This window comes from Diadema setosum, chromosome 10, assembly GCF_964275005.1.
Source record: "Diadema setosum chromosome 10, eeDiaSeto1, whole genome shotgun sequence".
NCBI classification, from domain to species: domain Eukaryota; kingdom Metazoa; phylum Echinodermata; class Echinoidea; order Diadematoida; family Diadematidae; genus Diadema; species Diadema setosum.
Window position 1 is genome coordinate 2,520,339 of NC_092694.1, and position 72,089 is coordinate 2,592,427.

Here is a 72,089-nt window from a genome sequence, read left to right on the forward strand (position 1 = left end):
GTATGTGCCACGTTTGAATGCCCGACTCAGTTGACGGCATGCCAACTTCGCATATTCAGCTCAAACGCACAAAGCCGCCCAAACCAATCAATAAATAGTCAAATGCCACAGTACAATGAAAGCGTTTCTTGTGATCCCATTCCTGTCACATGTAACTTACATCTTATGTGGTGATCGGCACTCAAGCAGTGTTTTCTACTGGATTTGCAAGTAAATTCTTAGTTTCCGGCACTGTTTTGTGTGCAAAAGTTAAGCCTCTACAATAATGTACTGTAGGTATCATTTAACAGAAATATGATCATATATTTGTCATATAATTTACATCAAAGCAAAGCTTGGCATTTTCGCTACAACTTTGCTGAGGGTCACATGTCAAAGGTAATGAAAATCTATTGAACTTAGTTAGATTTGAAAAGCAGAATGCTTCCCCAAAGCATGGCTACATCGCTGTCTCAGAAGAATGTGGCACACAGGGGGTTTACACCATGGTACATAAAGAGTTAAAACATAGCAAGTTGGAAGTGTTGACACTAATTATTTGACTGTAGGAACAGGGCTGTCAGGGAACTATTGCATATTTCTTGTACTGTAGATGGATGAAATACAACAGCTCTTTAGGATGCTGCAGCTCATTTATGACTAACAATTGCTAAAAGACTTAAAACTACATAAATACATTCTGTAAAAATCTCACTACAAATGCTGTCCCTTAAATTGTTTTCATCTTCTCTTAAAACATTCCCCAAAACCATCATCACAAGTTCAACACTGCAGGATCTGCAAATTAAATTATTTTCATATATGCCCCTCTTATACACAACCTTTAAAATATTAAGATGACACTATGAATGAGTAATGCACACCCAGCGATATGAATCACGTATCACGATCAGTTATAAACATGCCAGTAGTACAGTGCAATTTACATTGCATGTCTGTATGAGCCAAAGGTATATGACATCTACACTCTCGCCTAGTAAATACATGCAAGGGAAAGTTTGTGACTGCATTTCTCCACACAATCCCATAATACCTCCCATGATAATAATTGTTTCAAGTCAAATGCGACAGGTGTAAGGACACAGGTGGTTTTAAATGATGTTTCAAAAAAAGTGTGCAGATTAGAGAAATTTCAAGCTTATTCTACCTTTCTTCTTCCCTGGTGGTACAATACCGCAATTTTCAATCTTCTAATTGCACAAAAGGCAGCATGATATTAACATGATAGGAGGACGAACTGATTTTGCCATAAGACACGTTTCCCATAGACACCTGCCCGAGTATAACTGGGAGTAGTCTTCAACGGGTTAATGATAATCATAACATTAGCTGCCCTTCACTGCCAAGGGGAATATTACAGAGATGATGACTGGCAGGGAAGGAAACATACCTGAATAGCATTTCAAACCCTGAGGGTGGAACATTTGGTACATGTTCCCGACAACAAGTCATCATCTGCTATCTAATACATGGGTTAGTCAAATACAACCACCAGCACAACGCTCTCAATCGCTCGCGCAGAGCCAAATTCACTGTGCGCGGGTTCTTCAAATCACACTTTCGTACGCATTACAATAATCGGTCATCTGCTTTTTCACATTGTATGGAATAGGCAAATTTATCCTATCGATTGCATGAAAAATATGATCGTTCAATCATTTGGTATCGTTTGTCATTTGTTACGTGACAATGTTTTCCCATGGGAGAACATTACAAAAATGTTCTGCTCATGGGCAAACATAACCAATGTGCCTCCATCACCCGACTGTGTTTAGCTAAACCGGTATTTGACTACTAGTAACCCATTTGATATAACGAAATATTGCCCTCCACTGGTCTTAAACACACTCATCTTGAATCTGCATTCACATGTACACTGTACACTGTATGTTCCTAGCACGGGCAATATATTCCAACATCCCTTTGAAGGCCAGGATGAATCGTATCAATGGTAAAATGAGACGCTTGAAATGCCTTTAAGAACTTTAGAGAAATATCCTAAACCAGTGATAGTATTTCAAGATGTTTCCAACAACAAATGCATCATCTGTTTCATTATGTAAGTCTAGGTCCGGAAAGAACTGATGTAATCATCACACAATATTTCATGACTGAAAGGTGAGGGCAATGACAAGACCCCAGTGCATGCAGTGGCAGATCCAGGGGGGAGTGCACGGGGTGCACCCCCCCCCCCCCCCTTTATCTTTTTGTTGAAACAAAAGAAATGAAAAGACAAAAAAATTGTGGGGGGGGGGGCATGTGCCCCCTTTCAATTTTGTAAAGGCACCCCTCCCCCTTTACAGAATTCCTGGATCCGCCCCTGACATGTCATTGTGATGGATGACTTTGATATTCAGCAGACTTGGCATCAATCATTCTGTCTATGCTAATTCAATATGTAACCTTATATTGAGCTTTTGGTTGTATCTCCGTACCTGTACTGGCAGGTACTTCATATTGCAATTAAGTCTCACTCTTCACTAATGTGCACCACTGCTTTATTTTCGTGTGTGTGTGTGTGTGGGCACAATAGAGGGAACATATCTAAATGAATTAGTTCCTCACTTGATAACGAACAGATTCACCCAGTAACACCCATCAAACTAGGTGCAGTGCTGTAGTATATGATTGGATATCTGGCCATGTTCCAAATAGCCTGTCAAATTTATGACACCTATGTGGCAGAACTTCACCACTACAGCATCACACTCTACTTGGGAGCCTCACAGCATTACGGGGAAGTGATACAAATATGTACTGACACAGTGGATGGAATTGGGATTCCTATCATATACCAAGAGTACTAAATGTAACATTGGAAACTGAGTGGCAGGGAATTTACAATGTGAATATCATAGTCACTATGGTTTCTTTGTTTCTACATTTGATTCTTAGTACACCTTAAGAAACTTCTGAAAAAAACTCACAAACAAAACAAAACAAAACATATTTCTATACCTTTAATATATAGTCAATCCCATCTAAGTAGAATGAACTGGGATTGGAGAAAAGATTTTGACTGCATGTATATCAGAATTAACACATGTTTAGATTAAATTTTTCTTCAACTTAGCCTATTTCTCCACCTGGCTGAGGCTGGTCTAATTGTAGTTCTACATCAGCACCGGTCTCACATCCCTGTGAATTACAGGGTTTGTCCACTTTACCAATACTGGCAGAGAATAAATAGTAACCAATGCATGAGCAAACTCGTAGCTTCCATTGACACGCTCCTGACTGATTTTACAGTCCAGAAAGGAAACATCAAAGGTGGCCTTTGTAGACAGTGGGGCCTATACAGACTTGTGGTTGCTAAGCCAGCTTTTGATGGCTAACTGGTCACTTGGTCCAATTCAAGTTTGTCGAATTCCCATATTGTCTTACGCCAATACAGTTAAATCCTCCTGGGGGTGTTTCATAAAGCTGTTCTTACAGTTACGAATGACTTAAGAACGACTGGTGATCAATTTTTGTGCTGAATTATTGAAATTCTGATAAGTATAGCACATCAGAATGTGTTCCAGTCATTTTAAGTCGATCGTAACTTTAAGAACAGCTTTATGAAACACCCCCCGATCTACACAGGATTAGAACATGTGGAATGAGACCAGAGGTCATTACACAGAGGGATTAGACTAAAAAGAGCCGCAATTTACAGTTTTAGCTGCACCATCTTCACAAAGCTTGTCCTTTTTCCCAGTTCCTTTTCTACCACAGTGAGGAACAGATGGAGAGAATGCGGAAATCGACATGTACATTCTGCAATCAGTCCTTTTTACTCCTTAGTTCCGTCTCCACCTCATTCCAGGCATCATCATCCCAACCTCCAGCATCATCCCACGTTTCCTCCAGAGACAAGATGGGTTTGCCGCTGTTCACCGCGGCCGCTTTGCTGGACGTCTGCGCCTTCCTTGATGATTTACTCGACGTCTTACTCGATGAGGACTTACTGGTTGATTTGGACTGCCCACCACTGGTACTGTCTTTTGAAGGCTCACTGAAATGAATTATGAACAGAGGAAAAGTTACATTCTAGGGACTGATGATAAAGGGACCTTTTTTTAACTTGCTGAGGATGAGTCCCAAGTATACTCAGGCAAGTGCATCTGGGAAATGTGTGTTGTAGCAAAATCTGTTTATAAAATGGGTTCAAGAATGTAGCCAATTGGAACATTGGAAGCGCTGAAATGAGTCACGTGTGCGTGCATTAATTTCTTCAGGTATGCACTAAGAAGAGTCTCTCTTCCACCTCCCTGGCCTGACGTACGTCACAATGTTTACACTAGCAGTGCGCACTCAATCAGTTGTTACAAGTGCGTCACGCGCTACTATACGCGCTGTCAATCCTGTAAACAACTTCTAGTTCGGGCCGCGGGCTGCCACAACAGCCGGCGTCCTTTCTTGTGCATAACAGTAAGTGGCGTACGTATACTCTTATACGTACGTACAGTACTTATGTGCGGGATTTCCGAGTGCGACGTGCGTAAATGTTTGGGACGAACATCTTCGGACATCTTGACTTTTGAGCGAGTGCTACATGTAGCTGACTGGTATTGACCCACAAAGGTACGTGAATAATGCTGTTAGTTTTCGACCCATTTTATAAAACAAATGATGCACAGGATTATTTCGTGGCGTTAGTGAAGGTGCGGTGCACTCTCGAGTATTGACAACAGTTGCAAACATGCACTCGGCTGCGCCTCGTGCATGTCGCACCTTTGTCAATACTCTCGAGCGCGCCGCACCTTCACTAACACACTCTATCCTGTGCATCATTTGTATACTGTCCTCAACCGGTTAGGAGAAACTAAAAAGAACTGCACCTCTATAATCTCCTAGCACTTCAGAAGAAGAAAAATCTATCACAATTCCATGAATTAAAAATCCTCAAGTATAGATTGATACATCAAAAATATTAAAATATGGTAAGCAGTTTGTGCAGATCATATGTCAAAAGTGATTTCTGTTTGCCAGCAATTACCAGGACCCATTCCTCTTACAACTGAATTCACAGGTACAGTATATTTACACCCGACACATTATACTACAACAAGGCTGTGTTCTCTTGAGAAAAAAATATTCTGTACTCTGATTTGAATTTGCGAGGACACACAGGCACAATACTGTAAAAGTAGATATTTTCATGCGACTAATTTTTTTGCGCGCCGCTGGTCAAGAAGAGTTTTGTGTGTTTTTAATTCTGCGAAATCAAGACATCAACTACTGAAACATATGGCAAGCAAAAATACTTGCATGCTTTTATTTTCGCCCCAGCTTCTGGTAGCGCGAAATGCGCGAAAAATTGCAACATTGCGAAAATTTCCACTTTTACAGTAATATGAATTTTGATTGATACAATAAATAGATCAACACACACAGGACCACCATACATGTACATACATGTATTCCCCATATTATCTCAACATTGTAGACCCAAAGCAAGGCAGGTTTGCCATACAATGTCATAGTACATTTTTAGCTAACAATAATAACTCCTGCTGATCAAATTCGAGTCCCACTGGTTCCTTTTTTCTGACATGTTTTTTTAATTTACAGATCAGCAGTTGCGATCTAACAAATTTCATTTGTGGATGGAGACAAACTGAAGAAACTCAAATAATAACTTCTCCTACATTACAAAATACTTTCAAGATTTCTTGACACATATTTCATTGTGATACATAATGTATCATGTCTTGCTGTCTCATAAGCTTGCTTTGAATTTGGAATGATTACTGAATTAAACACACTGACTGCAGCTAACATAATGAAAGGTAGTACATGGCTCAGGGTTGCCTGAACTTGACAAGTTGGTTTATTTGTGGAGAAAATGCTTTATAAAATGCTTCATGCTTTTATGGTTAATCTTTGACTGAGATGTAGCAAATGCAGGTCTGCCAACATTCCCACATCCAAATCAGCATCAATAAATAAGGAATGATTAACTGATAGTATATTCAGGAAAAAACAACAGGATTTCCATCTCATCTAATGACCCGACACTAAATTTGCTGTAACACAAAATTCATTCTTTCAAAATAATGGGGAAATCTTTCCTGCAGGAGACCTTGAGGGTGCTACAGCAAATGACAGCTACTCTTGGTGGTACTTTACAACTTACGTATCTCCAAAGTCAATGAGGGCACCCTCTCCTTCGTTTCCCCACGACCCCCATCCGTCCTCTTCCGGTGTCGGCTCCAGCTGTTCTTCCTTGGCCTCCGCCCATCCGTCATCTACGCCCCACCCCCAGTCGTCGGATTCGCCCTCTGGGGACCTAGGAGGCGTGGGTACATCATGCAGTAAAGGAGTATCGCTCTGGTCTGGATCCATATTTCTTGATTAGTTTCATTGTGTTTGTTAGGTTTGTGTTTTCAATCGACAACCAGACAGCATTATTTCGCAGATATTAATGTGTTTTGAGAGCGTGAAAGTTGTCCATAGCAAATATGATGGGAAATGTTATTTATTGATCGGAAATGATTTAAAAGAATTTAGTATTTGATGTGATGCCAGACAAAGCACACCAGTTAAACCCCCAAAGCGTTGTTTCAGTAATACATGTAATTCCAGCATTAGTAATTTGTGAAGCAGTAACATTATTTTAGATGAAAAAATTAATATGTATTTGATAATTGCATTGGCAAATGATTTTGGACCAGGTTTGAGGAGCATGTGGTCAGGTATTACATCAGACATGTTTCAGTCAGCCATAAAATAAGTGTAATTTCATAATCAATACAATATGAAAATCATGCATCAATTTATTACAATATTAGGTATTTTGATATAAATATTACATGGTTTTAGTTGAAGTACAAATGTACATAATCAAAAATCATTTTGCCCATCATGCATACAGCATGTGAATATGATTTCATAAAACAATGTGATACCAATTAAGAAAATCATTATTGTTCAGCAGGTTGGTTTTTATTATGTATAAGCAATGTTTTCGTTTTGTTTAGTCATGACAAGTGTAAGACGATATGATGGATGATATTTTGGAGCAATATTAATTGGTTTTGCATCATGGTATAGGACACAAATTTTGCAATGAATGCCATTACACGTAGGTCCCATAATAAAAGAATGATTGAGGAGTGTTAATTGTTGCGAGATATATTTTCAAATTGCATGGTTAACAGGATTTACATATATGATGGCAATTATCGAAGTTGCGTGTTTATGTCAAATGAAAGTTTGGATATGACAATGATGAAGTATTCAGGATGTGCAGATATTGGAATATAATGTATGAGTTCAGTTTGCAGTATACGTATGGAACATGAGTAATGAGAGACATGAATGTAAGACCACAGTCACAAAAAAAAAACACACAAACAAAATACAGACAGTGAATACATGTACATGACAAGGGGGGGGGGGGTGGGGATATGATGGGAGAGATAAACAAAGAGAGTACATTGAAGCACAATTAGATTACCGAATGGATGATGCATGACCACATGAATGCACTAATCTACGGCATGCCTACATCTGACACAATGAGTGGGACTACACTGGCAGGGAGCACCTACAGAAATACTTAATGAGGGAAAAATATTATTTTTACGTTTTGTGTGCTGTGTGCATCAACTTTGAATCAAATTCCATTCCTTAAAAGGACTTCAAACATCCATATATCTCTCGAAATTTGATGGAGTTTTGCAGTCAATGACTACTTGTCTTTATACATGTACACCGGTACAGTAGGAGGCTATAATATCAATCAGTCAGACAAGTTCTATTTATTTATCTACCAATTCATTCATCTGTCCTTTCCCCCCTGCTTTTTGCATTGTTCAGCAAGTTTAATGATTGTAGGGGAATGCAGTTAATGAAGTTTTAAAGGATTTAAGGGGGATTTGCTGAAAGGGGGTGACATAGGGGGAAACAGTGGGAGGGGTAATGAGGCTAAGCCCCTCTTTTTCTACCACAATTAATCCACACACAGAGTGCCAGCAAGACTTACTCAACACCACTACAAATCATGCAAATCTGAAAATGCATGATTACAAGATGCAATGGTACAATGAAATGCACAGTGACTATTTCTCTATAAAATCCACATGACCACAGAAGTAATGGCTGAATACCACGAGAGCATGAAAGATGAATCTGCCACCTTCTGCTTTGTATGACATCTAAAAAAATGTAAACTACACTTGTAGTGTTAAGTATCTGCATGCAGTCAACATACCGTAGTAAAAGGTTAGTGCATGTAAAGCTTTGAAAGCATTCAGTATGGAGCTTCAATGCAAATAACAGCTAGCAGTAAGTATGTGAATTTCCTAGTACACAATTAGGGTTTTGGTTGATTTGTTTCTACAATTTTAATCATACTACTTCCATGACTAGTTAATTTGTTAAAATTAGATTAGTGAGCAAACAAGAACCATTTTTTTCCCTCTAGAAGAATCTCCAACATAGAAACATAGAAATCTACATTCATATATTGTACGATACACATAGATACAATAACTAGGCTAAAATTCCTCTGTATGAACAAGTGTTTCATGCAGCTAAAATAACACTTGGTAGCCAGTGGCAAAAAGACATAACTACCCTCATGGCAATCACCATTAAACATTATTGCATAACCCCAGTGGCAATTCACATGGTTCAGTATGACCTCCAATATCTTTACATCATACCCAGGTAAAACTTCCTTGTGATGCTACTACACATGTACAAGCACAATGACATGCTGATGTAGAAGTTCCAGGCAAAACAATGTTAATTTAACTGCCTTCCCTAGAAAACAGGGCAGAGCTTCTCAAGTGAAATCAATGACTCTAAAACCCTGCACATGTAACATGCTTTCCTGCTTTGACTTAGTTTAACCCATTGAAGATGAGTTTGAGTATACTTGAGCAGGTGTCTATGTGAAATGCGTGTTGTAGCAAAATCCAGTCGCGGACCCAGGGCGGGAGTGCACTGGGTGCACGCCCCTTTTACATTTTGTTGAAACAATAGAAATATAATGGGGGGAAAAAAAAAACGGGGGGGGGGGGGGGCACGTGCATCCCCCTTTAATTTTTGTAAAGGCGCCCCCTCTTTAAAGAATTCCTGAATCCACCCCTGAAAATCAGCCTGTCCTCAATGGGTTCAAATACTCTGAAAGAGAGAACCATAAATATGCTATGAAGTGATGTGCTTTATATCCCAATTTTGCTTGGTATGATATCTGAGATCACTTTTATGATATAACAAGGAATCAGTCAAGTAAAACAAAAGATAGTACAAATGTAGAAACACAAAGCATGCATGACTGTAGTATGCTATCACCGTGCTGTTAATGTCAAGGAGCTGTAAACAGTTTGGACAACATGGGAGTTAACAGTGTGGTTAGGAGTTAATTCCTTGCACTGATATCAGTGGTAAAAGTCATTCTATAAAGACCACACCTTAGGAGGTGCTGTGGTCTGGCCTTTAAGCACATGATTCATAATCATATTGTCTGCTATGGGTTCAGATCCCAGGCACATGTACAGTAATCACTATAGTCCTTTAAAGCTTCCGCCCACCACATTTCACCAGGTTGAAAATTGAGATTGCAGATATGCTACCCTCCTGCTTACCAGAAGCAGGGGGGGGGGGGGGCTCTATTCAAAGTCTATGGTTATTGGAGAATTTTCACAAAAAGGGTTAAGAAACTTGTACGTAGGGATTGAACCCCATAGAGAAATTCACCAGTATTTAAAGTCACAGTACTTGGAAAGCATCATTGAGTTGATGACATAATGCAATACAGTATATGCTAATTTAATAGCAGTCATCTTGATTCAAATACATTCTGAATGTCTAATTCTGAAGGATTGAAATTTGCTGATTGATGGTTCTGATGACTTGCTGATTAAATTGTCTTTGTGTGAATTTAACTTTGCTGGAAATTTGTGCTCCTTATTGCTTATGCTGTTATTAAACAGAGATAGCATACTACAGTACATTGTCAACACAGGCAAATACCCACTATTTGCACTAACAAGTACAATACTAATGTGTACCAAATCACCACCTATCATCTACATGTACTATATGACTCTACTAGAACAGAAACTTTACACAAATCCTTGATGTGGGGGAGGAATCACTAAAGTGCAAGCCCACTGAATTTGACTTTTTTTTTTATACTGACTAGAAGAAAATTGAACAGAGAGAACAGTAGAGAATTGATTGAAATCAGGCCTAAAATAAGACATCATCAGATAGATAATCATCAAAAAACAAGAATTTGAATATGTTTTGCAAACAAAGCAATGGGGGATTTGTTTTCCATGACAGTCTGACACCACCTCTTCTATTTGTTGGTGTGTTTGTGACTGATATTACTAATCAATAAAAGCACATAAAACTTAAAAGTCCGTTACCATCTAATTCTGGTGTCTTATTTTGGAATAAACTCCATCACTTTGTTCATCTGAAAACTGTACTGTATGTCCCTCCAAAAAATTACAACGGTTCCCTCTTCAATGATGACTTTAAAAATACTATCCAAAACATTTTCACAGTATGAAGCTATAACTCATTGCCCACATCTTACAGAAAACCCCATTCAGTTTGCTTCAGTGGTCAAAGAGATATGAGGTTTTTTGTAGAGCATGTCAGGAATCCCTTCCCTCCAAGTTCTGTCTACTGTGTTTAACACATAGATATGCAGTTCCAAGAGCATCCAAGTGCTAAACTTGGAAGAATCAGACTCATGACATGCTTATACAACAATCAACATTTCTCTGTGACTGCTAAACCAAACTGAATGGGGTTTTCTGCAATATAGAACTAAGATGTTATATTTTAAGGTCCTAAAGTAGCATTTAGACAGATAAATCATATTGGGTGTTATCAATGCAAAAATTTTATTGTAATCTTTTTGGGGACATACTGTATTTATCACAGTCAAATCAGGCGTGGTGTGGACTTGCGCATAAAGGATTCCCACCCTCCTTTATCCAAAGATTTGCACGTTGTTACGACAATGGTCAGACTACTCCCATATTTGAAGAACACAAATACTCAACAACTTTCTACTCTAAACGTGGAACAACGTTTATGATGTAAATGTTTGGTGTATGTACTGCAAATGTGAAAGAGCAACATTCTGAATTATATTTGTCCTCTATCATGCCTCCTCAAGGCAGTGAAACACCCTGGTTTTGTCGGTCTGCAGTATGCATGTACCTTGTACAAAAAAAAAAGTAACTTTATGCCACATGTTGACATGAAAATCAGGATTACAGAAGAAGAAATACATAAGAGCATTATGTGTGAGATTACATGAAAATATCAAAAACTCAAATCTGAGTGCAGATTGATTTTGCCAGTTATAGTCTGACAGGTATAAAATATTTCAGTTTGGTACCTCTCTTCTCACCAATATCTTGTTTTGCACTCTCTTCCCTTTTATCATTACTTTCCTAATTTTTCTAGCCCTCCTCTTTCTCCAATCCCTTTGCTCCTACTTTCCGTTCCAATGAGTTTTGTTTTCTCTGCTTTGTTATCCCTTAATTGGTATCTCTGGCACTTCTTTATCTTCAAGTTTCCATCTGAATTATGTTAATCTCATCCTAATCAAACCACCATCACTTCTTCTCTCTTCCCCTACCCTTCATCTCATCATCCTACTCATCATCATTCCATCAACGCCTCCTACTTCATGTCATAGTTTACTCTTTGATATGCCACATTCCAAGCTAAATATCAAAACTACATGTATCAGGGCAAATACCCTCCCTCCCGCCCCCAAACAATTACCCCCGGCAATTAAATACTGGTTAATGATAAGGTTAGAGTAAAGATTAGGGTTAGGGTTAGAGTTTGGATTAGTAGGATTAGGATTAGGTTCAGGAGAAGGGTCTGGGGTGATTGCCCATGGGGTAATTGCCCTGGACCCAAATTACAAGTACTATAGAACTCTGCAGCATGATTGATTACCTGCACTAAGAAACACTTTCACACAGACCTAGTCTTGAATTGATTACATGGCCGTCCAGTCCAATCACATAAAGTTCTTTAATAAGTACTGCTTCTGACATACCAGTGTCACCTTTTCAATGGCTCCAGAATACCTCATTGAATCGATTTTAGACCAAGTTCTGTGAAGAGCGATCTCTAGCTCATTCTGCCCCTTTCTAAACTTTGAAGTGCTACCCCATATTTTTGAAGGACTCATCAACCACACCCTTGTTTAAGACTGTGTTAAAAGCATATTTATTCAAAAAGCATTTTGAATGAAGTATGTTTGCATTGGATAGCATTGTTCGGCCATTCTATTTTCCTCCTTAGAGCATATAGAGATGCAAATTCAGCGATGAATGTACAGGTACATGCTATAAAAGCACCACATAATCTTTATTCCCCTTTCTTTCTCCGGAAACCGCCCTCACCTGAGCTTTTCCCGCTGCTGTTTGGCGGTAGGGTCACCCATCAGCGGCGTGTCGGTCGTGGGTTTATTGGACTCTCCATCCAGGGAAGGGTTATCAGAGAACATCTTGGTGAAGTCATTCCAACCTTTCTGAGTATTAACGGCAACCTGGTAACAAGTGATGGAAATAGTCACAGTCATACAAGGTACAATTGTATATCAGCATTCCTAGTAGGAATTATGCATGAAAGGGGACTGTGTGTCTATTCATTTCAGAGCAACGTTGTGATACGTAAGATTCGTGTAATGATCTATTTCTATAGAATTTTTTTTTTTTTTCATACTTAAAGGGCTGAACATTTATCAAAAGGCTAAAGATATTTTACAAGACATGAATCAAAATTAAACTACAAAATATACAAAGTAACTGCATTTCATATTATTTTTGTTTTTGTCATGCTACTTTCAAGACATGTGCTTACCAAATGATGAAAATTTGACCACATTTATTTCTTTACACAGTTTTGTATTTAGGAAAAGACAAGAAATTTGTACTACCTTCGATGCTATACTCTTGGTTCCCGCTGATAAATCACTGAAAAGTCGTCCCTCATTCACCTTCTCTTTGGTTGGTTTGATCACGGAGTCATTAACTTTGGATGCGTACTCATGTGTCTTGAGTTAAGGCAAAGAAGACATATTACACGGTGAGAAAGATTGGGTGGCAGGAAACAGGAATGAGATTGATGCAGATAAACAGATGGATGGATTGATAGATACATGCATACATACATACATACAAACACAGAGGGCTTGACACTAACTTTTTATGTGGTGACCCATTCAGGCTAATAAAACCTTGAAATCTGACATTTTGGTGGCCCGAGAAAGAACTGTAGTGGCCCTAAATAAACAGGAACGATCCATTTTGCATTTAAGGTGCCCGATTGGATCACCAAAAAATAACCATTTTGAAAACTGCGTGGTCTGACATTGATTTTAGTGGCTCCAGGCCACACGGTTTGTTTGACGTCACAATTGTGTACACCCTGTTTTGACCCAATGGGCAAGGGACTCATCAGCTTGTCTGTCTTGTATTTGTAATCTATAATCCCTCTTTTACTTTTATTCTTTAGCTGAACTTCTTCTCTGAAATAGCTACAGAAAATGTCTTTACTGATTCACCAAATGCAACATAATGACAGTTATCTCTTACCTTCTGTGATGCTGCTGAACCAAATTTTACAGCCTGAAAGACAAGTGAAGTTAACAATGAGTTTAATAACACTTCTACTGATTATTAATGAAAATTTAATGAAAACATTCTCTTTAAACGTATGTGATTTCTATTCCCTCACCCCATGCACTCGTACTTTGCTTGCTGCATTGATTTGATCTATATAAAACAAGATAATCACCACTGACAGCCTCACTTCTTCACGAAGGCGGACAAAATGTCCCATCTCAAAAATGCTTCTACATTTTAAAGGGATAGTATAGTATTGGTGGAAATGAAGATTGGGTTTTTAACTCTTTTGCAAGATACCAAGAAACCACTTATGAAATAGTACAAAACATACCATTCTAAGAGGAATTCAAAGTATATTTGATGAAAATCAGTTTTGGAATGGCTGCAAGACACAAAAAACAGAGTAAAACAAAGCAACCGTAATAAAAGGTGGGTCCCACCTTTTATTCCGATGGCTCTGTTTTGGATATCTTAGCCATTTTAAAACAAATTTTTTATCAAATAAATACTGAATTCCTCTTGGAATTGTATGCTCTTTCTTATTTCATAAGAAGTTTTTAGAAAAGAGAAGTTAGGTCCCAACCAAAACTATACGATTCCTTTAAAGTATTTCACTAGTGACCAACTACAAAGCTGCCTCATATCAGGCACATTCCTAAGGCTGTGATTGAATTCTACTCAATATTGAGGTACTGAATGAAATGAGTCAAAGCAAACTGAACTATAAAAGTGTACCATACTGAACTGAGCCACATTTGGAGTATTCCTGCACTCTGTTAGAAGAGGTCATGCATTTTGTAGCAAAAGGGTCATTCACCTGGCGTGCTTCAACTACATGTACTTACAGCTGTCCTGAACAAAGAGAATGAACTGTTTGCATTATAAGGTAAATGTGCATGTTACTGTACGAGCTGAAATTTTCGCGTACAGATATTTTCGCGAATTGCTACATGGAGGACATTTTTGCATGTTGTTAATTTCGCGGTTGCGAGGGTCTAACTGAACTTAGCTATTCATGCATTGTTATTTTTGCATGTTGTTATTTTCGCAGTTCTAAGGCGATTCGCGAAATTTGCGAAAATAAAACCGATGCAAAAATTTCAGCTCATACAGTATGCGCATTCTCACATGCAAACCTTTGGTATGTGGGAAGTGGTCCACTATTGGCTCGGTACAGTTTGGTACATAAATACTTTTGGAACGTTCGAGCGCTCCTCTGGCGCAGGTACCGTATGGTACAGTTTGCTAGGTGTGACAGATTTAATTTCACGAGCGTTCGGCCGCATGGGGAATGCTCGCGTTCCTCCTTTTGTTAGGGGACGCCCCTATTCCTCCTGCGTGCAGAATGGGGGGCTTAATCCCTCTATTCATCAGCCTAATGAGGGCGTTCCTTGGACGCAACAGAACGGACTTGCTCACAAGTCGCATTCATGGCGTTCCTTTCCGCTTTAGGAACGCAAGGATTATCCCAACCACGTGCCTTCCGCGCACGGCTTCACCTATGAAAAGAACAATTTGCGCCGGCAAGTGCACAATTTACGGTGGACGCCAGAATTCCACATCGTTCTTGCCAGTTAAAAATAAATCGCGTGGCAAAAAACAGGGTGAGAAAAATCGCGCACTTCAGACAGTTTACAAACGATTGCGACTCCACATGGTCAAGTACAGTCGCCTACGCTACGGAGTAACATTGCACCAGTTCGCAAAATTCTCTCGACTCGCAGTTTCCAAGCGTCATGAACAGGGCTGGTATTCCAAAAGTTTTGCCAAAGTTTTGCGATTATTCACAAGCAATAATTCACAAGCGAGAAGTTGCATTCTGGTTTACTTTTCGATGACATTAGTCAAGGCTCGACACTTACGGTGGCCCGGTGGCTCGGGGCCACCAAAAACGCACGTCGGGCCACTAAAAAAGTTGGATGTTTGCCTTTACTTTCGAAAATGAATAGCAGTAACAATCGGCTCCGTAAGATGCTAAAATAAATGTCATATGTTTGCTCTTAATTTTGGAAATGAATAACGGTAATATTCGACTCCGTATGATACTAAAATAAATGTCGGATGTTTGCTTATACTTTTGGAAATGATAACGGTAAGAGTCAGCTCCGTACGGTGCTTAGATTAATGTCAGATAATGTTGATTTTGCATTCGGAAATGAATTAAGGATAACATTCGGCTCCGGAAGATGCTGAAATAAATGTCGAATGTTTGCTTTGACGTTCGGAAATGAATAATAATAATATTCAACTCCGTATGATGATAAAATAAATGTCTGATGTTTGCTTTTATGTTCGAAAATAAATAGCAATAACATTCAGCTCCGGAAGATGCTAAAATAAATGTTGAATGTTTCCTCTGACGTTCGGAAATGAATCAGAGTAATATTCAATTCCATACGGTGATTAAATAAATGTCGGATGTTTGCTTTACTTTCGAAAGTAAATAGCAATAACATTCAGAAGATGCCAGAATAAATGTCAGATGATTGCTTTTACTTTTGGAAGTGAATAGCAGTAACATTCTGCTCCATACCATGCTAAAATAAATGTCGGATATTTGTTATTCCACACTGCTCGATTAAAAAAAAAAAAAAAAAAACTGTTACGATTCGCTATCTTAATATGCTGAAGGTTCGCTTTTCTTATAAGTTTCGAAATTTCGGACGTTATATAGCTGATTCGAAAACGAAGTTTCTTACCACGAATATGATAATTCCTTTACAGATAAACGACCCACCTTTTTTCCATTTTCGGATGAATGAACCATCTGAATATTTTTTTTTTTCCGGAATGATGAATATCGTGCAAAGAAGTAAACGACGTCACGTTCAGAAATAAACCCATATTCCCGTCACAGGAAAAGATTCGGCGTTTTTAATTTTCTTTTAGCCAAAAATGATATAAGTTTCGTACCATGCACGTAATTCATCCTCACATTTACGAACCTTCGGAATAATGCCACAAATGGTATTAACGAGCCCTAATACAATTTTGGATTAACAAATTTATTAGTTAAGGCATATCAAATTTGCGTGTTTTGCGGGTTCTGCAAAAAGAACCATCGGATTTACGAACCTTATTCTTCTTTCGGAATAATGAACATAAGGCAAAGGAAATAACGATGCCATAATAAGAATTCAACGTATTTTCTTGCCTCAAAGATTTTCAATACTTATTTTCCGAACTACTAACCCCCAATGTCAGACTAAAAATCCGAAAATTAAATAAGCTTTGCTTTCTGATGTTTTGTTAATCCCAGAAATTAAAAGGAACAAGTTGTGTTATTCGTTTTCAGAGTAACGTAATTAATTTCATATCCCGATAAATGCACCTTTAGAAACACAAAATTCGTGCGGTTTCGGATTAATGAATCGTATTTATTTGTCACATCAACGAATATCAATCACGGCAATCACGGCCTGTCACATTTGCCTATCTCGTCTCACAGCGTTGTTTCACGTCCGTCCCGTTTTGTCCTTGATGGCCTGAAATGTGACTGCCGTGGTTGCCGGGAACATGGTGTAAACGCGGCTTTTAGCTTTACACAACCCAATTCCACATCTCCAAGAGCCTGAAATGCTCAAAAGCGAGATTCTCTTTGCAGGTCGACTTGAGAATGGACAGGTTGGTATTCCTCCTGTGCGGAAGCAGTCAAGCTGCAGGCCTATACATGTATCCCCTTTCCATGGTCAACTAGTCATGTGCCATCAAACAATGAAAGTATCGATCGGGTATACCAGCTACACATAGTCATGAATAGACATTGCGCTAATGGGCTCACAAACTCTTTTGTTGTATACATGAATATTGTCACTGGAGGCAGGTATCTACTGAGCTGAGCCTCTATCGCTGTGTACATCTTCATTCGAGTTTTATTGCGAAACAAGCACACGCGGATTAGTAACGGCATTGCACAAAACCCAAATCTCTTGAGAGATTTTGAAAGAGCGGGATCCGAAACCTGGACCCGTTTCTAGACACTGTACGTTTTAAATTTGATTTGAAAAAACAAACGCATATTCCCCAAAGTGCATGCAACTTTGCGATTTAAATGCAAGTGCGTTGCTGTGAAGATATGCGTGTGATTTCTTATGATTCTGTCGAGATAATTTTCAGTGCCGACTGAGTTGAAATAGGATGTGTGATTTTCCTTCCCTAAGTCGCCATGTGATTTTGTTTTGTTTAAATTTCTATTGCCATACTCTGAAAATGAATTGTTCTCGCGCTCCGATTCGCAACATTACCGCTCTGTACGGCGCGGGCCAGTCTGAAATAAAAAGAAGAAGAAAAATTTGTTAATTCGGAAACGACATCTTTCGGATTACTAACCTTCGTAAAGATGAATATCTTTCCATCGTCGGACTTATTTAACTTTGGACTGAGATTTAAACCTTCGGAATAGCGAACTGCAGTAACAATAATTTGCTACTATTTTTTCACTGACATTACGTGAAGCACGATGCGTTTCGGTAGTTTGAAACGTGTAAATGTTGCGATGTCTTTCCCCTGCTAGTGCAGACTAAGTTCGGTCACGGCGAAAGTTCCGTTACGAAATAAAAAAATATGATTCTTAAAGTCTTTTCAACAATAGCATGCTTCGGTATAGATTTTTATGCGTTTAAACGCAGTTTCTAGTTTCGTACAGAAACCGCAAGTCTTTTCTGCAACGCTCTTCCGTTTTAAATACAGCGTTGCTTGTGATTTGATGGACTTGCATTTGACTTTTAGAATTGCGTTTATTTCTTACAATTTTCTAGTGTCGGATGATTATCAAACGCAAGTCTTTTCAGCGTTCCGTGTGATTTGATGGACTTGCATTTGATTTTTGGGGTTGCGTTTAATTTTTAATTTTGCGTACGAAGTAAAAAATAATACAGGTCTTTTCAACAATAACTCACTTCCGTAGATGTTTAGAGATGCGTTTAAACGCAGTTTCTTATAATTTCGTACAAAAACTGCATGTCTTCTCGGCAATGCTCTTGCGTTTAAATACAGCGTCGCGTGTGATTTGATGGACTTGCATTTGATTTATAGAATCGCGTTGAAACGCAACTGAGTTTTAAAGAAGTTCCCTACAATTTTCAAGTTTCGTACGATTATCAAACGCAAGTCTATTCAACGTTCCGCGTGATCACAAGGACTTGCAATTGCATTATTGATTTTCAGAGCTGCGTTTAATTTTTAATTTTGCGTACGAAAAAAACCACACAAAATAATGCAAGACTTTTCAACAATAACGCACCTCCGTAGATGTTAAGAGATGCTTTTAACCACAGTTTCTAGTTTCTTACGAAAACCACAAGTCTTCCCTGCAACGCTCTTGCGTTTGAATACAGCGTTGCGCGTGATTTGATGGACTTCATTTGACTTTAAGAGTTGCGTTTCAACGCAATTGAGTTTCAGGTTTGTACAACTATTTTCTAGTTTCATATGATTATCAAACGCAAGCCTTTTCAGCAACGCACTTGCGTTTATGTGCAAAGTTACTCGTGATTTGATACACCTGCATTTAATTTTCAGTTGCATTTAATTACATGTAGTTGCATTTGATTACTTTTCTAAAAACGGGCCCAGGTTTCTATTAACGCTTCGGAATAATTAACGTTAGAATATTCGGTTAAACAGAAACACCTACACGTGTATCATGTTCTGATAATGATTTTCTACTAGGACCTTTATGTGTACACAGTTTGTGCGTTTTGAGAATAACGAGCAGGAGAAAAGGGGGAAAGTGAACTGCTTTGGGTAGGCAACTACATGTAATTCTCCAAAGAATGTAAATGAATGTATGCCCTTTCATTTCTGGCATACAAGACAATGGACGCATGGCGCGAACGCTACCACGCCGTACACTAGCGAATTACCGACTCGCGGGAAAACAATTCTTTTTCAGAGAATGGCGATAAGATTTTGAGCGAAAAAAAAAATATGTCGACTTAGACGAGGGAATAAACACGTATTTCAGCTCAGTTGGCACTAAAAAATCAGGTCGACTTACGCGAGTTGTCGACTTCTAAATGTCGACTAAGACGAAGAAATTTTTAAGGAATAACAAAGGCAAAAATCGGGACTTTTTTATCGTGTGGACTTTACTGTACTATAGCTCCATAGTTTCAGCAGAGCCAGATGTGTATGCACCTCCCTGGTTTCAGGCAGGCAGCTCTCATCAGCTAGCTCTCGCCAACTCCAGCACGTGTCTCCATCAGCATGCTCGTATTATACAGCACAGGGTTACTATACATAGCCCCTGTTTCCAGGCCCCATGCAATTGACACGATGTTTACGACCCATTCAGCGCGTACGCAAATTCCTTTACCCTGCGGTTTTGCCTGGCGGCAAACCTGCTTTGAAGTTCCTGGAAATTTCCACCAGCCTGTTGCCTGGCTGGCACGGCCATGGGTGTCAAGTTTCCGTCAATCTACCTAGCTATTGTGAATGTTTTTCTTAATACACTTGTCACTTCATTACACACATTTTGCTTCACCTGAGAAGCTGCTTACAAGAGTGGTCTCACGCTCATGTAAGGGGAATAAATACTCTTTCGGATATACTTTTTGATTACGCCTCTCGTCGACGCAAATTAAGGTAATCACGGCGTTACTAACGCGTAATAGTGCGATGCCTTTGGTGGTTTCATTTGTTTGCTAATTTGTCCGTTTTTTAAGCTTCCATGAAATCAACTGTGTATAAGTGTTCAGCACAAGACAAAGGGAAGACTTAATCCGGGCGTTCCCGAACGCTGGCTACATGGAGCGATGGCTTCGTGGTCAATTGGGTGCAGTGAAGTTGACGCTATTGTGTTCGAAACAAAGGCACTAAACAAAAGACTTTTAAGCTGGCGTTCCCGAACGCGGATGGCATGGGCGCATGCCAAGCTCGAGCCAAGCTGGCTACTTAACAGATAAGAAGGCATGCCGGACGCGGGCGAACGCTCGTGATATTAAATCTGTTACGCCTTAGGAGAGCGCTCGAACGCACCCTGAGAGACCACTACCTCCCTTTAGAGGGACCCAATGGACATCTCTGCCTCCATTAGGCCCACTTGCTCAAACATAACAACATGATGCCCACATGATTCGAAATACTCTAAAGCAAGATATTTTCGCGGCATGGAATTTTCACTAATTGGAGCAGACGGCCTTTTTCACAGCATGAAATTTTTGCAAAATAAATGCCACTGGCATTCAATGCATATAATGTAGGCAAGATCTTTTGTGAGCATTTTCAGTTTGCAAATCTTGGCTCTCTCACAAATTCGTGACATTTTACAGTACTCACATTCTCCTTAGTTGCTGCTAAAAACTTGGATGCACCGACAGTGAATGATGCCCATCCCTACAGCAGGGATACAGGGAAAGAGAGGGAAGAAAAAAGAAATTGACATACTCCATATGTAGTCTCCCAATCTCTTTTGTCTATGCGAGCACAATAGTTATGACATCGCCTCATAATCTTATGTTTCAAAAAGCCATATTTCTCCTGTTAGGTGTTGGGGCCCTACAAAAAAAAAAGAACAAATATTATAAATGGTTTAACATTATTATCATTATTATTACTAAAATTATCATCATCATCATCATTATTATCACTATTACTATTATCATAACCAAAATATAATTATCATCATCATTATTACATCCATTATGCTCATGAAATGTCTCCACAAGTGAGCTTATAAGAGACGTCTCCATGACCCATTATTTGTCTTTTTTTTTTCATTCTGAAGACACAACCCAATACAAATTGAAAGGAAGCAGGATATCATCTCCCTACACAAACTTTCACTTTAAAAAGACAAACATAAAGAAACGCATAAAAAAACAACAAATACCACTCAATAGGGTTATGTGACTTGCCGGAAAAAGCTTCTACTGTCGAAGTGGAAACTTACATGCTGTTGTTTTCATTTTCTATATGTTTTGTTTTTTTTTTATTTCTTTCGCTTGGCCAATTCCAGTGGACTCAACTTCCTGATAATTTCTCAGATGGAAGTACTTCTGTACATTCATCAGTATTGTACCAAAATCTAAATATTTTCATTTTAATGCCACTCCAATACAGCAGCAAAATTTTACAAACAGTTGAAATGTCTGCATCACCAAATGTACCACATTAACAGTATGGAATACTTCATGAGGCTGCTGTTCCTTGCTAGTTTACCATTGCACCTCTGTGGGTTGTCATGCTATATTCTCTCTGGAACATACATGTACCTCCTGCTGATGAGCAGGAAAAGTTGCTACAGTTGTAGTACATACCGATGATAATGACGCCATAGCATTGTCCATTCCTTGATTGGACTGAGTGACAGGAGGGGTGTATCCAATGCCTGAATATTTGCCTCCTTGACTTGGTGGTAGATCACTGTCAAGAAAATATTTTGACGGACATCTGTTTACACTTTATATCTACAATGTACCTATGTCTATCTACATGTATCTAACTACATGTACGTACATGTATGTGTACCTGGTATATCCATATTTGCTTTCACATAAACAGTGGCACACACACATAACATGATAAACTTTATTCATAAGCCATATATCGTGAAAGACATTTTCCTTTTCCTGAAAATTTCTTGAGTTATCACACACAGGTTCAGTTTAACAGTCATATGTAATATGTCGCAAACAAAGTTTTATATTGTACAAATGAAAACATTTCTTTCGGCATGTAATGAAAGCAATGATTATGTACAATGATACTGTAAAGCCAGAAATTTTTGTGTGAATTTTAATTTCACGAATTTCGCGGGAGGCAAGATTTGCAAATTTAAAATGCATGCAAAAGTGCTTGTTTACACAAAATGCATTGAATGCCAGAGGTAATTTGCAAAAATAACATGCCGGGAAAAAGGCCTCCAGCTCAAATTTGCCTAAATTTCATGCTACAAATATGCCTTGCTTTGCAGTTCATTAGAAAATTGATCTCTGATTACAACTGCCTCTGCATGACTACCACTCCTATCACTAATAGATAAAGATAGAAGAAGAATATTAAAATGACAATACAAGTATTAAAACTAAAAGTTCAGTGTTAACTAGATACAAAGGGAATTCACAGTTTGTCTATTTTCACTACTGGATGGTTACAGTAGGACATAAAATACAGTAGTAGTTCACTGATATGTTCATTCTCAATTTACTAAATTATTATGTACAAAGTCAAACATGCATTTAATATTGGGCTCACACTCGCCACAATTGTATCTGTCAAATCAAGAAATATTTGAGAAGGTGAAGAGTAATCACACAATATATCTCCCATTCTTGTCTAGATCCAAAAGACAGTGCACTTACTCAGGTCTATTGGCATTTTCAGCAATTTTGCGGTCAAAGAAGTCGTCCCTCTTTGAGGAGATTTCAGTCCTGCAAGAAGTGGACAGAAAATCAGATTTTCTCACAATAACATCATTCACATAAACAGGCATTATATTTCTGTATACTAGGCAGATTAATTCATGGCATTGATGTAGTGCAAGCAGTGGTACTGAAACAGAATGGCCAATGTAACAAATAGTTTCACAATCATCACATAACATGGAGAGAAAAAGCACTATAAGATTTATGTAGGTAAAACATTTAACAATTTGCACTGAAACTGATCAACTACAGATTGGTAGATTATAGAATTGATAACATTCTATCACTGTCAAACATATTCGACTGCTTGTTTTTTATTGTATTTGTACACTTATAAAACAAACAAAGTTAAAATCATAGCTATGAGGCAGGAAATTTTATTACAAGTTTTGGGAGAAGTTTTTGTGCGTTCAGACTGTACAAACTTTTAGAAGATTTGCAGAAGTTTGGGAAATTCCCCCTGTAATAGTGGAAAGATTTGTGAGAAGTTTTGTGAGAAGTGTTTTGGAAAATTTGTGTTCAGACTGACCAAACTTTGAGAACATAATATTTTGAGAACTTAAACTACAAGAGGCTTTGCCAGTGTGTCTGTGGCTATTGATACTGGGGAGTGTTTCATAAAGCTGCTCTTACAGTTACGAACGACTTAAGAACGACTGGAATATGTTCTGATGTGCTATACTTATCAAAATTTCAATAATTCAGCACAAGAACTGACCACCAGTCATTCTTAAGTTGTTTGTAACTTTAAGAACAGCTTCATGAAACTCCCCCCTGATATGATAACACCAACTTACTTTGATATTCCGTATTGCATGTCCCAGTCATCTGACCCCCCACCTGAAGTCATGGCTCCACCCGAATTATAACCACCACCTCCTCTTCCTCCTCCTCCTCCAAAGTTAGGGGAGCTACTGGAGTGGTGTATAGACCCAGAGCTCAGGCTGGAATTGCTTGATGTCTTCTTGGCGACGTAGGGAATGTGGTTCCGGGCCTTGGATGTCTCTTCTGACCATGTCTCACCCGCTGCTTCTGTGGTAACCTGAAACATGGACGTGGAAAAAAGCTTTTTATGACCTGGTAGAATGGGGATACCATGGAGTGGGAAGTCTGGCCCAACTTGGGTATATTTGAGAATCCCTGCGACAAATTGTGTGCAGCTTTATTACTGATCTATATGTGCATACAAACACACACATCAAAGGAATCTCAACTAGCGTTGATAATTATGGATGAGTGTATGCTTTGATGCACATATTTGCTGACATGCAATTTTATTCTAGCGGGCCTGTGCTATTTATGGTTTTTTATGTGCCTCGGTGGGCAGTGAATGGAAATCAATTCAATTGGGCCATCCTTATGGGTGTGTGAGGAAAATTGTAAGCAGTACAAATAGTGATGACATATTGATATACACATAGAAAAACAGCAGAATAGTATAGGTAGTAGTAGTAGCAGCAGCAGCAGCAGTAGTAATAGTAGTAGAGAAGTAGTAGTACATGATGTAGTAGTACATTTTTGTAGTAGGAGTATGTACTTTGTAGTGTCAGTAGTACATGATGCAGTACACGTGTAGTAGTAGTTGTAGTATGTTGTAGTGGTAGTAGTAGTAGTAGTAGTAGTAGTAGTAGTAGTAGTATCAGCAGCAGCAGCAGCAGTAGTGGCAGTAGTGCCATGGAATCAAAGAGATCAATAAACAAATCATAATACACAATGCTTGAAATAGCAACCTTGATCAGAGAAGCTTATGGTGACATAACGGTTGTAATGGTTTGTTTGTTGTATGTGGTAGAACTAGAATTCAGCTGACTTCTCATTTTACTTCTCTCAATTCTCTTGGTTAACCATGACGAGTTGATGAATTCTTGCAATTCTTTAAAAGTTGTTATTCTTTGAGTAGCTTTGTTCTAACCTGAAAAAAATATTTGTAAAAATTTATTAAGATTTCTTCAGCATCAGCAGCTCATGGAGTACTGCTGTATGAATTCTATACAATTTTCTGAACTTACCTTATCCCTAAAGAGGGCAGCAGCCTTGCTGTTGTATTTTTCATGGAATGTCCAGTTTGGGTCGTAGTCTGGCTGGCTCTTCATAAACTCCCGGGCAACATTATTACCGCCAGCTTTCATTTTCTCCAGCTCACTGTCTTTCCATTTATCCATCGTTATCGACCTTACAAAACTGCAAACGGAATAGGAAAGAAACGAATCAAAATGTGTATTAATATCCACCTTTTAGGATTTATTATACAGTGCACTACTGGTAAACAATGACCACGGTTACAGATCGATGTCTACAAAATTTTGTTACAACAAAGTAAAAATTCAGGTAATTTTCTTTTATTATCTATGCAAAATGTAACTCTATGCATATTGTTCAGCTGTAACAAAATTTCAGTATATATCACAAAAGAAAACTACCAGCTCAAAGGACCTTTGTTATACTGGGAGTCACCTCGACTGCTCTACCAGTATCTGCATCACATACAACACTTTGTTCATAAATGCTTCTGCTCTTGAAAGTGAGGTGATGTGGAACAAGTGAAAAGGGCTTCCTCTATAACTTCATTGTGATATCTTCTTCTTCTTTCTCTTGTGCGTATGGCAAAATACTCCGAGTTAAACTGCTTGCAGACTATTGTTAATCATCTAGGGTGATTGATCTATATACCAGATACGTACGTAAAGCACACTCATACACAATACTGTACAAAGTACATGCACTGTCAGGCCACAAACAATTACATATCGCTGCTGGGGTGACAAGACCTTGTATGTCAAATTTTTGGTGAAAATGACCTTTTTTTTTTCTTTATTACTGGTCAGATAATCAGTCCAGTGATGTCCTGTCCAAATCCTAGCTGTCATAGGTACCTCAAAAATGAAGCCACCACGACATGTCAAAGGCTATCCCATTTGATATGTAGTGCTTTGGCTGCCATGTGTTTTTTTTTTTTTTTTTTTTTTTTTGTTTTGTTTTTGCTCTCCTGAACATTTGACACTTTGTGGAATATACGAGCCCTTGTTACCCCAGTACTAAATGATGATAGGCACATTGATACATTGGGAGCCTTTACATAGAATATCACAATGGATGGGTGAGACATTTAAATTATCGGTATCAAATAAAGAAGAAGAATCATCGAAAATTCCAACGGGATAACTAACTTTGAAAGTTTTGTTTGGCTTTTATCTCCCTTTTTCATACACAGCATGCAATGATGCTGAATGAAAGATATACTTAGTAGTGTGCTAGTTGAAGTTTCATCTTACTATCTTGTCTGTGTGCTTGTACAAAATGTAAATAATCTTCTTTCTAATACTTGACAAAATAAATTTCAAAGAAGTTGCTGATCAACACAAATCAAAACAAATTTCACAGCCCTCTACAGTAACATGTACATTTTGATTTGATTGCCTGTTTAATATTGGAGATGTTCATATTAAAAACGGAGAAATGATTCCTGGAACAGATTACAATCCAGTAAAACTACAGTGTACATTTGTACATGGGTTGGTAGAACAGTTCTCGAGTTCTCGAGTTCTCGAGTTACCTGAGGTGGACCCCAAGCCCACGATGCTTCCCAGAACACTCTAGACAGATCCATATTCCGTAGCTGACACTGGCCCATTGTGGGTTGTGGGTATTGCACTCAAAACAACTCTGAAAAGTCAAAGAGGGAGTAATAAATCTTTGGTCAAGGGAAAGGGAAGAAGGAGGAGCTAGGAGGGGAGTGATTTTCAAATCTTGAAATCATGTTTTCTTTGGATTATGATCATCACAAACTGAGTTGCATACAATAGTGTCTCAACATGACATGTCTAAAGCCCCAAAGGAATGATAGTATTGGTGGAGATGAGGATTAGGCTTGTTAACTTTTTGCAAGATATCAAGAAACCATTTATGAAATGATAGATAGGTACGACAAGACACAGTCATATGACAGTGAATATGATTCTTTATTAATCTGACATTCTTCAATACAAGATACTAGACTCTACTATTATAGATCTATAATAGGGACCCACCCAGATATACACGTAGATACATGTTGTACTACTACACTAGGGCCTACACGGCGTAGGCCCTAGTACTAGCTACACTGTACTCCAAACAAGGCCAAAATCCAAGAGAGAGGCAGGGGCCAGGGCGACACTCCGACAGTGACAGAATTCCGAATCCGGATCAGTACATTAATTTTTCTCTAACAGTTGTAAATATTAACGCTACTAAATAAAATATCTAAAAGTAAACTACTAAAAGGTAATGTTGTCGCGTTGATAATAGCTGAGGATGTTTACACCCATCAAATGCCCATCATCAGATCATAACATCGACTGACGTACAGTATAGTCACTAAAACGGTAAATTTGACTGTGAGCAGGGAGGTGTGAGAGATCACACCTCCCTGCTGTGAGTGTGAGTCTGTGTGGTGTGGTGGCCAGTGGTGGGGCTTCCAAGCTCCTGCATTTCTGCATACTGCATGCTGTAGCCTGTACATTGGCTGTAGTGAATGTTGTGATTGGTGTAGTGTACAGCTGTGTTGCTGTTGTATAGCTGTGTAGGTCAATATAATGCCAATGGTAACTATACACAGCCCAGTCGCTGTACATGGTACGTCGCGACAGGGCTGTACGCGCGCGACCACCAACCACTAGGAGAGCGACGTAATCGTATTACGATAGCTTTGAATTTTGATACTTAACATCATTTTTGTCACCTCAAACTCAACGAGTATACTTTTCAATATTTACTCTACATCTGATGCTATCAGTATTCAAATGTACGCAATGAAACTTACCGAAATTGATCATCATATCCAGCATGTCCACACGGTACACAATCTTTCACGCCAGGCCTAACTATACACAGCCCAGTCGCTGTACATGGTACGTCGCGACGTACCGACGGTCAGGAATTGCGCCAGAAAGTGTCATTTATTTGTTCCACGGACTTATCGCAAGTGGTCTCCATGGACCCAGTGTGGCGAACTATTCTTCTGTAATAGAAACATGCATTTAACGTGAGTAAAGTATTCTGTTTAAAGGAGAAAAGTATACATTTTCCCAAGTTTTGTAGTGCTAGTTGTGTTGAGGTTCCTCACTTTGAGGCTGCATGCCGCGCTCGTCAGACGCTGTTTTCGCATAGCGTAACAGCGTCTGGTCGGGCTATGCCAATGGTTGCCTCGGTCATGGTATCGTGAAAAGTAACTTATTATCACACCAAACAAAAAACTTACATTATTTCCATGTTTCAGACGAAGGTCCTTTAAAACTCTTCTCGTCCGTGGACTCGCCATGGCCCAACACTATGAAAATCGTGATGATTTCCAACAAGAAATTGGCTTAGGCAAATAAAGTACTGTCACTAAACACACCGGCGTATTGAAGAAGTTGCTGGCATTGCATCGACTACACTGCTGACGTATACGTCACAACGTGGATAGAGGAGGGGGGGGGGGGGGGGGGGCCTGGGGGGGTTGGTCAGGAGAGCAAGACAATTCGTCATGAAAACGATCCGTGAGTGACCATCAGAAAGCTCGACACCGGCTCGAAGTGTTGTCAACGATACTAAGCTGAATATTCAATTATACCTAGGCCTATTATTATACAACCTGCAAATAATGCATACGCGGTTCATGTATTCTCTGCTCTTCAAATATATTCTCTGCTGGCTAGTGATGGCCTAACCGCAGGCCCTGAATTTGAAATGAAAATTGGGCCCTTATAATGATATTGTTCATTGTTCATGTTGTTAATGAAGTTTTCTTGACAGCCATTGCATCTTCATCCCTGTATATGCAGCTGATGTGGAAAGGTGTACAGAATAATTGCAAATTCAAGAAATTCTTATCGAAATGGAAAAAAAAAATATATCTCAGATTTTTAACAACCAATTTTTTTGTTTGTCATTTATTTGCACCTTTGAAGCTAAACTATAGTGATCTGGATTGCAGTCTGCTCTTACTATACAGCTAACCGAAATGATTTAAAAGAGACATGCCGGATGATTTTCAGACTTTTACATTTGAACAACTACTTTAGTTATAAAAATATAAAGAGTACAAAATTTCATAATTTACAGTGATTGGGATGAGGAATAGCAATGTTTTCAAAAGAGATAACAAACTGCAATGAACAAGGATGATGACATGGCAGCCGCAACATCGACGGCATCATGAGTTGGGGCTCAGGGAAGCAGCACAAAAGAAGAAAGCATGCATAGATTATAATTATACACAGCTGGTGAACTTGTTGAGCAAGTGGTATTGTAATGGAGTTACACTTCGACAGTTTTGAAATATAAATCATGTGAGAATATATTATATAATCATAATTGTTCTTTGTAATTAATTTTGTTTAAGGTTTTTAAAGTATTGGTTTCTCTGCTCAAGGACTATAAATTCCACAAATCTGATATAGAGCTGTAAAAACATGATGTAAAAGTATACGATAATCGTCTCTGGCTTTAACATTGCTTTAATTTTGGAATACATTCTCACAGTATCTATTATGTCTTTTAATGTTTACGTGTCCACTGTTTGATAGACGCTTAAAACCTTTGTAACGACATGCTTATAATAGCCATACAGTACATAGCATATTCAATTCAATTCAATTCAATTCAATTCAAATTTTATTTCATTTTCCGAAAGAACATAAATATTTCACTTATTCTTTGGTAACAGAGAATAAGGTTGCAAAATCAAAACAAAGTAAATTGAGAAGAATATAATTAGAACTGCAATAGATTATAGAACTGCATGTCTATGTGTATGCACTATAGACTGTTGTATACAAGCCTATTTTGATACTGATTTGAATATTGTTATATTTTTGTTTGTAAAATTAATTCATGTCTTGTACAACTCCGTCATTGTTACTGATTAGGACCGACACCTGTATCATCAGTTTCGATAACCATGGACAAATGAAATGAAATAAAATGAAATAATAAGGGCCTATGTATCTGCTTGTGTGTGCCTTTTCTTTCCATTTGATTCATTCGTGTTTCGGTGAGCTAATATCCATGATAATACACTTCACTTGTGGCCCTGATAGGCTGATGGTTGGGCAGAAGCAGAATACAAAATGTACCAATTTGCATAGTGGGTGTTGGGTTTTTGTGTGTATGTTAGGTGTGTGTGTATTTTGACACGTGTGTAAAAAAAAAAAGTGAATGGTGTGCGTGTGTGTGGACATATATACAGTATAATAGGCCTATGGAAAGGTGGGATCGAGGGAAATGACACGAGGAAATGACACGAGAAACGATACGGGAGGGTTCCCCCCCCCTTTCTTACGTTGCTTTGATTGTGACCAGATTTTTTTTTTTTTTTTTTTTTTTTTTTTGCGCCATCCCTCCCACTACATGGAATTCCTGGATCCGCCCCTGTTGGTGTGATTATAATCAATATTGACTCTTGTTATACTGTGTCCAAAATACAATGGTAGGCCTATGTGATCATTTTTTACTTTGGGGACAGCGATATCATATCAATTTATGATATTGCACATAAAATCATTCATTTTGTATTATTTGAATGGTGATGGTTAAAGACTATTGACGAAAGTGTGTGTTTGTGTGTTCAATTTCTGTAACATATAAAGTGTTGGTGATCAATTGCACTTAATGGCGTAATTTACCAATTGCAGATAAAACAAAAACCCAGCATTAGTGGTTTGAAATAGTTCTAAAATGTGAGTTAGGGATAGAAACAACCACTGTAAAAATTTGAAATATAATCGATGTTAGGTATTGTTAAATACACAAAATGTGAACAATAGTTGGAATACAAATGTTTCCAGACTAAACCGTCTACAGTTATGGTTTTTTGATAAAATTTCTGATAGAAATGGTCTATCTCTCTATAATAGGTTTATTGCAAAATATTATATAGACCAACAAATATGCATCAGATGTGATATCTCGAATATTTTTTAAATCACTACTCCCAAAGGTAAACAAGAGCGTTAATTTCCTGCTCGCTTCTCTCATTCTCTGAAAAAAAAAAAAAGTTGCGGGATCGGGAAAACACAGAATTCAGCGATCGGGAACCACGAACCGTATGCGAACCGTATCAAATGAGCCGCGAAGCCGTATTTCGCTGATTCCCACCAAGGTATACACCCGTGGCATCACAAAGGCTTAATGATGTGCGTGCATTGCCAGCGTAAAACGGGTTTGCATTGTTTCACAACTTTGTACATGTGGGACTACGGAAAAAGAGCACAGTGTTTGTCGGCGGCGAATCATCAACCGGCATGGCGTCTACGGGTACAAAGAAAAGAGTCTGCTATTATTACGATGGTAAGTCCCCGCTACCTATGAATCAGACTGAAATATGTTATTTAAAGTGTCAGTGTCATTTTGTGAATGTTTGTTGTGAATTTGGTGCTGAAATGAGGAGAAATGGGTGATTTATATCTGTGCAGCTAGAGAGGATCTGAAAAAAGCAGGTGAACTCGTTTATTTCACCAAGCAGCAGCGCAATGCAATGCAGCACTGTCGGGACTCGGCGTCACCCAACTTGTCGGTTCGGTTGGCCAGTGCGCGGCCAACCCAGTGCAGTGCTGCGTGCTGCTCCCGCTGTCCCTTGGCCTTGCCGCCTTGTGTTCGGGTCGCGGCCGGGGACTTCGGAAATTACAGAAACTCGGCTGACTACTCAGCAGAGTTCCTTTCAAGCTAGAAAACAGAGTTGGTGGGGGGGGGGGGGGGGGGACATACAGCTGTAAGGAACTCTTTCCCAAATAAAATATAGGCCTACTCCAACAGGGTGCTACACAAGCACTGCCTTGCCCCAATTACTGGAGAAGTGAAAATCAAATTCGGGCGAGTGTTTTTGAACAATGAGAACAAATCCATGTTAACATCAGACAAAATGTTTGTTTGTTTGTTTGTTTTTTTCCAAAAGTTTTGATACGGCCTTTTTTTCTTTCTTTTTTTTGCTTCGTCAAGCATTATGGGGATCGTATACCGTATACTATTATAACGTTACAAGTTTTAATTGAGACCTAATTTCAGGTTTCTTACTTTTTTTGGTGAGATAATGAAAAACCTCATGAAATTATGAAAGAACATGTAAGTCCATGAGGAATTCAACATTTACAAATGTATTTGATGAAAATCGGATTTGAAATGGCTGAGATTATTACGATCGCTTTGTTTCAGTCTAGACGTCTAACAAGTGTTACTTTGTTTTTGGATGTTTCAGTCATTCCAAACCCGATTTTCATCAAATAAACTTTGAATTCCTCTTAAAATGGTATGCTTTGTACTAAACTATTTCATGACACCATAAGTGTTTTCTTGGTATCTCGCAAAAAGTTAAAAGCCTGATTCTCATCTCCACCAATACTGTACCATCCCTTTAATATATGTGGCACATTTTCTCCCTTCTCTCTTTCTCTTTCTTGGGTTCCATAAAGTTAAGTTCACCACACACTACAAAAAGTAGCTACGTACCGTACATGTAGAGCTCTACATGTAGATTTAAATTCTACTTGACTTAGCAACGATTTACATTGTACTACACGTGTCTAGGAATCTAGGCGTTTGATCTTTTTACGCCATGTCAAAACAAATTTTCATCAAGTAAAAGTTGAAATTGAATCCCTCTTTGGATTACATGCTCTTTCATATTTCATTTAATGTTTCTCATTATCTCACAAAAAAAAAAAAAAATGTTAGAAGCCTGAAATATAAAACCCCCAATTTTTGGCCGGCCTCCAAAATCTGGACACTTATCACTTATCACAAGCAAATTCTACAGTGTAGTAAATTTCTACTGTTACAACACACACATATCACATCGTGTCACATGTACTGGCACACTTGTTCACCACAGGAAAGGGCCTGAGTCACCTCCAAAAATCCATAAAAAATCCCAAATTTTGCCATCAAAAATGTAGAATCGCTGCAACTTTTCCAAAGCGCGCTCGAATTAGGTCCCAAGTAAAGAATCAGGGTTGCCGAAAAAGCACTAAAAATTGACAAATTATGCAGTTCTGTTGCGAGATTGTTCGCTTATTGCAAGCTCAGAGTGTGATGGTATCCTCAAAAACAAAAGAAAAACAAAATTTCCGTACGTGCCGATGCAGTGAATAAATGTACACGTACAGCGGCTGAATGCAAGTGCAGAGTCACCAAAATTCTGACACGAACGGGCGCAGCAACGTCCCCGATGCAACCTTGCGCCAACAAGGTATGGCGCATGCTCATTTTTCAGCGGCCTTGTATGCATACTATGCATTGACATTGCGTTTGTGTCCGAATTTTGGAGAGGCTGTCTGAATTTTTGGGAATCGACAAGGTGATGATATTTGGGGATTCTGTGAAATTTTATGATGTACATGTATTTAACAAAATCAATATAGAGGGAAAAAGCAGGTTGATATATTTAACATATTATTACGCCTGCCAAGGGAGGAGGTTATGTTTTCGTTACCATTGGTTTGTTTGTTCGTTCGTTCGTTTGTTTGTCCGTTTACAAAATAACTCAAAAAGGATTTAACGAATTGGGATGAAACTTGCAGGAAAGGTTGAGAATGACATGAAGAGTCGTAACAAACGATTAACTTTTGGTAGTGATCCGAGAATTTTTTGGGAATTTATGAAGGATTTTGATATTTTGGCAGGTACGATAGGGTCAAGAACTTGGGAGTTCAGGCTGCGCGTATTTGAGGTTTGCATGCGCGCACTAAAGTGCATGCTCTCGTTTCTGCTGGGGGAGGCGCACCGCGTATCTGAGGGTTTATGACGTAACAAAGACTTATATACTCTGTATATTGGGAAATCGGGTGATTTTTCAGTGAGTAAAAATCACTTACATGTATCTCTATGGAAGAGCAAGATCATTAGTGGAAAGTAACTGCTTGGCGGAGGTCTGCGCTCTCGGAGTGCTTTTCTAGTTACATAATTTTGTAGGGTATTATTTGAGTCGAACAATTGCAAAAAAGCTTAAGTGTCCGAAAATTGGGGGTTTTACTCTAGGTCTCAACCAAAACTATATGATCACTTTAAGACCAGAAGTGTGATGTCACCAGCCTTGCCAGTTTCTAGTCATGCGACTGGGTCTTGAAATAGTGCCAGTCATAGGGGTTTGACATGTACATCATGTATGTCAAATTTTCACGACCAGTCGTGGACTTTCGCCCAGTCATGCTGCAGTATATAGACGTATAATGTACTGAAGCCAGAATGGTTGTAAACCTAGCTGGACATAGTGGGTGGTGTCGAGTCGTGCGACTGGTCATAACTTACAGTATAATGTGTAGTGTGCCGCTGCGATGGGCTATAGTTGTTGAAACCATGTAATTGAATCAAATACATGTACTTCTTGTATTTACTGGAGGCACACATTAACTTTTTTACCCTGTGCAACCACTTGATAAATTTATGCAATTATTCACATGTTCGTCTGTATCTGCTTTTTTTTTTCTTTATTCATGATTTTTTATTCATTTTTTTTTCAGGTGATGTTGGAAATTACTACTATGGCCAAGGACATCCAATGAAACCACACAGAATCCGAATGACTCACAATCTCATTCTGAACTATGGCCTCTATCGCAAAATGGAGATCTACGTGAGTTGTCACAATTTACAGTGTGCATAATGTAGATTGTTAATATCAACAGTAAAACAGAATTATAACTCAATTTATTCAAAGACACTTGCAGTATACAACTTTTGTATGACAATGAAGGAAAAGCAACTATTGGGTGAGAGTAGAAACGAATCAGGTAAATGTCAAGACAAATAATTCAGACTAAATATTTGCATATAAATATCGATATAAGTAAATTGTCTTTCACTTTTAGTTACAACCACATGAAAAAAAGAAAGAAAGATGTTCATCATTTACTACTTTTTTTGTGAAGCTGCTTGCAGTGGCACAATGGGGGGCGCCAGGCACGCGCCTATTTATTTATTTTTTTTAATATTTGAATAATATTTTTAATTTTTATTAATAATATTTGAATAATAATTGAAGATTTTTCTCGATGCTTCATATGGCAATGGCAATGGCAATGGCAAAAAAAAAAAAAATCATTTCTCTTTTTCCCCTACGAAATCATGATTTAATTCCAGAGACCACACAAAGCGGTAATGGAGGAAATGACCAAGTATCACAGCGATGACTATGTCAAATTCCTTCGTACGATCAGACCAGACAACATGTCAGAGTACACAAAGCAGATGCAAAGGTGTAAGTACAAATGTACTCTTGAATTCGTTTTGCAGTGAGAATAATTACTGGCTTTTAATAGTCATGGTCAATGTTGTGAGTGGCACTGTCTGCTTCTGAGAATGGGATAATTGAATTTAAACTCAGGCACAGGGAAAAAAGGGAGAATTATGAAATCTCTCTGTACAAATATGGCATCACTTCAGTGAACTATTTGAATTATATGGTAAGTGAGAATCTGTAATGTTTTATGCATGTGTAACCATTACATACATTGTGTTCATTCTACATGTATTAAGATTTGCATTATTTGTAAGGCAATACTATTAATTTTTGTTTTGAAGATTGGTCAATATTTTGTCTAAGTTAAAGCTTTATGTCAAACTAAAGTTACTTTTCCAAAGACACAACAATGCAATATAAGGGAAAGTCAGATTTCATGATTTTAGTTTCTTTTATAGGAGCACACCTCAGTCTTTGTCTTGTCAGTGCTTTTTTATGTGAAAATAGAAGGGGGATAAACTGTTAAAAAGATAATTCATTGATGTAGTGAAAATAGTTTGAAACAATTCAAGTACTAGTAATTGGGTGGGGAAGATCACAATATGGTGAAGTTTGAAATGCATAGGGAAGATTATATGTCCCAAGATGAAGTTATTTTTTTTTAATATAAGTTTTAAATTTCATGCAACTGTGTTTTCCACCTGAACTTTTCTCTCCACCCAGTCAACGTGGGGGAGGACTGCCCGGTGTTTGACGGTCTCTACGAGTTTTGCCAACTTTCGTCTGGTGGCTCGGTGGCTGGGGCGGTGAAGCTGAACAAACAGCAGACAGACATCGCCATCAACTGGGCTGGTGGCCTCCACCATGCCAAGAAATCTGAGGCCTCCGGGTTCTGCTATGTCAATGACATCGTCCTGGCTATCCTAGAATTGCTGAAGTAAGTCCACAATGCCCCACATTAATTGGCTTTTATTTCAGCTGATTCTTCTTCTTGATCTACAATGTGCTTGGTTGATACTGATTGCCTGGTACTGTTTTGCTGAGTATTGCTAATCCTAAAGTGGAGAACCATGAGGAGAAGGATCATATTGACCATGTACAAGGCTATATGTGTTTTAAAGTTTCATTGGCTTGATTAGACCAGTACATGAGATACATGTGTACCCAAGAATCAAATGTTCACACATTTCATCATATTATGCCATGATAAACAATCAAGCTTTATAATACATGTATCATGACAGGGACATTTGCACAAAAAAGTAGAGAAAAGCAGTCCTTTTGATTTGCTGTACACTGTACTGTAGTTGCCAAGTAAAGTCTGTGAGCTGGGGTGGGAGGTTTACAATTCTGAATGATGTCGAAACATTCACGAAAAGGAACGTTTGTTAGTTACATTTGTAGATAGACAGACTCACATTTGTGTTCATATTTATCTCTATGTTGTTGTTATCATAGTATTAATGGGTATATTAAATGGTCTACATATGTTCTAGTTGATGATTGGTCATCATGCAATCATGTGACCACTGTACTTGTGGCAAGGACATTCTGTGATATTGCCTGCAGTGACATCAGGCCAGGTCATATAATTCCCAAATTTAATGGCTGCTAATGGGGCTAGAATAAAATGGTGGGTATTTTTGTAGGCCATAATTGCCTTGGCTATTGGTGTAATATATCACTTGACAGTCTCTTGCAAGATATATTTTCCCTTCGAGAAAATATTTTTCCCCTTGGGACTCAAGGCATCAGGAACTATCTTGTTGGGGGGGGGGGGGGGGGGTTGGGGTTGGGGGCGGGGGAATGGTACTCACGCATGGATGGGAAGTGTTATACTACAGTATTACACCGCTAAGTAGGCAATGCTGCACACTGGCGCAGGTCCGACGGTCCCTGACCAGTAAAAATCACTGTTGGACCAGTAACTTTTTCAGGAATGGACCAGTAAAAATAGAAAGCCTGGGTACATATTGGTCCAACAGACAGGTTGCATCAATAAAAGAAATTAGTTTAATAGTGTGCAACCCTGAAATAGGTAATATCTGTAAAATAATTTCTACTCTAGCAACATGGTGAGTTCACGTTATCTGATGTATCAATTATTGTGACTGTTACATAATTAAATATGTGTGTTTGTTTGTTTTTGATTTAAAGATACCATCAGAGAGTATTGTACATTGATATTGACATCCACCATGGTGATGGGGTTGAAGAAGCTTTCTACACAACAGACCGTGTCATGACGGTCTCTTTCCACAAATACGGGGAATACTTTCCAGGGACCGGTGACCTGAGAGTGAGTATACATTTATTACTTTATAAAGTGAAAGTCCAATGTGCCATGGTAAAGACAGAGAGCATTTTTACTCTGCAAAGAATACCATACCTTTTATGATGTACTGATGAGTTTAAATTTCCTTAAAAAAATGTCACTGAAATGTGGATTTTTTAAAGTCAGAATGATACACAAAGTATTTAGCATTGAACAACAAAAAAATTTAGTGTATGAACTTCAGTTAGTTTTTTTTTTTTTATAGAGTTTTTCTCTTTACTTGTCCCAGAAATAACTAAGATTTGTGATCATTACATTTGTAGTACTTGTTTTGTTTTGTTATGCCTCCGCCACGAAGTGGTGCCGGAGGCATTATGTTTTCGGGTTGTCCGTCCGTCCGTCCTTCCGTCCGTCCGTCCTTCCGTCCGTCCGTACGTCCGTCCTTCCGTCCGTCTGTCCGTCCGTCCGTCCTTCCGTCCGTCCGTAATTAATTTTGTGGACAAGGTAACTATTGAAACCTGTTGAGGTATCCTAATGAAACTTGGCATGTGTGTGTATTAGGGGGTGAAGTTGTGCCTATCAACTTTTGAGTGCACATGCTCAAGGTCAAAGGTCAAAAGGTCAAGGTCAAATACATAAAATGTCACTATTTCGACCACATCTATTGAATGCCTGAAGATATTTTCTTGAAACTTGGTGTATACATGTTTTACCCAATTAAGATTCTCTGGTGAAAGTTTGGGTCATGAGGTCAAAGGTCAAAGGTCAAAAGGTCAGGGTCAAATACATAAAATTTCACTATTTCCACCATATCTATTGAATGCCTGAAGAGATTTTCTTGAAACTTAGTGTATACATGTATTACCCAATTAAGATTCTCTGGTGAAAGTTTGGGTCATGAGGTCAAAGGTCAAAGGTCAAAAGGTCAAGTAAAAATATTGAAACTTCTTTTTTTTTCTCCGTACCTTGGAAAATTGTTCAAGGTATCTTCATGGAACATAGTATATACATAATACTGACTGGAAGTGATTATCTAAAGAATGTAGGGTTCATGGGGTCAATGGTCAGGGGTCAAAGGTCAAGTGCAAGACTTCAAAATTTTACTATTACCCTCATATTTATGCAATGCCAGCAGGGTTATTTTTTTACACTTGGTGTATGCGTGTGTAACCTAATAGAAATTCTCTGGAAAGTTTTTTTTTTTTCTCTTTTTGCCTCAAAGGTCAAAAGGTCAAAGATCAAGTGAAAGTGCTGAACTAACTTTTTCCTCCATATCTCGGAAATGGCTCAAGTTACCTTGAAACTTAGTACATATTATGCATGTTCTACCTGAAAGTAATTATCTTATGAATTTTAGGGTCAAGGGCTAGATGAAAATGGTAACAATTTACTATTCAATTCAGAAATTGCACTTTTTCTCCACACCTGTACCTTGAAAATTACTCAATGTCTAAATGTATGAATGGGTCAAAGTCAAGTTAAAGTCCTTAAATCCCTAGATATTGTACATGCTCTCCTATTCATCCAATTAAACCTACGTCAAGGAAGGTGAACATTCAACACATTTGTGACAAACTTGTCATTCCAATATTTTGCCAATTTTGTGAAAATGTAATCACACAGTGTCCACATGTACTATCTACACCTATTGGGAAAATCATGCATTATGGCGGAGGCATACCAGTCGCCAAAGCGACATTTCTAGTTTTGTTTATGTTTTTGTTTTCACGTAAATGCTTCTCTGGCATATTACATGAAATACAGTGCTTGAGTGTGTCTAACACATAAGACATTATATTTTTAATATAATCAGTTCAATTCAGTTCAGTTTTGGTTTATTTCAATTATTAAGCAATATTAAAATACAATACAATTTGAAAGAAAGATCATAGGTCAGTTATTATCATGCATAAGAATATATAAAGAAATAGACGACCACTGCTACAAGAAAGTAAGACAATTAGTGAGACACTTAAGACATTAGTCCCCATTTATCATTAATCAGCTTCTGATTGTTCCAGACTCCCAATGATGCTTACCCAAATGAGGGCAGCTAGCAATATACAATTTGTAGTGAGCTGTAAGTGTCATAGCTGCAAAAGGAAGGCAGTGCGGATATGGCTATATTTCGAAGAGAAGGCCATAATTCTCCATATTTTATTTGTATTGCATCTGTCTTTGCAGGATATTGGAGCAGGCAAGGGGAAGTATTATGCAGTCAACTTTCCTCTTCGGGATGGCATTGATGACGAGTCATACGAGAAGATTTTCAAACCAGTAAGTCAATAGTGTGGTTATTACATGCTTGAGTCATTTCATTCAAGAGAATGGTATGAGAAAGACTTGGGGTGGCAAATGATTTCTTCTGAAAAAAAAAAGACCCACAAAGTGTGTGATTTTTAACTCCCTTTTTTATTAAGCTACTCATACTGTTGTTTATTTTTAAGCGTTTTGAATGATGAAATATTATTCAAAAAAGCTGATAACAGTTATGTATTGCAAGTTAACTATAGATTCCTCCTACATAGATATGATTATATGCAGATGAATCTGTTATGACAATAATTTTTCACAAATTGAAACACATGCAAAAATACAAAGTTTGGTAAAGTGATGACTGGGTGACCCTGAAGAAAACATCTATGAAATTCCATGATAAAGTGCAAAAAGGATGATGATTCAATCCAGTTTTAAATCAGGGCTTGTTACCTTTTCTTAATATTTTGCTTTAATTAACTGGCACTAGTTTGCTCTATATTTCAACCAGCTTATATCCATGTGTTTCTGTTGTGAATGAAAACACATTAGGATAAAATGAAACCTGTGAAATCAATTGCGATTAAGCACATAATATTTAGCACTATACTATTATAGTATTACAGTTGATTCCTGTATAACAAAGTCCTTAGACTGGCTGTTTTCTTTAGTTATATTGAAATTTTGTTAAAACGGAGTGAACAAACAATTAAAAACATAGCGCTGATATTGTTCCAGTCAGAATTTTTACTTCGTTGTAACCGGAATTTTGTTTTAACCCTGTTCGTTATAACGGGGGTGCACTGTACCAATGCTCTATTGCCTCACAATTCTTAATGTAACATTTTCTCATAATTATTTTGAGCTCCTGTTCCTCTTTGCTATTGTAATAGATCATGTCTAAGGTGATGGAGATGTACCAACCCAGTGCTATCTGCCTTCAGTGTGGGGCTGACTCATTATCAGGAGACAGACTGGGCTGCTTCAATCTCACTCTCAAAGGTGAGTGTCATCAGAGGGGATTCCCCATGGAAGGGATTTCCCCATAAATGTTCTCTCCAACTGACAGTGATTTTATACACTGGATAGAGAGTACTAGTCAATCTGAATGCAATTCAGTTTGATTTAATTCAGTTTTACTCAATTCAATTCAGTACAGTTCAGTTCATTTCAATTCAATTCAATTCAATTCAGTTCAATTCAATTCAATTCAATTCAAAATCAAATCAAATCAAATCAAATCAAATCAAATCAAATAAAATCAAATCAGTTTAATTCAGTTCATTTCAATTAATTCAATCAAATTCAAATCTGTAAAGAATTGATATGGACTGCATTGAATTATCGTGAAGTTAGATTTATTTTCAACAATGGGATGATATATCTCTACACATGTCTGTGAGAACGATATCAGTAATTTGTCACAGTGTATGAGGTAATGGGTGCTAGCAAGTGATGAAACGTTTTTACCAGACCTTCTTGGGTGATGGTTTCAAGTAAACGTTCTGATGCAAGACAAGATTTTTTCCACTCGTGTACCAACCACTGCAATTTTTGTATGATTGTTTACACTAACTACCAAATTATCTTCATAAATTCCCCAGTTAGAAAAGACCATACACTGGGTTTTCTTCACATTTAAAACTAATCTATTTGTAAGAAATCAGTTAAATTTTTTGAATTGATTTGATATCCAACTCAAATTTCCAGCAGTGTAATTTGATTGGTCATCACCCCCCTTACACAGTATCATTATCTTGCATCCTGCAGGTCACGCCAAGTGTGTAGAGTTCATGAAGCAGTACAACCTTCCCCTGCTCTTAATGGGTGGGGGTGGTTACACTATACGGAACGTGGCCAGGTGTTGGACATATGAAACTTCGACAGCTCTTGGGGTGGAAATTGCAAATGGTGAGTTGCATTTTTTTTTTTTTTTCAAAGAAATCTTACCACTTAAGAGGCAGGGAACAAAGCAGTATTAAAACCACTACTTAAAACAAGTGAAACAAGGAAGGGCTAGTAAGATTATTTTGTCATATGTTGTTTGTATAGCAGAGCTGAAAGTGACATGAAGTTGGAATTTTGGCTGTTATTTGCCCAAAAGGGAGTATCTAGATCTTATTATCTCAGATACTGAAATTTCATGAAGGCAGAATGAGGTATACTACAATGATTCTACATTTCTCAGAGTGTATAAATCATGGCAGTTAAATATTTCCAAAGTGTTCAGGTCCTGAAGTTTGGCAATGTACAGATGATGAATAAATCAAGACAGACTTCAAGCTGATGGTATTCAAGTAAACGTTCTGATGTACTATGTCAAAAAAAAAACTGAAACAAACAAAAAAGGAATGAACAGGTGAAGAATTAGTGATGGTTCTACTTTAATAACTACCATGGTAGTACCAGCGAATTTAGTACCTATAGACCTATTCACTTTTAAAGTACTGATGTGTTATGCCGTGAGTGAGGTGCATTGTATCAATGCATAAATCAACTATTGTTTGACATACTGAAATGTCACATTTGATCACATTTTGAAGACCTAAAAGTTTTCAGAAATTTTGAAAATATGAAGTGTAAGTCAGTCAAACTTTGTATAACTATGCTTTGTGATAGAACGATGAGTTGAGAAATACTGTATCTATAATGCTTTGCTAGGCAGGCTACATGAAGTCTAGGTAGACTGATTGGATTAAGACAAAATCTGTCAACTGTGTGGACAAATATGATTGTGTAAAATTATCTGAAAATGTCACAAAGTGTCAAATGTGTACATAACTTTCATTACCAGAGATAATCAACCAGCAATGTGATGTACCATGTTAACCCATTGAGGACGAGTTCTGAGTGTACTTGGGTGAGTTTCTATGGGAAATGCATGTTGTAGCAAAATCATCCCATCCTCAATGGATTCAAAAAGGGGAATGGTATGTTCTTTAGAGCAGGATACATTTCTTGAATATTGCATCACTCTTCGCTCTTTCCATATTTAGAGCTACCGTACAATGACTACTTTGAGTACTTTGGACCTGACTTCAAGCTTCACATCAGCCCATCAAACATGACAAATCAGAACACTGGCGAATACCTTGAAAAGATTCGGTGAGTGTCAACATGTATACTTATTTTGAATTGTTTTGTCTCACATGGGATGAATGACTTTTTGTTATTTAGACAATGTGCAAATGATGGTAAAAAATCTGTTTTAATTCCCGACACACCCTCTGGGTGTATGGGGACAAGAAATACTGATGCACAGAAATATGTATGTTGTACTCTAATCAAGTCCAGCTCATGTGCAGCTGTAAACATCATTCTGGGCCTTGATGTATTTTAAGATTCCAAGAAGATGTGATCAAACAGATGTAAAAAAAGTCATGCATAAATAAGGTAGCAGCCAATCAGAATCAAGTATTCAGAGACATGCAAGTATGTTTGATTTTCCGACTTAGGTTAGATCTCAGCTTTTATCCAACAGGGACCCTGGTTCAGGGTACCTTAGAAGTGATCTTTTGATTATTCAGGCTTACGTTTTTCTCCCCTGAATTTGCTGCACTCCTTTCAAGGACGCGACTGTACGAAAACATGCGGATGATCCCCCACGCTCCGGGAGTCCAGATGCAGCCGATTCCAGAGGATGCCATCCCGGACGACAGCGACGCGGAGGACGAGGCGGAGAACCCTGACAAGCGCATCTCCATCATGGCTCAGGATAAGCGCATCGCCTGCGACGAGGAGTTCTCCGACAGCGAGGATGAGGGGGAAGGCGGAAGACGAGACATCAGGTTGCACAAGGCTAAACGTACCAAGGTGGAGGACGTAGCCAAGGAGGGTGATAAAGGTACAGCCATCACTCATTCCTTCCTTGCCATTTCCCTAGCGACAGTATCACCAGTGACTTTTTCACCTGTGACAATTGCACTTCTAGTGATATAACACTTTTGATAATCTCTGTTGATTTAGTCAAAGACTTTGTGGACTGTATGGTGTGATGCTCAGACATACGTGTAGTATGAGAAATTGGGGGTTGTCATAATTGTAATATTGTCATCGTTAATATTACTATTATTAAGATGACAGTGATAGCCATTCTTATTGTTCTTGTGTATCATTATTTTCAAATTGTATAACTTAATGTCTGAGTGCAAGACAGATTTGATATCAACGTATCTATCACAAGTAATGTCTATTCCCCAAACCATGGAAATGCCTTTGGTAAGAGATGCTTTTGTCCCTGAAAGAATGAATGAGTCTCAAAACCTGCATTAAGTTGGTGGAAAACAGAAATTGAAAGTGCTTTATTCAAGTCCTGATAATGTGTCTATAGTCCTGCTGAAATCCTTATGACTGCAGTCTTCTAACTGAGCATGCAAGTGATGGAATATCTGTTTTAATTTCTGACCTACCACTATGTGTATGTAGAAAATAAAAACTGATGCCTGCTCACTCATCTCAGCACATACTTTATTCTTTGCCTTTTGGGATGCAAGTTTTCTATAAATTTTGCCTCTCTCCTCTATTGTCTTTCTCTCCTAGAATCAAAATCAAGTGATGCTGCAAAAGAAAGCAAGCCTGCTGATCAGCAGCCGGTTCCCATGGATACAACTCCAGCACCTCAGACCAAAAAGAGGCAAGTCTTGATCCTCTCTTCGGGAATCATTTACTGATTCATTCATTTTGATGTCCGTAACCCTACAAAAACTTCAGTAACTCTTTACTCTTTTCTTCAGTTGCAATCAAACTTTGAGGGAAGAGGGGTCATACAAAGTTTCACATTTTACCATATATGAAGGTCACCTCAAGGTCAAAGCTCACAGGCGGGGGGTCAATGAACTTTAGGGCCCAATGTTAGTAAGTTTTTATGGCGCGTTTCTATTATGGGTCATAACTTTTGATCCATAACTCCATTTGTGACCAAACTTTGTTGGTAGATGTCCCTTGGGGAGTGGATAGTCACCACTAGGTCAATGGTCACAAACATGGGTCAACAAACTTTTAGAGCCCAATGTTAAGTTTTTTTGGTGCGTTTCTATTATGGGTCATAACTTTTGATCCATAGGTCTGTTTGTGACTAAACTTGGATGGTAGATGTCCCTTGGGGAGTGGATGGTCACCACAAGGGCGAGACACATTTTGGCTCTTGCCTTGTTCTTTATGTAGTCCTATGTCACTGTACACTATGAAATGCTCTATGCTTTATCTTTGTTTAGTTATCTAGGAACTTGTTATTTTAGCAATGAACAAAGTGGTTTTGTCTCTCTCTGAATGGTAAATGACTTGTGTGCAGTTGTGCTGTTATGCTTTCTTACTTTCTGTTTTCCATTGTGTACAAAGTTCTGCCCTGCATTATAATGTGTCATACTAAATGTACACAACTCTGTGTGATCATTTTGGTCTGCAGACTCTGGGCTACATGTGGTTCCTGCATGTAGTAAAGTCTTTGGGAAAGTTGGCCTTTTTACGACGTTTATGGCCATCACCATGGAATTCATTATGAATTAGAGTTTGATGATTTGCTTCTTTTTTGCCATTTTTTTGTCTTATCTTTATCCATTCATCTTCAGGCATTTAATGTAATCTCTTGTTGTTTTTCCTCTGTTTTGATCTTCTCTCCTCATCAGTGAAGAGAAACCTACACTGGAGCCTGGAAAGATTGCCGAGACCAAGGTTAAGCCAGAAAAGGAACAAGGTACGAATCCCATGCTGAATCCCAACAGCTTACTATATTAGAATTGACCTTATAGGACATAATCATTCCTAGACTCACTTCCCTATATTGAAGGAAAAGGTAGAAATACTGTTTTTTCTGAAAAAAAAAAACAACAACACCACCTTTTCAGCCCTTAGAGTACTGCAATGCTGCTTATAAGGTCATTGTCTGTGATCATAGCCTCCTAGAACTCAATAGGGAAGAAAGAGTCTTTCATCCTTGGGAGCAGTTCTTTCTCCTGTGGTACCATTTCTTGGCATAGGGTTTGACGACTGTAAAGTGAAAAATGATCATGAATTGCTGAAATGGCATGAACATGTAAGCCTATACATTTACATGTTGGTGCTATTCATGGTAGTGCCACCAAAGATACTGACAGAACTTGCAAATGATGGAATATCTGTTTTAATTCCTGACTGCTACTCAGTATATGGAGATAATAAACTCTGATGCTTGCTCTGTCATGCTGTCTAAATCTATTGTCGGCATTCCCTTGCCTACATTTTTCCTTTTTGGTTTAATAGAATATAATGTACATATTGCAGCTTCACTCAACAAATGTAGCTTATTACTGTTAGTGTAAGTAAGGAATATCCAGTAAGAGTAGATATTGTCTGTCAAACCTGAAAGACGATTGTAAAAATGTGACAACATTTCAGAGATTGTCGGAAGCTGAGCAGTGCCCATCTTGACAAGGGTTCATGGGAGTTACATGGCATAGAATTGATTTAATCCAGCAGGTTTATCACAAATTTTAACCTGCTGAGGACGAGTCCCGAGTAAACTCGGGCAGGCATGTATGGGAAATGGGGGTTGTACTACATTTAGTCCGTCCTCAACAGGTTAATTTATAATCACATTGGACAATCACATAAAGCAGTCATCTCATGATGACCATCTCATCTGAAGGTGGGAGATGGGCGAGATGGCAAAAATACAGATATATTTATGAAAAAAAGGATACCAAGTGTTTGTATTTTTCCAAGCTGAGCATTTATTGATTAGAGTCAAACCTTTACATAAATGTGTGTATTATGATGATACCAATTGTGAAGTTTTGTAGGATTTGAAATTCCTGCAAGAGAGGACCAAAATATGTAGGTATTAAAGTGGAAGTAAGCCTGACCAATAGAACAAAAGAAGGAACTGGAAGACCAATTTTCTCTAGTAAGAAACTACAGTTTTATTCACATGGTGGCAAAATTTCTGCTCTCTGTGTGTTTCAGGTGAGGCTGCTCCAGCTGATCTCAGCACGAGTGCCCCCAAAGCCCCAGCACCCATAGACGCCCCCTCTCAGGCCACCACCAATCTACCAGCCGGTACCGCCACACAACCGATGGCACCTGCAGCGGAGAAGCAGGACTGATGCAGTAAAGCTTACCTCAAACCTTTGGTCAGGATGGTTTACAAATAACCGTCCAGGCAGGCAGACCATTTCATATCTTGCAGGTGGCACAAAGTGAATGAAGTCCGCATGAGAGATTGCATTAGAGTGACAGTTACCACAGGAGCCAGCACCATTTAGAATATTTTCTGCTGAAATTACAAAGAAGAGGTGGTACCAGCCAAGTCATTGCATCTCTGGGACATTGTGTTGATTAACAAAAAGGAGCTACATGTATCTCTTGCATTTGAAGATGGAACCATTGACCCCTACCTACTACAGATAGACCCAATTATTCACTGACAAGTTTTGGCTCTGTGTTATCACCTGTATCTAGAATGAGTTGTCTTGCGGCTCATCTCCTATCGAAGCTTCTGAAATTAGCGGTGTCACCAGGAAAACAGTGCAGGCTTCCCACTGATCGTTGCACAGTACATCAACCACACCCTTGGTCAACCCACCGTATTCCTCTGTCTACAGTCTGGTACCCTCGGTTTACCCACTGATACCCTTGGTCTGCTGAATGGCACCCTCGGTCTAATCAATGGAACTCTCAGTTCACCCACTAGTACCCTCAGCCTGCCTACTGGTAATCTTGGTTTACTCACGGGCACCCTTGGTCTACTCACTGGTATTCTTCGTCTACTCACTGGAACCCTCAGTTTACCCACTGGTACCCTCCAGTGGGTACCCGCCTGCGAACTAGTACCCTTGGTCTACTCACTGGTACTCTTTGTCTACTAACTGGTACCCTCCGTGTACTCACAAGTACTCTCCATCTACTCACTCGTACCCTCTATATGCCCACTGGTACCCTCCATATGCTCACTGGTACCCTCCATCTACCCACTGGTACCCTCCATCTACCCACTGGTACCTTCCATCTACCCACTGGTACCCTCTGACTACAAAAAACACTTTGTCATAACACTGTTGGTCCTTGTGGTCAGTTACCCACAAGCATGAGGCGAAAGTCATGCTGGCCATGATGACGTTAGTGTAGACATGGGACGTAATGTTGCATTCCATGTGATGTTGAAGTAGCTTTTCCTTCGACCATTGTACATATCACGACTTACAAGATTTTCCTCACACCGCAAGTGCTCCATAACTTCACTTTGTGAAATGTAGCACACAACAGGAAAACCATGTGTAGTGTTATGATGCTATTATTGAATAGATTATCCTCTTTTTTTTGTCTGTGTGTGTTTCTTAAGATAGTTATTTATAGGCAGCAAGATTTGAAGTATTCTGGTCAGACACAGTCTCTGGTGGTTTTGCATTTCCGTTGAAATCAGTGGGTAACAGACACAAATTATTTTTGAGGTAATTGCGCTCTTCTTTGCTGAATGTGAGTGTCATGTGATATTAGTTGAAGGGAAAAATAATAATTACCCTCCATGCAATATACCTATTGAATATGAGGCAACATACAGTGATCAAGACCATGAGAAAAAAAAAACACACACACACACACACAAAGCAGATGTTGCAGAATATTAATTTTGTCCTTTTCTCATATTCATTGATTATGGTAGAATGGGAGTTAAAACCCCCACCATTATCTCATTGTGCTGAGGTTCCAGGGCAGGTGCTTGATTTCATTCAGTTGTAAAATGGAGGACTGTTACACTTTTTCCAGGATTTTGTACTGTCTTTTGCCAAAAACATTTTGGGTTTCATGGAATATAGTGTTTTTCTAAAAACGTGTCACTACACATGTCTGTCGCACGAAAGGTAACAATACTATTTTTCCACTAAAATTGCACCTTTACATCCCTGAAACATGTTTGATTGTTACATGTGGGCTTGTATGCTTGTATGCCCAAGGCCATTTCTTCATTTCTGTTCCCTCTTTATCTTCAATGGAATAAGTGCTCTTTTCTAGATATATCTGTGTATATATTATTCCCTGTAAAGCTGCTGGCTGTGTATGATAGATACTATCTGTGTGTTACTCATCAATGATACTGGTAGTGTTGGCAGTTTGCTGGATGGTTAGTGAAGTCAACATTTATAGGATTCTTCTTCTTTTTTTTTTCATTCCGTCATCCCTCCTCAGCCCTTGTGTAAATATTTCAAGAGAAAGTCTGAACGATGAGTAATTGTTAAATTATGCAGTATGTTATGTAGCATTGTGAAATAGAGAAATGTGTTATTTCATATATGGGTGTCGTAGTTAGCTGTGGGTTAATTTAAATATGGTGCATGTTGTAATGTTTTGTAATGTGTTGGCTGGTTTCTGTTTCCTTCGTAAGTTTTGTTATTTCAGTCTCTTAATCGCTTTTGACAAACAGACATTCCCTAGTTTTATGACTTCTTTTAAAGAAACAATAAATAGCCACAATATCTTACATGTTATTTTGAATGACCTCAAGGTAGGGGTACTAGATTTTTCGCTCAAGAGAAAGCAAATGCTGTGAAACTTCAAATATGCAGCAATGAAAAAGACAAGTGAGTCTATCAGATGTATCCAGGTGAAGATAATACACTTCATGAAAATGTAAGTATTCTGTACTTTTCACAGTATGTTTTCCCCTTGTATCAATGTCATCATTTCAAAACATTGGCATTTGCAAGAACTCTTTGTGCCATGGTTTGTGTTTGTGTCTTTACAACCCCAAAATGTAATGAATAATGCCATAAAAACTTTAAACCCATGACTGCAACACAAGATTATGACTTCAGCAAATAACTTAAACTCTCAGGCTGATACAATGTAGTCTGAACTGGTAGCTACCTATTGAAGGAATTGAACTCTAGCCCAGAACCCCAATAGGGCACATTGATGAGACGTCTTTTGTAATGCCCCAAGCTGCACTTAAACGGCCCCTTGAGATGAATTCATTTCATCGTCATGATTACCACATGTGAATAAAACAATGGGAAGAAATGAGTATGAACTTACCATTATCATTCTCACCTGCTGCTTAGATAACAATCTACAGAAATAATTGTCCAAAACTGTCTGAAGTTCAGTGTACGACATAACAACATCCCACAAAACTTCCTGGTTACTCTTCATGCACAAACTGTGATAAAAAAGTGTTGCAAGGCAGGTAAGTTCATACTCATTCCTTCCTGTTGAGAGAGGGAAAAGTCTTCCTTTTCTCGTACAATGTATTCCTTTGGAAGATCGAGGCCCAACCCTCAACTTTTCTGCAATAGGAACACACCAGATGTGATTTGTTGTCGACAATCTTCGATCCTCATAGTCTTAGCTATTATAATGTGTGGGGCTTTTTTATTACCAGTTACTCTTTCTTTTAATGCTACAAATGTATTCGACTACAGTAGTCCTAACGGTGATTGTTTACTGGTCATGCTTCAGTGTTCTGCATAAGATTATGTCCTATTGCTTTATTTCTTCAACATACTGTAGGGCCTATGTGTATGTTGCAATTTAGAAGCCTCTATCCCCTTCTGAGATACAAGAGTGGCAGTATACAGAGATGCGTACAATTTGCTGACCACTTACCAAAGTGTTCAGTTTAGAAGACGGTGCCAGAAATTATTTCTAATGTAGATTATTTTCCTCTTGTACAAACATAATGCACCGTAGGCCATTCCTTTGTTTCGTTTTTAAATTACTTCAGGTTAGTAACTGGGAGATGGTAATGTAAATTAAAAAAGAATTTGATTTTATACCTATACATGTATGTTTGTTTTTGTTATGCATGTAATGTTTTGTTTCTTTGAAGGCCGCCCTCCACGAGACAAAATAAAGACGGAAGAAAATCGTTGTTCTGTACAGAGTGAAAACTAGCTGGACTTTGCCGGTGTTTGTTCTTACTGTGTCTTTATAAAGTTCTAGGATACGTCTCAAGAGCTTACTCCTCATGAGAGCATGAGTTCATATCCATCTACAATGTACATGTACAGATTTTTAATCTCCGTGTCTCACAACACAAGGTCTGCCGCGAAAAAAAAAAAAAAAAAAAAAAAAAAAACAGAAAAAAAAAACTAAACACTGAACAGTATTGGTAATGTTATAGCTACAGGAATTGTGTTCAGGACTCCTGTTTTACACTGATGAGGAAGAGGGATGAGGGACTCATCCCTCTGACACCACACCACACCACACACAGCAAGCATATCCCAACGCCTTAAAAGCCCTTGAAAAAAAACAAAACAAAAAAAAAACAAAAAAAAAAACAACTGGTTACACAGTCGAAAGCTTGAGAGAATAAAAGGCCATAGTGAACGTTACTTCAACGTCTGCAAGTCATTCCTCCGTCACACACACACACACGCACACGCAGACACACACACACACACACACGCACACGCAGACACACACACACACACACACACACACACACACAAACAACCACACACAAAATCCTATGCTATTATGACTGGGTGTAGTGGTATGGGATGGTGAAGTAATGATGTACTTGAAAAAGAGCATTCCCATGAAAGAAGATGATTCAACAATCAGAGGATGCAAAATACGATAAAACAATGTAGAGATGTACGCTATAGAGGGAGGCCTACAAGACGTCATATTTTAGGGCTCGAAAAAGACGGCCGCTATTCCGGAGCGAAAATCGGTGAAGTATATCAATCAGTTTTAACTCGCGATTTCTCAGTGGCGCGAACATCTTTTAATAAGTCACATTAAAAATCTGCTTTAGGAGACATTTCCCTCTGCTTTGACATCTTCTTTCATATGACTTTCTTGATTTTAATGTCTCGTTCACCATGCTTTAACTCTTGATCCACTTCGAGAAAAAAACCCTAAACACTTTGCTGATTAAGAATGATATCCACGCCTTTTTAGTATAAATTATTAACAACCACTGCACTACCCTAACGTTAACTCAGTGAATTTGAATCGCAATAACGAACCACGTTCATATCAATTTTTCTTCCATATTACTTTGTATTTTTACATTTTAGTCTCGATGCATTAACAATAGTTGTTAGTGTCTCGTTTAAAGTGGGGTTTTTCTGCATCTTTTCATGGTTACTTATTGTCTTCATCGATGATACTTCCCTACTGCTGAGTAATAGTCGACAGTAAAATCAAACTCTGTGATAACTCGTTGTCTTGGTCAGCGAATCAGGGAGACAGAAATCTCCAGTCTAACCATGCTAACTCCCTGGTTGCACCAATTTACCACCTTCCAACCGGAGGCTATATCAAACAGTCACATTACGCAGAGCTTACAGGAGCTTGGTGGTTTAGTGAACTGCAAGGTTTGTTATCTAAATGCAACTCGATCATTAGGTTGCATTAAGGATGTTTAAGATTAAAAAAAAAACAAAAAAAAAAACATTCTTTATAACTGGAGTAATGCTCCAGTGTCAGCACAATATAGTACATGTGTTAATTCTGTTAAGTCTCCTTTTACGCTCATGTGATCAATTACTTGAAATAATTAGTAGGTGTATTAATACATGTTATAGGCTAAGACCGTATCAAATTAATGTCTATAATTATGATGAGCCCAACAGCGCCGATTGTTATAATGCACATAATATGTAAGCCATATCGAATATCGATATTAGATGTCATAATAATGATGGCAGCGTATGATGTATAATATTTGTTTGTTACTTATCAATGATGTCACTGTATATACTTCTTTGTGCATTACTCATCAGTGAAATTAGTAGTGTTGGCAGCAGATGGCCGGTGAGGTCAACAATATTTTTTTAAAGAAATTCATTTGAATATAGTGTATATGTAACGTTTTGTAATGTGCTGGCTGTTTTCTGTTTCCTACGAAAAAAATATGTGATAGATTTTGCTTTCATTAATTTTGTACACGCATCTTATGGTATTATGCGTTCTAAGAACTTATTATTATTATTATTATTATTATTATTATTATTATTATTATTATCATTATTATCATTATTCTTATCATTATTATTATCATTATTACTACTATTATCATTATTTCAATCTCTTGTGCTATTTGACATGCAAACAATAAAAAAATATATGAATGACGCTGATTTTTACGCCCGAATATTATGATTTTCAAGCATCAACGGAAGTCTTGCTAGAACTCTCTCATTTGTGTCCCCTCTGTAATGCTTTAGGAGAATAGAGTCAACACGGAAATTCAAACCCTGTGGTAAATGTTTGTCTATAATCGGAAGGACCAAAAAGACAGAAATAGCCAGTCTAACTCCATGGTTGAAGCGATTTACAACAGTCAGATGGAGGCTATATCAAACTGTCATATTGTGCAGAGCAGTTTGGTGGACAGTATAAGGTTTGTTATATTGGGTAAATCTATCTCGATCATAAGGTTGTTAAGAGTGCTTTAGATTTAGACCATTCTTATATAACCGGCTTGATGTTCTAGCCCACTCACATAGAACATAATGTTATATCATATATGTTTTTGATGTGTTGAAATCTATGATATGATCACTTCGTCGAAATGATATAGGAGGTGCAGTACATGTACGCTAAGACTATATAAGATCAATGTCTTGTCGAGCGCAACGGCACCGTTTAATGCATGTATATTTGAGCCATCTCTCTAAAAAAAAATCGAGTGAAAATATTCACTCTTGAACGAGTAAATACAAAATAGAGTGAATTTAGAGTTAAATTGGATTGCATTTTGAGTGAAAATGTTCATTTTCACTCATTTTGAAGTGACCTCAGGAATCACTCAAAGATATTGGAGTGATCCCTGAGGTCACTCTAAAACGAGTGAAAATATACATTTTCACTCAAAATTCACTCTATTTTGTATTCACTCCTTCAAGAGTGAATATTTTCACTCATTTTTTTTTTTTTAGAGAGATCGAATGTAGATACGATAATGATGTCAGTTTATGATACTATTTCTGTGTTACTCATCTGTAACACCAGTGTATTATACTGTATGTGTGTTGCTCATCAATGACACCGTCAATGCTGGCAGTTTTGATACTGAATGGTGAGTCAGGTCAACATTTTTTTCCCCCATTCCGTCATTCCTTCTCAGACCTTGTGTGAGCATTTCAAGAGAAGAATTAAACGATGAGTAATTGGTAAATTATGCAGTATGTTACGCGACATTGGGATATAGAGAACAAACCACGTCGTTATAATAGCTCTATGGGCATCACAGTTAGCAATGTCCAGGTTTCATTTGAAAATGTTGCATGTTGTTAGGTTTTGTAGCATGTTGGTTGTTTTCTGTTTTCTACGGAAGTGGTCAATTATTTCAATCTCAGACACGATGTGAATGCAACTTTTCTTCTAAAGCATACCGGTACTATTGTAATTAGTAGAAAAAAAAAATTAAAAAAAGCCTTAGTTACATTTTCCAATGAGGCCATCAGCCCAGTCAAGCTATGCTTATGTTGGATGTTTCCTGCTTCTTATTGAATCAAATATACTGGTTATCTGTATTACATTATGTGACTATAAATGTTTCACTTTTTTATGCATGTAGTATAAATTGCACTTTTGTGTTGCTCCTTTGTCACTTGGTTATGTTTTCTTTAAATTTGTCACACTGATGTAATTCGTTGTGATTTGAATTGGTTTGAGAAGCAAAATAAATACGAACGAACGAATGAACGAACGAGATTGTGTCATAAACAATAATCATTAATAGAAAAATATGAATACAGTTTTCGGTATAGAGGCAACAAAACTGGTTGTTTGGCTATCAGCCTGGATAGACAGTTACCTTCTGAAAGAATATTGGACTCTTGTCCAGAATCTCAAAAGAGGACGTTGGTGAATTGTCTGTTGTAATGCCTGGCCAGTATTGCACTTTAACCTTGCTCCAAGGAAGATAGGTCTTCACTCCAAAATTACCACAACTGTTATGGGAGGAATTTGACTTGGCCTATGTGCACTAACCTGCCTTCCAACTTTCCCTTTTCTGAGAGCATATGCATGAAAAATAATTAGAAAGTTTTGTGGACTGTTATCTTGTAGCACAATGAACTTGAGACAACTTTTAAATTATAATTATTTTTGGTTGTTATCTGAGCAGCAGTTATGGCAGTTGTGAATAATTTCGTTGTCAGGTTGAAAATTTTGCTGTTGTTGTATGCAAAACATGAATATCGAATAAAACCATTCATTTATAGATACTTCGAAAGTTTTAAACAAAATTATCAATCAAATTGTTCGAAGTGTAGAGAACACTTTAGAAGAAAAGGGAAAGCTAACACAAGAGTTAATGACATCTGTATAGTGAAGGAAAATATCACAACTTATCGGCCAATGTCCTCGGCTCTTTAGTTATTGCTATAAGACATACTAAGCAATCATTACTAAGGGAGAGACTAAATTGAGAACAACTAAAAAAAAAAAGAAGTTTTCAAAGAAATAATGGAGCTAGTTATTATCATAAGTGGATATCTGATTTTTTGTCCTGGTCAAACCGGCACACCACTAGAAGGGTATGGTAAAGCAAACATCATCCCCAACAGCGCGTCGCATGTCATATCAAAATCATGTTATTGTGATATTCTATAGGGAAAAAAAAGTTACATGATACAATAATTTTGTGGCATTGGCCATCGCATGCTGCATATTGCGTAACAAAATAGTAACTAACTACCACTCTTACGAAGGTAAGCGGCAAAAAGTAATGAGATGGGCAAGATTCGTTAGTTGGGAAGTGGAGAGGCTACGGCAGACCGACTGCGGACCGACTGTTCCATTAAGCGATCTATGAGACAAATATTTTCGTCTCAGGTGCTTAAGGTGTGAAAACGTCATTTATCATCATGTTGACTTTGACAGCAGTAAGCCTTCTTGTTGCAGCGTCCGACATGATCGTGAGTACAGTTCAATTAAGATTTTACTTTAAAATTGAGTAAAGGGGATGAGGGGGGGGGGTCAACGGTACGAGTGTAGCATACATGTTTCTCTTTCTACTAGTACATAATTATTGGCGGACGGGCTGCTTCAACATCTAGATGGCTAGTGAGCAATGGAACGAACAGATGCGACCTAAAACGTATATGATATATCGTAAGAATCGTTCGTCGAGAAGATCATTTCGAAGTAGAATGCTTTAGGAAGACATATTTGCGAAGATGATGAATTACAAGACAACAAAAAAGATGATCAAGCCACACGCCATACATACAATTTTCGTTCATCAGCCATGAACAGTATGATAACTTATTTTGCTTCATAAAATCATTATACGACATACCAGTGAAATAAACAAATATAATAAAATGTCCTGCTGAAATTGACAAACTCTTGTATGCTAGCGTGAGTAAAGTGAGATGCCAAGTTCAGTGCAGTGTGTGTAGTGCGAGAAGATCGATTATGAGGCTGCTACGTCACTCACGACAGTTTGTGGGTAATTGCGCAATGAAGCCATCTTGCTAGAACTAGGCTGAGTCTTGCAAAAAAAAAGAGAAATAATAATAATAATCAAGATACTTCCATGGCGCGTTTTGTAAGATTGAAACACAATTCCAATGTGTTCTATAATTTTTATACTTTCCCCTCGAAAGACTGATAGATCGTCTGATCCTTCCCTTCAACTATGAGGAGAACAAAATTCATTTTGGCATTATGAGACTACTATTACAAGTACACAATGACTAATCCACAGTTCACATTGTTAGCTCACATCCGTTTGCCACAATGTACTCGGGATGCTCGAGCATCCTGATTTAACCCTTTGTGTGACACGTTTGTTTTCTGTCCATAGACGTGTGTGTGAGATTTGTGCACATTAAATTGACTTATTAGAACAGAAACGGTTAAAAGCGTCTGATTTGGTTTGCACTATTACGGCAGACATCTTGAGTTGAGTTCAGTACAGAAACGCCATGAGTACACGCCAAGATCATCTATCGGAATACACATTCACGGGTAAGTGAAGTGAAGATCAACATCCTACTTCAGTTTGTAATCACCGCATTTTTCGTCTAAGTTTGTCTAAGTTTCGTCTGAGATTGACTCCTAAATAGAGTTTTGTCTGCAGATATCAAATGTTCTTATATTTTTGAAACCATTATTGGAATTATTTTCTGGCATGTATACCTGTATACCTGTCTTCCTAATGCTTTGTTTTGAGAGTTTTTCCAGCCCTTTTTCAACAGTGATAGCCTACCATAACTTCTGTACGTCTTTTCCATACCTCAGCAGGAGATATATGATTATGTGCTGTAATTTTGTGGATAATGTAAGGTAATGATGTTATGTCGTGTCTACTCCACCCCCCTCTCTCTCTCCTCCCCCTCTCTTCCTCCTCCTCCTTTTCCTGCCCCTAATCTCTCTCTTCTCTCTCTCTCTCCCTTTTTACTCTCTTGTTATTTTCTTGCTTGATCCATTTAGCCCTGCTTGAATTGATTGCTGTTTAGCGAACTTCAATTGGGAAAGTATTGTGGATAATTATATTCTTTTACATGATTGTCGGACTTTTATGTTGGCCACAAAATATTGTTTGGTTATGGAAGTATACCTTGGCAATGCCAGTTAAAATCTATTTGTTGCTTGCTTAGAGGAAAGTGATAATCAAATGTTAGGTAAAAATATAATAGTGGAAATGTAGGCCCTCTGTATAGTAAGGTCGAATTCACAACTCACGCAGATACCATGCCCCTGTGCTTTCGGTTTTTATTATTATTATTTTTTTTTTGTGTGTGTTTTGATCGATGTTCTGCAAGTCTGAATTCAAAACTATGATCACATAACAAAGCCAATGTTTGTCAATATCTACTAAGAAATGAAGCGAGATCTAGGAGAAAAGGTGGAGTATGTGCTTGGGAATGAAAGTTGTCCCTTATGTCACAGTTAGGGATTTTTTTTTTTCTCAGAATTCTTCTACTAAGAATCTCTGAACTCGAGATTAGACCGAATAAAAAGGAAAGAGGTAAAGGGTTTACTTATTCTTTACTTGATTATTTACTTATGTCGTACTTAGGAAAATGTATTTTTCGTTTTATTTTGTTTTTGCTTTAGAATACATCACAATGTCTTCATTGGAGCAAGCTGTGACGAAAAGTCTAGAATGTCCACTGTGTATCGATCTCCTGAAAACACCAAAACTTATGTCATGCGGTCACACTTTCTGCAAGGATTGCCTCTGTCTTCTTCAAGCTTCAGGCGGGAATCCCAATCATATTATTTCCTGCCCACTCTGCCGCCAGAAGACGGAGGTGAAAGACGGCAATGTATCAAACCTTAAGAATAACCTTCAGGTCCAGTCTTTGGTAGACGAGATGGCAGAAGCCATTCAGCCATGCACAATACATGTACCTCGGCGGATCGCCCTAACGCGAAGACCTACTGCCAAAGTTGTAAGGCTTACATGTGTGATAAATGTCTCGTGAAGCACAATGAGTGGCCTTCACACACTGGCCACCAGGTTGTCACCGTTGAAGACATCAAACAAGGGAGGGCGCACATCAAAAAGAAGGTTTTATGTCCGAGTCATGACGAGGACGAAGGTGAGCATTACTGTTCGGATGTCTGCCTTGATTGCCTGAAGATCATGTGTATGAGGTGTCGAATGCTGGATCACGAGCGGAACGGTCACGAAGTCTTGAGCAACGCCGAGTACAACAAAAAAAGATTACAAGAAATGACTGCACTAAGTGAGCAAGGAAAGGGTCATACAGATGATCTAGAAATTTTCATGAGGAATGTAGATCAGAAAAGAACAAATACCATTGCACATATCGAAGAGAAAAGGAAGGAAATCAATAAGACTTACGACGAATATGTGAGGAAACTGACGATGAGGAAAGAGAAACTGATTCGACAACTTGAGGAACAGAAGACGCAGGCAGAACAAAAATTCAAGGATATATTGGATGATACTAAGACGCAGATTGGAAGAATCAAAGGTTCCTCGGAGCTGGCGAACAAGAGTTTAAAGGCGCCGCTAGAGGGCGGCACAATTGCGATGCACCAGTCACTTTTCGACGAATTGAAATGTGCGACTGGGAAAGATAAACCAGATCTAACTGACGCCAGTTCTCTCGAAACACGTGTAAAATGTATTCGATTTCAGTCAAACACAGCAAGCAATGAGCTCAATCTTGGTGAACTTCAGCCAGTAGAGTGGAAAAAGGCTGTGGAGAAAGAGCTTCATAAGAAGGATTGTATGAACGTGATGGTTGCAACACCGACCGGTCAGCGAATATTTTTTCCGTACATGGAAACGCTACAGGACATGAATTATTCATAAGTTGAGCTGAAAGAATGAAATGCGCATGCACATGGACTTGGGACAATGAACGCCACATGCACATGCACATGAATGCACATTCGCTTCATAGCGAAGTAGCCCTACTGTTCTGTGGTAGCGGTTTATTTACGAACGAATACGAGTACCCGATCGACAAAAAAAGGCGTGCGAAAGATTTCGGAAGAACTCTCATTTGGCCATTTATGCATGTACCAATAGTGGTAATGTGGCATCAATTCCAAGCCTATGGCTGTAGTTTAGGTTGTAGCTTGTAAAGCTGTTTATTTCACGCGAGCCGCGTATGTACCTGCTTCAAATCGACTGCACTTTCTTCGAACCCTGCATGCTCGCTCATGCTCGCCACGCCGGCTGCCCTGGCTGCGCTGACAATCACGATGCTGTCTGCTCCCCGCATATTTACCAGCGGAGTTACGTAGGGCGTTCATGAACTGCGAATCGTATGTACTGTATGCAATGTATGATTGAGGGTACCACCTATCGTCACCCTAAGGATCTGTAGCTTGTTTATTCCAAAAGTATAAAACAAATTCGCCTAAATCTTATCTCAAATATGCCATAAGTACTGCAGTTTTGAATGTCGTGACCATTTTCTTCGCGCAGCGGGGTACTTAGATCGGCACCCCCTCCCTCCATGGGTAATACACGTGAATTTCACAGCCATGCGTCGTTACCGTGAGCGGATGTGTAATTGAAACGTGTTCAGTCTGGTTTGTTAGTTTGTTTGTGAGTTTGATTTTCGTTTCTTCGTTTTTATTGTTTTCATAGCAAATGGCACTTAATCCCACGCGTACATTTCGTTCTATACGCAAACAGCCATGATACGCAGGGTGCCGATGTCAAGGTACCCTGCCGATAGGTGGTACCCCCTTACCATACACTGTATGTACAGTATGCGAGTCCGTTCATTCGTGTACAAATTGGCCGAGCTATAGAATTGTGAATTCCACGCGCTTGCGCACTTCAAAATTTCAGCTCAGCTTATGAATAATTCATATCCTGTAGCGTTTCCATGTACGGAAAAAATATTCGCGACCGGTCAGATGGCTGTAGTAGGATCTCAATTCGGTGGGCTTTATTATTACACGCGCAGCGGCGAGCTATCACCTACAAGTGATCATAATGACATAAATATTAGAAGGATGGCATATCTCTCAGATGGTTGTTGCATCATTGTTGACACGTCAAACAAAATGTTACTTTTTGCTGTAAACGGTGAAAAGTGTGACATAAAATTTGACACTTTGACAGACGATGAGGGCGGAGATTGTGGTGTTTCGGTAGATGGTAAAGATCGCATTTATGTCGGCTACTGGAAAGCTCATCTGATCAAAGTTTTCATGAAGTCAGGTGGGAAGGCAGTACGTGAGATACCCTGTAAAGACTACACACCTTCACAACACTACCCGTTGAAATCAAACAAGGAGCTTGTCATGCAAACCAATGGTAACTCCGTGAGCATAATCGATGAGTCCGGTGCAGTGAAGAGCACTGTCACGAAGGATGGCAACATCTATTATGCCTATCCAGCACTTTGCAGCGATGACTCAATCTTGATAGCCTGGGTTAACAAGAAAGAAAATCTCCTTAGCATCGATCGTTACACATGCGACCTGAAGTACAAGGAAACACTCGTTGATGGTCAACGTATTGACATCCCTGAACGTAAATGGTTCTACCTACAGCAATTCAAAACCACAGGGGACATTGCTTTCTGCACTCCAGACAAACTTTACATCTTTCAGAAATCTATCATGGAAGTGTGAGATACAATACATGTGTCACGCTGGTTTTGAATAACACACATACACTGCGGTGTAGTGGTATGGGATGGTGAAGTGTTGATGTATTAAGAAAATGGGATTCCATTTGGATTCGAACCCGAGATCTCCGGATTGCTAGCCCGGTGCTCTACCGACTGAGCTATATTTTGAATAAGAACATTCCCATGAAAGAAGGTGATTCAATAATAAGAGCATGTAAAATACAATATGACAATGTAGAGATGTAGGCTACAGAGGGAGGCCAATAAGACGGTTTTCGCTTAGCTCCACTTCAAGAAAAAGCCTATACATTTTACTGATTGAGAATGATACTCACAGCTTGTTAGCAATATATAATAACATATTCATGTCAATCTCTACTACTCTGTATTTTTACATTGCAGTGCATTAACAAGTAGGATTTTTATGCATCTTTTCATGATCACTTGAACTGCCTTCATCCATAATCTTTCCCTACTGCTCTACAAGAATATAATAATAAAGTCTACAGTAAAATGAAAAATCTGTGATAATTTGCTGTCTTCGTCAGTGAATCAGGGAGACAGAAATTTCAAGTCTAACCATGCTAACTCCTGGTTGCACCAATTTCCCACCTTCCAACTGGACAGTCACATTGTGCAGAGTTTACAGGAGCTTGGCAGTTTGGTGAACTATAAGGCTTGTTATCTTGGGTGAATCCAACTCGGATCATTAGGTTGTTAAGGTTGTTTTAGATTTATTTATTTATTTATTTATTTATTTATTTATTTATCTATTTATTTATTTATTTATTTATTCATTTATTTTATTTATTTATTATTATCATTACTTTTTTTTATACAAACGACGTTATGCTCCAGTGTTCGAGTCCTGCTTTTATGCTCATGTGATTCATTCATTGATAATTAGTAGGTGTAGTACATGTAATAGGCTAAGATTGTATCAGATTAATGTCTTCATGTCGAGTGCAACGCACGTCACGACACCGACACCCACGAGTCATACAGCTCACAAGTCATACAGCTCACAAGTCATACAGCTCACAAGTCATACAGCTCACAAGTCATACAGCCTACAAGTCATATAGCTCACAAGTCAAACAGCCCATGAGTTCGACACTAAGCCAACAAGGCCCACGAGACCGACACATTACGCGCCGTGTTGTGTCGTATATGTCGAACTCGTAGATTGTTTTTACCTAGTGTCGAACTCATGGGCTTTATTTGCCTATAAGTGTCGAACTCATGGGCTGTCGAACTCATGGACGTCGAACTCATGGACTAGTGAGCTGTATGACTCATGGACCTGTTTTCAATGTCGAACTCGTGGGCTGTATGACTCGTGGGTGTCGGTCTAGTGGAATGACCCCAGTGCACAGCTCCGATTGTTATGATGCACGTATATTTGAATATAGATATTAGCTGTCATAATAATGATGTCAGTGTATGGTATTTACTATTTGTTTGTTATTTATAAATGATGTCACTGTATATACTTCTGTGTGTTTTACTCATCAATGATGCTAGTAGTGTTGGCAGTTTCCTGGATGGTAAGTGACGTCAACAATCTTTATTTTTTTTCTCCATCCCATCATTCTTCCTCAGCCCTTGTGTAAATATTCTAAGAGAAAGATATTATGATATTAAAGTGATTATTGTTGAATTGCAGTATCTAATAGTAAACGTGTAATTTCATATAGATCAAATCTATTAAGCCTATGGGTGTCCTATAGTTAACAATGTTAAGGGTTCATTTGAATATAGTGTATCTTGTAGCATTTAGTAATGTGCTGGCTATTCTTTTGTTTCGCACGTGAGTTCTCATTATTTCAATCTCATGTGCTATTTGGCATACAAACAATAACAAGAAAAATGAATGATACTGATTTTTACTCCCAAATATTATGATTTCCATGCATCAACGAAAATCTTGAAAGAAGTCTGTCATTATTGTACTGCTGTAAGAGAATAGAGTCGGCAGGGAAATTCAAACCCTGTACAAAATATGTTTGTCTAAAATCGGATTGACCAGTGAGACAGAAATCTCTAGTCTAACTCCATAGTTGAAGCAATTTACCACCGTCAACTGGAGGCTATATCAAACAACCACACTGCAGAGCTTGAAGGAAGTTTGGTGGCCAGTGAGATTTGTCATATTGGGTAAATCAAACTCGTTGGATAAGGTTGCTAAGGTTGTTTTAGATTGAAACTATTCTTTTATAGCCGGCTTGATGTTAGTAGCCGAAGCACATAGAATATATGTGACCGTGCACCACAAAACAAACAAAAAGTCGCACCCCTTGATTTTAATTGAGGACTCGAAAAAGGTGAAATAGTTCAAACAAGTCAATCTTGAGTTTTTCATATTTCTGAAAGAGCTATCTTTCTACATTATTCTTCAGTTTGGTATCATAACATGAATGCTAAAGTGTGTTTTTAGCAGTTTTTCTACAACCCTTTTGGGGGAAAGAGCAGAATGATCAGGCTTGTCTTGGAGGTCGCTTTTCATGTCTTGAAATCCTTTGCACACTATTCACTTACAAGTCTAATACATTTTGAAAGGGACGACGCCACTGCTTTGAAAGTTAGCATTAATCATGGGCAGAATGTGCTAAGAGAACATGCTCCATTATCATTTCACTATGTTCTACTTACCTTATTCTCTGTTATTAAATGAAATGAAACATATGTTTTGTCGAAAAATGAAATAAACTACTTTGAATTGAATTGAATTGAATTGAATTGAATTGAATCAGCTTAATCTGATAATCCCTTCTTTGGTGTTGCTCCGATGGTTTATATCCTGAGTTTTGTCCCTTTCATTGCACAGCTATCACGGCTTGGTAAAGATTAAGCGCCTGAATAGACCGTGTACTTCAGAGCCTCTTTTCTCAGTTCACACTTTTTCAGAGTGTGTGCTTTCTTTCCAGTATTTAGGTAGGTTAGGGAAGTCCATTTGAATTGAGTAATACATCATTTTAAAGCTTAGAGTTTGCTCTTTCAGAATCTCTCCCCTAACTGAAAATCCATGTCTGGCGACTTTTTGTTGGTTTTGTTTGACAGGGCCACATATATTATACAGGTTTTTTATCTGTTGAAGTCTCCTGTAATGTGATTAATTCGTCGAAATGATACAGGAAGTGCAGTACGTGTCATGGCCGACGGAACCATGGGAGGGGGGGGGGGGACCCCATTTTTCTTTGCACCATACAAAGGAATTCATAAGGTGTCACCACTCTGCCCCCACCCCCATTTTTTCTTTTTACCCCGGAATTGTGTAATTGGGACTGGAAAGTATAGATAGAGACCTTGAAGTGTGAGCGCGTTAAGGTTATGTTCTTGCGCTGAAGACCATTTTTGCTTTTTTCTTTTTTGATTGTCAGCTGAAAAAAAAAAAAACGGAAGTGGAGTGCAGGAGGCAAATTTTCCCTTTATTTATTTATTTTTTTTTTTTGTTGCTTTTTAGCTCACGAAACCCGGAAGTGGCCCCCAGACTTTTGAAAATGCTCCGCCGGCCATGCGTGTAGGCTGAGAGTATATAAGACCAATGTCTGTGTTATGTAGAGCGCAACAGCGCTATTTGTACCAATGCGCCTATATTTGAGCCATATCGAATGCAGAATTTAGATATCATGTGATAATGATGTCATTGTATGATACTATTTCTGTGTTACGTGTGTTGCTCATTAATGATACCGATACTGCTGGCTGTTTACTGGATGGTGAGTTTGGCCAACATCTTTTTTTTTTTTTCCGGTATCCCTCCTCAGCCCCAGTGTACGATTGAACGATGAGTGACTGTTGAATTATGCACTGTGTTACGCCGTATTGTGAATAGAGAACATGTTTAAATATTACATAGTTATTCTGGTGTCCTAGTTAACAGTTTAAGGGGTTCATTTGAAATTGGTGCTTATTGTGATGTTTTGTAGATTGTGGGCTGGTTTCTGTTATATCAATGTGTTAATTATTCCAATCTGTAACAAAATGTGAAAGCAACTTGATATCATAGCATTAGCAAGAATCATACATCATACCCACCAACGCGTTGCACGTCATATCAAAATCACGTTATTCTGGTATTCCAGGAAAAAAAAAAACAGTTACATGGTATGATAATTTTGTGACATTGACAATCGCAAGTGGCATATTGTGTAACAAAATAGTAACAAACTATCACTCTTACGAAGGTAAGCGGCAAAAAGTAATGAGATTGGCACGATTCGCTAGTTGAGAAGTGGAGAGGTTATGACAGACCGATGGCGAACCGACTGTTTTATTGAGCGATCTATGAAACAATTCTTTTCGTCTCAGGTGGTTAAAGAAATGGTATGCTTTTACAATTGAGACCTAATTTCAGGTTTCTAACATTTTTTGGTAAGATAATGAGAAAGTTCTTATGAAATATGAAAGAGCATGTAATTCCATGAGGATATCAACGTTTATTTGATAAAAATTGGTTTGAAATGGGTGAGATATCCAAAACAAACTGATTCTAATAAAGTTTGGGACCCACATTTTATTACAATCGCTTTGTTTTACTTTGTTTTTGGATGTTTCAGTCATTCACAAACCCGATTTTCATCAAATAAACTTTGAATTCCTCTTAAAATGGTATGCTCTGTACCATTTCAAAAGTGTTTTCTTAGTATCTCGCAAAAACCTGAATGCCCAATTCTCATCTCCACCAACACTGTATCATCCCTTTAAGGTGTAAAACGTCATTTCTCATCATCTGACTTTGCAGTAGGCCTAACGCCCCGACGTGATCGTGATTTCTGTTCAGAGAAGGTCTCGCTTTAAAACTGCTGCTTCAAGAAGATCTGGGGGGGGGGGGTATTCATCATCAACTGTAGTATACATTCTCCTCTTTCTCCTGGTACATTATAGGTGGACTTGCTACTTCTACATCTAGATAGCTAGTCAATGCTGGAACAAACCAATATAACCTAAAATCTTATAACTATTGTAAGAATCGCGTCGTCCCTGAAGACCATTTTGGAGCAGAATACTTTAAGGAAGACATGTGAGCGAAGATGATGAATTACACGACGACGAAAAAAAAAAGGTGCTCAAGCCAGACGCCATACCTACAATTTTTGTTCATCGGCCAAGCACAGTATAATGACTGATTTCGCTTCATAAAATCATTACATTACATTAGTGAAATAAACAAATGAAATAAAACTGTCCTGCTGAAATTGACAAACTTTCGTAAGCGAGTGTGAGTAAAGTGAGATAAGGTAAGTATGCAGTGCGTGTATTGCGAGAGGATCAATTGGGAGGCTGCTACGTTGCTCACGATAGGTTTGTGGGTAATTGCTCAATGGATTGTCGCGATCATCATTGAAAAGCCCCCCCAAGTATAATGAAATCTCACATACTTTTACTCAACTTCACTGGCTCCCCATTGAAAAGCGTCTCATATTTAAGATTCTCCTGTTAGTTTATAAAGTTCAAAATGATGTCTGTCCACAATATCTTAAGGAATTGATTACCTCACCTGTCCCCACACTTAGTCGTAGATCACAACATCAATCCCTTCTCCGCATTCCTAAAGTTAATACAAAGTTTTATGGTGATAGGTCTTTTTCAGTTGCTGCCCCAAGATTGTGGAATTCATTACCACAACATATCCGTCAGTCGTCTTCATTGGTCTCATTCAAATCTTCTTTAAAGACTTATTTATTTGTGAATTGATTTTTTTTTTATACATATTGTGTGTGTGTGTATTGAAAGTAAATTGTTACTTACAATACATGCATGTTTTGTGATGAGATGGTAGAGCGCATAGGGAACATTCATTTGTTATATGCGCTATAAAAATTCCATTATCATTATACATTATTATCTCGCTATAACAAGGCTAAGTCTTGCAAAATAATAAAAAAGGAACAATCAAAATGCTTCTATGGCGCATTTTTTTTTTTTTTTAGATTGAAACACAATTCCAATGTGTTCTATTATTTTTTTTTATACTTTCCCCTTGAAAGACTGATAAATAGTCCGACCCTTGCCTTCAACTATGAGGAGAACAAAATTCATTTTGACATGATGAGACTACCATTTCAAGTACACAGTGACTAATCCAAAGTTCACATTAGCACACATCCGTTCGCAATCATGTACTCGGGATGCTTGAGTATCGTGATTTAACCCTTTGGGTCCTACATTTATTTCCTGTCCATAGACATTCGTGTGAAATTTGTGCACATTAAATTGCCCTTGTTGGCACAGAAACGGTTAGTAGCGCGTGATTTGGTTTGAACTATTACGGCAGACATCTTTCTATATTTGAGTTCAGTACAAAAACGCCGTGAGTACACGCCAAGATTATCTATAGGAATACATATTCACGGATAAGTGAGATGAAAAATTGATATCCTACTTCAGTTTGTTTCTGTTCAGATTGACTCCTAATAGAGTTTTGTCTGCGTATAGAGATTTTCTTATATCTCGAAACCATTGTTGGCTCATTTTCTGGCATTCATATGTGTATACTTATATTTCAGCCACTTCCAATAGCTAGTGATACCATTACTACCAAAGTCCTCTTCTACCTTAGCAGGAAATAATTATGTAATTATATTGCTTTTTGTGGAAAATGTAAGATAATGATGTTACGTCGTGTCTCTTCCCCACTCTTTCTCTCTCTCTCTCCTCCTATTTTCTTCCTCACCTCTCTCTGTCTCCCTTTTCTCTTTTGTCCTTTTCTTGCTTGATTCCTTCATCCCTGCGTAAAGATGATGCTGTTTTGAGAACTTAAACTGGGTGAATATTGCAAATATATCATTACACATTATTGCCGGAATGTAATGTTACCCGGGTCTCGGGTAACTGGGTTGAATTCACACTCCAATATCACTGTGATCTGTATGCAGAAAAGGATAACACACGTCCAGACCCCATCCATCTGAGTGATGTCATTTTTCTCTGAATTTCAAGCAGTTTGGTTAACTCCACTCCAGGTCTTAGGGGTGGATGGATCAAGTTTGTGAGGGTATGTTCTTTCTTTTAAATCAATGCAATTGTCCAAAACTTCTGAAAAACTGGGGGGGGGGGTCTATTTTCTTGGGGTATCACATCTTTCCCTCCTGAAAGAAATGTCGTCCTCGACATTTACACAATAACTAGGGTTGATGCTACCAATGCATGGATTACCAAAACGTATGTTCAGATTGAAGTCAATAAAATCCATACCATATCATTGTCAACTGACATTATCTCATCTATTCATGCGACACAGTAAACAAATAACTTCAAATGTAGCATCATGATAACATATCCTGACACATGGTGCTCCTCCATATCACACTTTGCATTTCGCTTTTGCAGGGTTAACCCCCTTACATATGCTACATTGTATAGCACACTAAGAAGTAATACTGCTTCCCAGGCGCGCGTTCCTGAGAGTGTATTCTTCTGATCCTTACAGATCCACATGCGAAATATTATAGTTTTACTCCATGTTCATACAAAAATGATATGGCGAAAAAGAAATGACTCTTGATCTGTAGAACTTCATTACTAGCAAAACAAATAAAGTTCTCCCACTTTTACACTGCGCAGTGTTTCTTTTCTGTTCATTTCTTTTACAATTCATCTTTGCCACATGATTCAGGGGTACAATTTCTGAGAGAGAACTGCTTTCCACAGAGGTTTAAACCACTAGTTACCTAAATTACAACTACCTTCATTTGACGAATCATCGTCTTACTCAGCGTACCCCTCCACTATGGGGCACACATAATGTTCGGCGTATTAGTCGACTGCCTGGTTCACTGTTGATTTCCCACCTGTTGTCCGTGTCATACATTGTGGGGAATGCAAACGGCATTCTGTAAGGTACAAAAGGGTTATAGAAGGGGTAGTTATAGGTCGGGTTCATAGGTAGGTGGGGAGGATACATGTTATTATTTGGCGGCGTTGGTACCTCAGGCATGGCAGGGTTTATGTCATTAATGTACAATGGCATGCAATGGGGGGCAGGATTTCCGAGATTATGGTATGTTAGGGTATTTGGGGGTTGCCTGTTTCTCGAGGGCGGCCTGAGCTGAAGAATGCGTCGTCAGTTGGCGTTGTCTGGGGTGCAGTGGGGGGTTCCTCGGGGTTCGTCGTCATTTCCGACTCCCGGTTGAGAGCAGCGTGTTGTGACGGCACCATCGTCTGCTGCCCATCTCCATCGATTGGGGTGCCCTCGTTATGATGACCCTCAGTATCCGCGTTGATTACCCGGTCTGGCTGGTGGTGACCCTCAGCGTCCGGTGCTGTGGTGACCTCCAGGTCTGGTTGGGGCTGGGCGTCTGGTGATGGTACTGGTTCTGGCTCGGGTTGTACCTGTTGTGCCTGGTGACGGGTTTCAGTGAGGGTCTCTTGACGGCCTTCCTGCTCTCCATACCCACGGCTGTACCATTCATGATGGAGATCATCGTCAGAGCTTTCCTCCATGCAGGCATCGGAGGGATCTGGAGTCTCATTTCAGTGATGGTCAGGAAGGTGTCGTTTTCGTCGTCTGCTTCTCTCCGGTGCTCCTCTCCCACTTCTCTCTACAGCCGGTCTTACTGAAGGGGTTTGTCGGTCAGCGAGTAGTGTGTCGCAGGGGAACAAGAGATTGCGATGAAGGGTACGAGTCCTACCCTAACCATCGTCTGGCTGAATGTCGTAGACGGGAAGGTCACCCTTCTTGGACAGAACAGTGTATACTCTGTCCTCAAAGTATGACCGTAGCTTTCCAGGTCCTGCTTTCGGAGAGCAGTCTTTGACGAGAACTCGATCGCCCGGCATCAGCAACGTACTCGCTGGTCTCTTGTCGTGGTACTTTTTCCCTCTCTCTGAAGCCTTCTGCGCATTCTTACGTGCAAGGTCATAAGCCTCTTCCAGTCTTGTTTTCCACTTTTGAACGTACTCTGGAAGATTCTGACACTTTGCCTGTTCTGATGTGGTCAGACCGAATGCTAGGTCGATAGGGAGCCTTGGTGAGTAGCCGAAGAGTAGGTAGTGGGGTGAGTAGTTGGTAGCATCATGTCGTGTGTTGTTGTAGGCATGGACGACTTTATTGATGTGGCGTTTCCAATCGTGCTTCTGCTCCTCTGCCAGGGTTCGTAGCATGGCTAGCAGGGTCCGATTGAACCTTTCCACTTGTCCGTCGCCTTGGGGATGGTACGGGGATGTCCTGGAGGCTGTGATCCCGGAAAGTTGTTGTAGTCGGGTGAAGAGTTGGTTCTCAAAATCCCTTCCCTGGTCGTGATGAAGCCGTTTCGGGAACCCGAACTTCAATATGAAGTCATTGAAGATTCGGTCTGCAGCGGTCTTGCCAGACTTGTTCGTAGTTGGATAGGCCTGCGCAAACCGCTTGAAGTGGTCCATCACGACCAGCACATACTCTTCACCTCCTCGACTGCGTTCTAGGTGGAGGAAGTCGATGCACATGAGTTCAAATGGTTCAGAGGTGGTGATGGGGACTAACGGAACTTTGGTGTTCTGAGCGGGTTTCTTCTGCATGATGCATTTACATTGCCTGGTGATGTATGCCTCAATGAAGCGCTCCATGTGGGGCCAGTAGAACCGTTGCCGGGCGAGGTCAACTGTTCTGTCAGTCCCAAGATGGCCCATCTTGTCACGCAGCTCGATACACACCAAATTCCGCCACTTCAAGGGGAGAACAAGTTGTGTTTTCGTTTTCGTTCTCCGCCTGAGAATTCCATCATGTCCAACCTCTAGTCTCCTCCATTCGTGCATCATAGCTCTGGTTTCTGGAGATTCGTCTGTGCGTTCATCTGCACGTGGCCACCTTCCCTTTTGCTTCTAGAGGAGCACTCGTGAGATGTCTGGGTCTTCCTGCTGGGCTGTTTTGATGTCAGTCATGGAGAAGGAGGTAATGGATTCCGGAGACATGTCTGTTTGGGTGTCAGTGGGCTGTATGAATGGTGCCTGGACCAACGCCATTTCATCCTGGGTCTGGTGAAGGGAACCTCTCAGTGCGGCCTTGGTAGTCATTGTCGTAATCTCCAGCGTACACGATTCCTGTCGGGTAGGGGTCAGGGGCATTCTAGAGAGAGCATCAGCATCGCCGTTCTTCCTTCCTGGTCTGTACTTGATTGAGAAGTTGAAGTCAGCGAGCTCACCAACCCATCGATGCCCTGTGGCGTTGAGCTTTTCCGTGCTGAGGATGTAGGTCAACGGATTATTATCCGTATACACTGTGAAAGACTCAGCAGAGAGGAGGTGGTTTCGAAATTGCTCAGTAATCGCCCACTTGAGCGCCAGGAACTCAAGTTTCCCTGAGTGGAGATGGTAATTTTTCTCCGCAGGTGTCAGGGTTCGCGATCCGTAGGCGATCACCCTGAGCTTCCCATCACTCTCCTGGTACAGTACCGCTCCCAGTCCCTCCTGTGAAGCATCAGTGTGTAGGATGTACGGTGCACTGAAGTTCGGGTACATCATCACAGGGGGCTGTACGAGGTCATCGATGAAGGAGTTCACGATTTCCTGATGAGAAACCCCATCAGGTGATTGGGGTGTTGGATGGGCTTGTCCTTGGTGTTTTGTCTTGTTTGTCCGTTTGGTAGGTCTGTGTGCCCGTTGTTTTGCGTCCCTTGTGGTCACTGGTGCTTTTAAGAGGTCTTAGAGTGGTTTGGCACGCTTTGCGTAGTCCCTGAGGTATCTGCGATAGTACCCAGTCAGGCCAAGTATCTTGTGCAGGTCTCCTACCGTCTTCGGGGTGTGACTCTTAAGTGAAGTGAGGGCCTCTGTTTCACTGGGGTCTGCCTTGTATCCTTCCCCAGAGATCACTTTGCCCAGGAACTTCACTTCCTGCTGGAAGAAGCTGCACTTTGCTGGCTTCAGCTTCACACCGTTTTCCCGAAGACGCTGCAGAACTGTTTGGACATGCCTGAGGTGATTATCAAAGGTCTGGCTGTAAATAACAATGTCGTCCAGGTACACCTCACAGATGTTGTGGGTGAGGCCCACGAGAATTGTCTCTATGCACCTTTGGTATGCAGCTGGTGCATTCTTCAATCCGAATGGGATTCTATTCCACTCGTGGAGACCACACGGAATGATGAATGCAGTCATCGGTCGGCATTCCTCGGCGATGAAACCTTGGTAGTACGCCTTACCCTGGTCTAGGGTAGTGAACCACCGGTTTCCTCCCAGTCCGTCAATCAGGTCCTGCATTCTCGGTATTGGTTGTCGGTCAGGTATTGCCTTCTTGTGAAGTCCACGGTAGTCGATACAAAGACGGAGGCTTCCATCTTTCTTTCTCACACACACGAGTGGAGAGGCACAAGGTGGAGGCATAGTGGTCCTGTAGGTAGAGTTTCACCTCTTGGTAGAGTGGTCGGGGAATAGACTGGTAGGTCTTCTGAACCGGGACGT

General features: G+C 39.0%; 3 protein-coding genes and 1 long non-coding RNA gene across 4 annotated transcripts; 3 read left to right on the top strand and 1 right to left on the bottom strand.

Moving 5' to 3' along the window:
- Positions 1-3,765: 3,765 nt before the first annotated feature.
- LOC140234399 (ADP-ribosylation factor GTPase-activating protein 1-like) lies at positions 3,766-28,363 on the bottom strand. Its single transcript, XM_072314450.1, has 12 exons — positions 28,215-28,363; positions 26,529-26,638; positions 24,985-25,156; positions 23,773-24,017; positions 22,913-22,981; positions 21,869-21,974; positions 20,889-20,945; positions 13,578-13,610; positions 12,920-13,036; positions 12,384-12,529; positions 6,122-6,334; positions 3,766-3,997 (listed from the first exon to the last, which is right to left on the bottom strand). Exons 1-12 carry the CDS (start codon positions 28,272-28,274, stop codon positions 3,766-3,768), a joined length of 1,560 nt encoding a protein of 519 aa, XP_072170551.1. The 5' UTR covers positions 28,275-28,363.
- Positions 28,364-31,217: 2,854 nt separating this feature from the next.
- On the top strand, positions 31,218-44,369 carry LOC140234400 (histone deacetylase 1). Its single transcript, XM_072314451.1, has 11 exons — positions 31,218-31,285; positions 34,450-34,562; positions 35,069-35,186; positions 35,892-36,105; positions 37,326-37,467; positions 39,628-39,720; positions 40,593-40,701; positions 41,470-41,610; positions 42,696-42,804; positions 43,269-43,543; positions 44,239-44,369. The coding sequence occupies exons 1-11, from the start codon at positions 31,240-31,242 to the stop codon at positions 44,367-44,369; spliced, it is 1,491 nt and encodes a 496-aa protein (XP_072170552.1). The 5' UTR covers positions 31,218-31,239.
- A 952-nt stretch (positions 44,370-45,321) lies between these two features.
- LOC140234137 (uncharacterized) lies at positions 45,322-50,764 on the top strand. The gene is made up of 2 exons (XR_011901584.1): positions 45,322-45,391; positions 46,639-50,764. It is a non-coding gene; the product is annotated as an uncharacterized lncRNA (long non-coding RNA).
- A 6,946-nt stretch (positions 50,765-57,710) lies between these two features.
- On the top strand, positions 57,711-60,714 carry LOC140234185 (uncharacterized). The gene is given in 4 exon segments (XM_072314254.1): positions 57,711-57,989; positions 57,992-58,874; positions 59,442-59,453; positions 60,002-60,714. Coding segments are annotated over 4 exon segments (1,887 nt in total).
- Positions 60,715-72,089: the final 11,375 nt, after the last annotated feature.

Excerpts from the sequence above, each read along its gene's own strand:
- LOC140234400 (XM_072314451.1), top strand. The coding sequence starts at position 31,240 with ATGGCGTCTACGGGTACAAAGAAAAGAGTCTGCTATTATTACGATG. Across the intron at positions 39,721-40,592 it reads ACGAGAAGATTTTCAAACCA|ATCATGTCTAAGGTGATGGA; the intron begins GTAAGTCAATAG and ends CTATTGTAATAG. Across the intron at positions 41,611-42,695 it reads TGGGGTGGAAATTGCAAATG|AGCTACCGTACAATGACTAC; the intron begins GTGAGTTGCATT and ends TTCCATATTTAG.
- LOC140234399 (XM_072314450.1), bottom strand. The coding sequence starts at position 28,274 with ATGGCGAGTCCACGGACGAGAAGAGTTTTAAAGGACCTTCGTCTGAAA. Across the intron at positions 24,018-24,984 it reads CTGCCCTCTTTAGGGATAAG|GTTACCACAGAAGCAGCGGG; the intron begins GTAAGTTCAGAA and ends TCCATGTTTCAG. Across the intron at positions 21,975-22,912 it reads GAAAATGCCAATAGACCTGA|TGATCTACCACCAAGTCAAG; the intron begins GTAAGTGCACTG and ends TTTTCTTGACAG.